General features: G+C 46.4%; 1 protein-coding gene across 2 annotated transcripts; it reads right to left on the minus strand.

Moving 5' to 3' along the window:
* Window positions 1-2,888: 2,888 nt before the first annotated feature.
* Window positions 2,889-56,753, minus strand: LOC129831063 (AT-rich interactive domain-containing protein 1A-like). Of its 2 annotated transcripts, none has more exons than XM_055894080.1 (19): window positions 55,511-56,753; window positions 39,623-39,850; window positions 36,622-37,296; window positions 36,339-36,455; window positions 17,542-17,782; window positions 17,243-17,329; window positions 16,832-17,002; window positions 15,026-15,344; window positions 13,975-14,135; window positions 13,690-13,790; window positions 13,204-13,413; window positions 12,772-12,976; window positions 10,139-10,271; window positions 9,769-9,926; window positions 9,252-9,516; window positions 8,927-9,023; window positions 7,900-8,719; window positions 6,496-6,626; window positions 2,889-6,253 (listed from the first exon to the last, which is right to left on the minus strand). In XM_055894080.1, exons 1-19 carry the CDS (start codon window positions 56,429-56,431, stop codon window positions 4,361-4,363), a joined length of 6,933 nt encoding a protein of 2,310 aa, XP_055750055.1. In that variant the 5' UTR covers window positions 56,432-56,753; the 3' UTR covers window positions 2,889-4,360. The 2 variants fall into 2 exon arrangements, with proteins under 2 accessions (XP_055750055.1, XP_055750054.1); XM_055894079.1 differs by having other exon boundaries at window positions 13,681-13,790.
* Window positions 56,754-72,089: the final 15,336 nt, after the last annotated feature.

The raw sequence follows: 72,089 nt of genomic DNA on the forward strand, positions 1-72,089 counted from the left end.
GAAGACACAGAAGTTCAAGGCCAATCGCGGTACTGCAAGCATTGTTAGCAGAAAACAGGATCCCCCATGATAGTGAATGGAAAAATGCCCCAAAAAATGCTTCATGGTCAGTCTTTGTGAAAATAAATAACACATTTGAAGACAATCATGGTAGCAATAATGTATTCTAATACACCAGATGTGTCCTTGAACCGTTCATTTTAAATCGCACACAGAAGAAGTTATTAGGATAGTTTAGTTGCTAATGGCAGACTGCAATACCCCAGTTTGCATTGAACTTACATTTGTAAAAAAGTTTTTTTATTTTTTTTATTTCACCTTTATTTAACCAGGTAGGCTAGTTGAGAACAAGTTCTCATTTGCAACTGCGACCTGGCCAAGATAAAGCATAGCAGTGTGAACAGACAACAACACAGAGTTACACACGGAGTAAACAATAAACAAGTCAATAACATGGTAGAAAAAAAGAGAATCTATATACAATGTGTGCAAAAGGCATGAGGAGGTAGGCAATAAATCGAATAATTACAATTTAGCAGATTAACACTGGAGTGATAAATCATCAGATGATCGTGTGCAAGTAGAGATACTGGTGTGCAAAAGAGCAGAAAAGTAAATCAATAAAAACAGTATGGGGGTGAGGTAGGTAAATTGGGTGGGCTATATACCGATGGACTATGTACAGCTGCAGCGATCGGTTAGCTGCTCAGATAGCAGATGTTTAAAGTTGTTGAGGTAGATAAAAGTCTCCAACTTCAGAGATTTTTGCAATTCGTTCCAGTCGCAGGCAGCAGAGAACTGGAAGGAAAGGCGGCCAAACGAGGTTTTGGCTTTAGGGATGATCAGTGAGATACACCTGCTGGAGCGCGTGCTACGGGTGGGTGTTGCCATCGTGACCAGTGAACTGAGATAAGGCGGCACTTTACCTAGCATAGACTTGTAGATGACCTTGAGCCAGTGGGTCTGACGAACATGTAGCGAGGGCCAGCCGACTAGGGCATACAGGTCGCAGTGGTGGGTCGTATAAGTTGCTTTAGTAACAAAACGGATGGCACTGTGATAAACTGCATCCAGTTTGCTGAGTAGAGTATTGGAACCTATTTTGTGAGAGGGGGCAGCACTGAGCAAGCCTGCAATGTCACTTCCTGGAGTAGTTCAAACTACAAAAGTTGTCTCCATGAGACGCCATATTAACCGACTTCATTTGGCTTCAATATGCTGTTGAGTATTCACATAGGAATGGTGTCATGTGATCAATGGCTTTTTGTCCATTCATATACAGTTGTTGCTCTTCACCAACTTCATCCTGCATTGTGGGAGGCTCTATTGTCAACCAATCATTAGGGTGTTTAGTTTGACCAACGCAAATGTGACCAAAGACCTGACAAACTGGAACCAACTGTGGAATGCTGTTTGGTTTTCGCCAGGCATAATGGGACCCATGTCATGCAAAAAGTTATTTTGACCAGGGGCACAACTTTGGTTTAGACGTGGGGGGGATATATCTATTTTTTGTTTTTCTTCAGTCAGATAAACACTCCAAACAGCAGTCAAGCATGGTGTGATGGTTTGGGGATGTTTTGCTGCCTCAAGACCTGGACAACTTGCCTTAATAGAAGGAACCATGCATTCTGCTCTGTATCGGAGAATGTCAGGCCATCCGTCTGAGCTGAAGCTGAAGCGCAGCTGAATCATGCAGCAAGACAATGATACAAAACACACAATCAAGTGTACATGAAAATGGTTCAAGTCCAGACCTAATCCCAATTGAGATGTGGCAAGCCTTGAAATTAGCAGTTCATGCTTGAAAACCCACAATGTCGCTAAATTAGAGCAGTTCTGCACTCAAGAGTGGGCCAAAATTCCTCCACAGTGAGACTGATCAACAACTACAGGAAGCATTTGGTTGCAGTCATTGCCGCTAAAAGTGGCACAACCAGTTGAGTGTAAGGGGGGGAATTACTTTTTTTTTTTTTTTTACACAGGGAAATTTGGCATTTCTTAACTTTAATTAAATTAAAATAAGTATTTTTTGTTGTTATTTGTAATCTCAGGTTCACTTTATCTAATATGTTTTGGTTGAAGATCTTAACATTCAGTATCAAGACTAAAATCAGAAAGGGGGCAAATGCTTCTCCCCGGCACAGTATGTATAAATTAATGCGATACTTGAGGCGCTCTCACCAATTAATTGTACAATGTACACACATATATTCAGTTTGTGAGTGTGATATGTGGAGACATGTTCATTTCGACAATATAAAGAACAACTTTTATAAACAATGTCAACACTGCCATGTTGCACAGCCTTGCTATTGGAAAATAACATCAGTGTCCGATTTTCAGCTGTTGCAGATGCACCTCCCCCGACTTCAGTGCTCGACTTTTGTCAAGTCAGTTGCTTTTGATTTACCACTCAAAAACCAGCTCAATATCACCAGCGCTGCTCATGGAAAAGTCAGTTCACTGAGTCTACTTTTAAGCAATGTACTGGCCTCTACGGTACTATAACCTGGCTGAATCCAATTTGAGGTAGCTAACAAAAGTCTTATGAGTTGAAGCTAGATAGCACACTTCCTGTATGTACAGTTCTATGCTCAATCTCATAACACACTATCAGCAACCTCTAGGAGATTATCAACTATACATATGGTAGAGATCAGTAGCATTGTAAAAATATATGCCTCAACTTGACTACAGCAGAGATTCTAACATCCAAAAGACGTGTGGCACACTGTAGCAAAACGCTTTGTAACAAAACGAGAGTTTCTGCCCTGCTTCAACACGTTCGGATCCTAGTGAATACACCTGTGGTGTATGACTGCAGGGCCACCAATAACAGACACATTCAAAAGCCCATAGTAAATAAATCCATCAAACGTCTTACGAAGATTTAATGTACATTTATTCGTAACACGTGGAACATATAGTATAAAGATTTCATAATGAAGAAATTATATTCATTAAGCCAAAAAAAGGAGAAAAAAAATAGGAATTTACATCAAGTCTTTAGCTACATCGTCTGAAATACAAATATGCAGAATCCATATCACTGGAAAAACAAACAAAATTCAAACGGTTTATTTCTTCATCAGGGGTCTTGCTTTGCTTTGATGTAGGAGCTGAAATGGAAGTGTAGCAGACATGGTTTCTGTCATGTTAGACTCAGTGGTACTGGAGACAAACTTGATCAGTGTGGGGGTGGGAGTGGGATGAGGCGTTGCGAGGGAGTTGCAGCAGCGGAGTCCCTGTAGCGAGAGACAGGCGGGTGGGTCAGGGGTGAGGGGTCAAAGGTAATTCCATGGCGAACTTGATGCAGGGAATTTCACTTGAGTGTAACCTTTAATTAATCTAAGATTAAAAATGGTGAAGAGCAACAGAAGGGTTAGAGAGAGAAGTGTAATGTACAACATCATATATACACAGCAGTCGGGACTGCGTCTAAAGTAGAGGAGCAGTCCAAAGAGGTGACTTCTTTTATAAGGGTCAAGTCATACAATCGAGGGACAAAGAAGAGGTCGGGGTGTTGTAAGGTTCACGATACTTTGGGGGGAAAGCCTTTTGTCATCTCTCTCAGTTCAACATTTAACTAAAATCATTTTTAAAAACTACAGTTTGCTGCCAAGCCAGCGTATCTCAGTGTGAAACAGTATTATTACAGTATGTTTACAGTTGTTTTTAAGGTGTACAGTACAGGGGGGGAAAAGTCCTACAATCTACTGCACAGGCCTCCCCGTTGAAGATGTCCGTCTGTCTGTTAACAGCTGATAACCTGGGTCGTGTAGGGCTGAATAGATAGCGTCCAAGTTACAGCAGTATACCAAACCAGAGTCCAGGAGTCTGTTTCACCGTACACTAACCAAAAACAGGTTTTCCCCGTCCATGCCCGCCCTGCTCACCACCAACTCCAAGGGAGGAGAACCTGGGCACATATATCCCCCAAACTCACTGTAAACGAGACAGCAACTTTGGTTACAGTTTTTATGTTTTATTTTTTTGTGTCGATTTTTAAAAATCTTTTCATTAAAAAAGTTGTTTCCCGCCGGGCAGCGCTCTCCCTCCCTCCCAAGCCAGGGTCCCATTTCACTCTGTTTTATCACATATCCACGTTAGTTTCTCAGTTTCTGTGTTCCAGAATGTTTAACTCCACCGCTACTTCAGTAAATCTGTCCTTTAAGTGAGAACCAGGGGAGTAGAAAGGACAGACAGTGGAATCCGAGGTGATTTTGCATAAATTAAAACTAGGACAGTCAGTTTTGCTCTTAGTTCTCCCACTCGACACACACAAAAAATAAGGGGGGGGGTGAAGAACGGGGTGGGGGAACAGAATGAGAAAGCGAAGCTGAAACCCCCACGGCTGTCATGACTGGCCAATCAGAAAGAGTACGTCACAGATCACATGGGACACCAGAGAGTTCATGAGTGGTGAGACAGAGATGTCCAGTAGGCGGGACTCATACAGGGTGAACTCTGAGTGGTTCTCCTCCACCTTAGCCATGGCGTGCAGGGCGCGGGCCGCACGCCGCATCATGTCCACACTGGTGGGCTCAAAGTGAGCCCCCTGTAGGTGCATCATGGAACTCTGGCTCTGCTGGTACTGCGTGGCTGCTAGACTGTCCTCCAGGAAGCCCAGGAGGTTACCTACGCTGGCCTTCTGCACGGCGATGGCCCTGGCCGCCATGCTGTCTCCCTGGGCCAGGTTGGCCAGTAAGACCACAGACATCTCCCTGCAGACAGCCACCTTCCTCTCCCCAACCAGACGCACCAGCGTCCCGTACAGCTTCTCCAGCCTGCTGAATGGCGGTGTGGCCAGGATAAGGTCCACGTTGTTGTCCTGGATGCTCAACTTGCTGAGGGTCTCCAGCACCAGTCTCTGGGGGGATAGGGCCCCGTGGGGCCCCAGCATGGGGAAGGGGTCCAAAGCCTCGGCTGAGGGACAAACAGCCCAGTGGAGCAGGCCATCCAGCAGGGGCAGACAGATGCTCTCTGGGTAGATGGACAGGTCCAGCTGGCCGGAGATGTTAGCCAGAGTGACCAGGCAGTTCTCCCTGAGGACCTCCAGACAGTCCCACCACCATTCGTCCCTCTCACAGCTCACACCCTCGTCCTCCTCCTTCTCGTAGGTGACGGGGGCCTGTTTCCTCTCTGGGTGACGGTGGTGGAGCAGGACCAGACGGCCCAGCAGCAGCAGCAGCCCTGGGTGTTTGGACATCTCCAGGTCGTTGCCGGGGATGAAGGAGAGCGATCGAACAATGTTGGAGACGCAGATGCAGCGGCGGGCCAGGGCATCCTGCCAGTCCGACAGCGTGCTCAGTGGGGTCTCGTCCTTGCTGTGAGGCTCGTCCTCCAGGATGGTGATGTTACGTCGGCTCTGCTGCGCCTGGCGGATGGAGAACAGGAACTTTCCCCCGTTCTCCTTCTGCTCCTCGGCTGCTCCTCGCACCGCCTCCTCCGTCACTGAGCCCGGCCGGGCCGACAGGACGTCGTCAATGGTGGCGGTGACCGGGGCAGGTGTGGTTGGGGCGGAGGTCTTGGTGGTCTTCTCTGCAGGGGAGGTGGTCTGCTCCTTGCCAGGCTTGGTCTTCTCAGGGTGTTCTGACACAGTCACGGAAACCTTCTTCCTGCTCTCGGTGACTGACGGCGGCACCCGTTTCCGCTGCTTGAGGAGGTTGGACCGGCTCTCGAAGTGGGTCTGGATGTGTTCCGTGGTGTCCCCCCCGCCGATACTCCAGTGGATCAGTCCGCTGTCAAAGCTCTGCCGCCGGCCTAGTTTACTGGAACGGCAACCGGGGAAGGGGTCTTTCTTACGCACCATCTTGATGGGCAGCTTGTCGAACTTACTGGCCTGTTTGGGTTTCTCCTGGGGGAGGCTAGAGTCCTGAGGGGCTGGGGAGGAGGAAGAAGACTCTCCTCCTTCCCTTTCCTCCTCTGCTGTCAACTTCTCCGTTGTGGATTTCTCCTCTTTCCCCACCCCCTCCTGTTTCACCTGGACCTGCTGCGACGAGGTGGTGGTGTCTGCGTTGCTTTTCCTCTCCTCCTCCTCCTCCTCCTCGTCCTCTTCTTCTTCCTCCTCCTCCTCCTCCATGTCCTCCTGCTCAGGTAGCTCTTCGTCAGAGCAGTCTTCGTCGGCAGCATGCGGGTCGATGAGCGTCCTCTGGCCAGGGTCTCCCACCTCATACTCCTTCAGGATGCCAAAGATCTCGATGAGGCAGCGTCTGAAATACTCCACTACCAGCTCCAGGAACCCAGGCAGCTGAGAGGAGACAGGATATGAGAGGACAGGCAGTAATCATGCATGAATTCTTTATTCAGAGATGTGACAACCTAGAAAATCTGAATGGAGGATAATGTCATACAATACATAGACATTTGAAAGTTTTATTAGAATGCTTCTTAGAGAAAAACACTATCATCTGGTAAAATTTTTAAAGTATAATATTAATATAATAAAAGTATTATGGGTGTTTCATTCTAAGGCCTGTTGTTGTAACTCACCTGGGAGAGGTTGAAAGTAGAAATGCTGTTGTCATCGTACAGTAGAATATTAATGGTGTCCAAGGCCCAAGTGCTCTCAGCTAGTAAGCCTGACTTCAGTGACATCATCACTCTCCAGGCCTCTGGGGTGCCTGAGAGAACACAGCAGAAAATACATCAGTGACTGATACAGGAGGATGGCACCACTTTACTAGCATTACAGCCCCTTTTTTGTCCATTAAAATAATATAAAATTGATCAGAAATACAGTGTAGACATTGTTAATGTTGTAAATGACTATTGTAGCTGGAAACTGCTGATTTTTAATGGAATATCTACAGGGGCCCATTATCCGCAACTATCACTCCATCAGCAACTATCACTCCTGTGTTCCAATGGCACGTTGTGTTAGCTAATCCAAGTTTATCATATTAAAAAGCTAATTGATCATTAGAAAACCCTTTTACAATGATGTTAGCACAGCTGAAAACTGTTGTTCTGATTAAAGAAGCAATAAAACTGTCCTTCTTTAGACTAGTTGAGTATCTGGAGCATCAGCATTTGTGAGTTTGATTACAGGCTCAAAATGGCCAGAAACAAAGAACTTTCTTCTGAAACTCGTCAGTCTATTCTTGATCTGAGAAATTAAGGCTATTCCATGCGAGAAACTGAAGATCTTATACAACGCTGTCTACTTCTCCCTTCACAGAACAGCATAAACTGTCTCTAACTAGAACATAAAGAGGAGTGGGAGGCCCCAGTGCACAACTGAGCAAGAGGACAAGTACATGAGTGTCTAGTTTGAGCAACAGACGCCTCACAAGTCCTCAACTGGCAGCTTCAATAAATAGTACCTGCAAAACAACAGTCTCAACGTCAACAGTGAAGAGGCGAGTTTGCGCTGTTCTGTGAAGTACACAGCGTTGTACGATATCTTCAGTTTCTTGGCAATTTCTTGCATGGAAGCCTTCATTTCTCAGAACAAGAATAGACTGACGAGTTTCAGAAGAAAGTTCTTTGTTTCTGGCAATTTTGTGTAATCAAACCCACAAATGCTGATGATCCAAATACTCAACTAGTCTAAAGAAGGACAGTTTTATTGCTTGTTTAATCAGAACAACAGTTTTCAGCTGTGCTAACATCATTGGAAAAGGGTTTTCTAATGATCAAATAGCCTTCTTTTTTTTTTATCAGCCGTTTCCAGCTACAGTAGTCAATTACAACATTAACAATGTCTACACTGTATTTCTGATCAATTTGATGTTATTTTAATGGACCAAAAAATTGCTTTTCTTTCAAAAACAAGGACATTTCTAAGTGACCCCAAACTTTTGAATGGTAGTGTATAATGTTTTTGAACAATGTAAGTGACTTTGTGCAAAGGGTCTGCTAACATTTAATCTCCTGAAAATGGCGTTTGCGTACCGATGTCTTTCATGGTGAGTCTTCCTCTGGGTTTGAGGATGGGTTGGGAGGCCTCCACCGACCCTGGGGGGAAGGATATGTCCCGCCTGATGAGAGGGGGCTGCACAGGGGCCTGGCCTATGTGGGACGCAGGCACGGGGGGCCCCGCCTTCTGCATCTTGATGCTTGAGTGCATGTAGGATGACTTGGAGGGTGACGTCCGGCTCTCCATGGGGCGGGGCATGGGGGCAGGACTGGACACCTGGGATATGTGGTTCTGGGAGCTCTGATAGTTGGACTGCAGAGGTCTGGACATAGGGGGACCCGAGCCCCCCGGCCCGTAGGGGGGTTGTCTCTGGCTGGGGTGTCCCGGCCACTGGCCCTCGTGGTTAATCCGCTGGTCTGCCCCTGGCATCATCTCCTCAGACCGGTTCATGCCGTGGTACCCCTGGGGTGGCCCCTGGCGGTTGGGGTAGTTGGGGTAGCCCATCTCGTTGCGTCCCTGCCACATGGGACACTGAGGGCCGTCAGGGGCCGCCTGCATTGGGCTGCCCATCATTTGGGGAGGCATGGGGGACTGGGAGTTTGGGACACCGCTAGAGGGCCCCCGGTCTCGGCCGAAGGGGAAGGGGAACTGGCCCTGGGGTCCAGGTGGTCGGCGGTCGGAGCCGGGGTAACCTGTGTTGTACTGATTGTACATGTCCTGTTGGCCCTGGGGGGCTCCAGAGGGCTGGGGCCCTGGCTGCTGCTGACCGCTGAAGGGGACATTGTACATCCCATCCCCCTCATGACGCTTCGCTGGGGGACCGTAGGCCCCGTCGCCTGGAGAACGCTTATAGTTCTGAAGACAGTAACATTGTTAGCATCTCAATATCAAAGCAATGGTATTGATTGTGAATTCAATACATTTCAAGTTAAATATATATCTCATCCCACATTCATTACACGGAAGTTATACTGATAAATGCAAGTCCATTTTAACTCCACATTTACAAGGCTTCTGAAGCAGATATGGGTATACAAAGAGCAGTGGACAAAATGTTCTTACCGGTTGTTGCTGTGGAAACATTCCTGGCTGCTGATTGGGGTAGGGGCCACCAGGTGGCGCTCCTTGGCCAGGATACTGATTACCATAGGAATCATGCCTGAAACAACATACAACAAGGTAAACAAACTAACACTTTGGCTATTGAAAATGCAGCAGAACTTAACTCAAATAAACTACACAGAAAACAACACAAAATAAGAGAAAGTAAACGTTTGAATAGATAACATAAACTCACACCGAGATCCACACCTTCTTGACAAAATACAGTAATTATTTAACATGTATAAGATCCATTATGTGACTTAGCCCAGTTTGAGGTACTGACCGTTGCACCGGTGGGGGTCGGCTGGGGGAGTACATCCCCGAATCGGCCCCTGAAGGCATCAGGTTGGGCTGGGGAGCACCAGGACCCATACTGCCGTCAGGACCCATCCCTGGTTCCTGTCTCCTGTCATATCCAGGTACATAGGGGTACTGTTGTCTCTGACCCATCTGCATGTTGGGGCCCATGGGCCCTGGGGGGCCTCTGTTGAACTGCCCCTCCATACCACTGTTAGGGCCCAACGCTGGAGTCATGAACTGCTCTCCAGCTGCAGAGACACAAAGAGTTCTGGTTAAACACTAAACAGTGTCTCAATATTGAATGGGACAAGTCTGTCTAGGCCACTTAGCAGGTGGTTAGAACCCACCACAACCCACAAAGCCACAGTCTTAACCAACTGAGCCCCGCATGATCACACAGGATGATAGACAATATACTCCAAGTCTTCGTACAGTATTCTTCTACGATTTCCTGTGACCTCGAAATAAAATGTCTAAAAGCCAGTTAACCCACTGCTCACCTTTCCTCATGCCACCAAAGGGGTCCTTGTTGGGTTCATAGGGCCCCATGCGCCCCATCATCTCCGGACCACCCATCCCAGGCTGGTAGCTGTTAGGGGTCATAGAGTTCCGTCTGGCAAACGCCGGGTCGCCCCCGTCTGCAAACGGGTCCTGCAGCCTATAGGGAAGCGAGAGAGAGTTAATTACCCACACAATAAAAAAAGCTAAATAGTTTTCAATTGTGTTAATGAGTTTCCTTCCCCTTGAATGGAAAAATCTCTTCTGTTTTTGTTACCAACACTTCTTCGGTGGAAGAAGGAAGGGTAGGAGATTGTTGTCAGGTGTGGTAGAGAGTGCTGTTTTGAGACAGTAATAGAGTATCATAGGTACCTGACTCCTGGCATGGGGGGTATCTGGCTGTGAGGGGTGGAGGCTGGGGTGGGGGGCTTCAGGTCCCCCCCCTCCGCCATGGAACTACTGGTGGACTGGGGCGTCTGGGGGCCCTGCAGAGATCCAGACCCAGCTGCAACACACAGTAGAAATAAGCACATTTTAGGCACACGTCACGGGGCTAAATCCCACACAGCCTCAGTGGTAATAGAGGCTCACAGTGAGAGATAGAGAGACCACCTCAGCAGTGTTGAGGCTAAACCTCTCTCAAATCCCATGCTGCACACACAGTGCACAGAGGAGTCAGGCTGGCTTTAGCTGCCGGAATCACCAAGTCACCAGGAAACAATGATCTAAAGTCAGCCTCTGTCAGATTACCACATGGCCCAGTGTGTTTGTGTTGCATGGCATGGCTCTCGTCAGATTACCACATGGCCCAGTGTGTTTGTGTTGCATGGCATGGGGTGGCTCTCATCAGATTACCACATGGCCCAGTGTGTTTGTGTTGCATGGCATGGCTCTCATCAGATTACCACATGGCCCAGTGTGTTTGTGTTGCATGGCATGGCTCTCGTCAGATTACCACATGGCCCAATGTGTTTGTGTTGCATGGCATGGGGGGGTGGCTCTCGTCAGATTACCACATGGCCCAGTGTGTTTGTGTTGCATGGCATGGTGGGGTGGCTCTCGTCAGATTACCACATGGCCCAGTGTGTTTGTGTTGCATGGCATGGTGGGGTGGCTCTCGTCAGATTACCACATGGCCCAGTGTGTTTGTGTTGCATGGCATGGGGGGTTGGCTCTCGTCAGATTACCACATGGTCCAGTGTGTTTGTGTTGCATGGCATGGGGGGGTGGCTCTCGTCAGATTACCACATGGCCCAGTGTGTTTGTGTTGCATGGCATGGGGGGGTGGCTCTCGTCAGATTACCACATGGCCCAGTGTGTTTGTGTTGCATGGCATGGGGGGTTGGCTCTCGTCAGATTACCACATGGCCCAGTGTGTTTGTGTTGCATGGCATGGGGGGGTGGCTCTCGTCAGATTACCACATGGCCCAGTGTGTTTGTGTTGCATGGCATGGGGGGGTGGCTCTCGTCAGATTACCACATGGCCCAGTGTGTTTGTGTTGCATGGCATGGGGTGGCTCTCGTCCTTTGCCCAGCTCACGCCTGTCTGATGAGTCATGTGTTCCATTCATTAACTGACACAAACACACACACAGGAGGTCATTGGCAGGTCACAGTTATTCACATTTTCTCACTTGTCACATACAGCACTGCTCACATCAGTCAGCTGGAGGGAAATCCCTGCCCCTCTCCCTCCCTCCCCTGGGGCAGGGATTTCCCTCCACTACAGCTGGAGAGAAGGAGGAGGGGGGCAGAATCTCAGGGAGGGAAAAAAAGAGCAGTCAAGGGAGGGAGCAAAAAAAAAAAAAAGTGTGTCACTTTACACACACACACACCCCTCTTCCCATTCATCATTTTCTGGCTCAGCACAAAGCTCCAGGGAGGGAGGGAGAGGGTGTCTGAAGCCGTGGGCCAGGAACCAGACACCATGCACTGTAGTAGTATTAGCAGCAGCAGCTAGTAATGGAGGTATCAACAGACAATCCCCCTTCATCCTCGTCCCTTTCTGCCCCCCAACTCCCTGACTCCCCACCCCCCAGCACTGACTCCCTACCCCCAGATACAACTGACTATCCTTGGCTTGGCTAGGCCAGACCAGCAGAGCAGACTGCTGAGGAGCACGTGGCTGGTTCTGGCATCATGTCATCATGGTGTGTCTGCCAGGCAGGCTGGGGGATACCAGAGACCAGCCTCTCCAAAACAAATAGCATTTAGGGTGAGAACATCGACAGAACACAACACCCCCCTGAGGAGAGAAGCAGCGTAGGGCAGATGACTGAGGACAGCTCCTTTAACCTCCAGCATTAGACGATGAGGAACCACAGGACAAACACACACGGTCTGCGCCTCTCGTAGACGACCACAGGACTGCCTCAGCATACCAATATGTTTAGAATAAACTGAATGAGTGTTTGTGTCCTGAGGCGGCAGAAGGACGTTGACATCCAGGACAGGACACATACCAAACAGACCAACACATACCAGGCTAAAGGACACATCGACCCCCCCCCTGTCTTTACACACACTTTGGTAAATGCCAGGAAGTATTCCCCCAGATATGCTCATGAAACTGTCGGAGGACACCACAAACACACCCGTGACTTACTACCTTAGCAACGCTATCACTTACCAGCCAAACAGCGGTGGTTTATAGAAGGCGGCAGCTCATACAGAGATGACAAATGGAGTTGGAAGATTGCCTTTTAACTTTCAAATGAATAGGATACAGTAAAATATGCTAGTTCATGGCCCAGTTATATGGGGCGAGGAGGGAAACGAGAGATCCATGTGATTAATAGCACAGTAACCACACCAACCTCAAGGGACTGGAAAAATGAAACATTCTTTCATTCATTCCAGTTGAATCAATGTGACTATAAGTCAAACTGAACAGAGTCGGTATGGGAGGGAGGGGACGTAAAGGTTTAGTTTGACTGTCTGGCACTGACATGGGCTAGAGGGCTGATGCACACACACAAACAAAGACACACACACACAACACTGACCTGGGCTGGGGGGCTGGATCTTGGGCTGGGTGGTCTTTTTGGCGTCGATGAAGAGATCCGGGGGCGGGTCCTCGCCACGTTCGATCTTGCACTCGAAGGCGTACAGACACTGGATGTACTGCTTCTTCAGGGAGCTGGCGGCGCTGCTGGACGTGCCCACGTTCAGGTTGGTGGACAACTCCCTCCACTTCTTATTCTTGTTCACCTGGTGGGCGGAAGCAACGAGGAGAGCTTACAACACCACAGCTCCCAGACAGTCCAGACTAGGTAACTATGTGTTCATAGAATAACTCTACATTTCTGTAGAAACATTAAGTGACGATAAGACAAGATTATCAGGCAAATGATGACACGTCGGTATACTAAAACACACAGATAAAGACACACTAACACGCTATACACCAAGTACTGCAAAACCGGTATCCCACTGACCTGTGTGAGGCCTCCTATCTCTTTGACCGAGACGTAAAGTCTGAAGAGGTCCAGAGGTTTGCGTCCCACGGCGGGAAGGTTGGTCATGCCCGTGGCCTTCTCCTCAGTGAACGCCAGGTACCGGTCTACCCACGTCCTCCTCTCCGGCTCTGGACCCAGCTCATACAGACGGGTTATCTTCTCATTGGTCGTCGTCGAAGAGTTTGACTTCTGAAAGAGAGAGATGGGAGGAGGAAGAGATGAGGATTTGGCTTGATATTCACCATTGACATCCATCAACTTACTTCCACTCACTAAGCCACAGAAGTAGAATCCTAAGTCAGCCATATTGAGTGTGCTCATGACGTTACCAGTCAAATTGCCATGGTCAGAGGGGCTTTGGCCGTTCTAGGGATTCTATTTCTATGCACAAACACAACCATGCAGCGCTTTCATTCTGACTGTATCATTCAGTACCACAAGTCAGTGACCACAAACCTTCTTTACCTTCTTGGTTTCAGGTTTGGGCGTGCCGTCCACCTTGTTGTTCATCTTCTGGGCTGGGTTCAGTTTGACATCGATGCCAAACTCAGGGCTAGGAACAATGCCTGGCAGATGGAGAACAAATGTTACTTATTAGTTAAGTAACATTTCAATCCAGTTCATTGACAGTTCTATACAATTTCAAATATCACGTCAGAGGATATGCCAAAAGCAAAAATGTTGTCCACTTGAGTTTGGTGATAATAAAAGGTTGAGACGCAACAGATTGGATATGTCCTCCAGACTCACCAGGTGTGTTGTTGGCCATGTTCCCCCCCATGGGCCCTCCTCCATAGGGTCCTCCCTGGTTCAACATGCCCTGCATGCTGTTGATGGCCCCCGGCCCCGGGCCGTACGGAGACCCTGATCCCATCATCCCCTGGGACATGTTGGGGGGGTAGCCTGGAGGCCTGAGGGCAATATAAAACCATTCACAATGGTTACAATACATGACACAGTTATACAACAACATGGCAATATTGAAAACATACACGGAAGAATATCGGCCCTGTCGGATGAAACCTCATAACGAAAACGTATTCAAAATAGCTTCTGACGTTTCTGAATTGTATGTTCGTCAATAGGAAAATATGTCCGTTTATTCCATTTCCTGACAAGATTCTGTTTTGGAGATCAGAGGTTTTAAATCTGACGATAGGAATCATTTTTCACAAACAAAACCAACTAAATGTCTGAATACTGTATCTCATCACTCCCTTTTCTTAGAGGCCAACATCTGCCTAAAATCCCTTGTTATCTCCGTCCCTTTTTTCCCCCTTCCCTCTCTGCTCAACATCCTCAGTGGACACCTGGGTTGTGTTCAGTAGGGTACACTCTTATAAACAAATATATATATATATAAAATAAAAATAGTATTTCTCTCTGTTTCAAAACGTTCTACTCCCTACTGAACAGGGCCCTGTCTTACCTCCTGATATACCCGTCTGGTTCTCCACCTGTCTGTCTGTCTGTCTCTGGAGCTGTTTCTCTGCTCTGAGCCTCAGCTGACTTCCTGACTGAACAACTGTGTGACTCACTGCCTGGATCAATGTTTTCATAAGCCACCTCTCTTTCCTCTCTGTCCCTGTGTTCTGTGTTACCCTGCCTGACTGGTAGACTGAATGGTCTACATCTTAGCAGGTTGGCTCACACCTGACCTCTCACCCGCTGGGAGTGGGAAGAATCAAACAATGGGGTTTTCTTTCCAACAAAGAGATGAACCATGTAACACTGAATGGCACGCGAAGCTGTCTCCTAAAGCATCAATATTGTGTCGTTGAGTGCAGACCAGGCGACCTACCTGTTATGTATAGAGTTGGCTCCGGGGCCACCGTGGTGCATGGCGGAGGCTGCATCCGGAGGGCCCCCGGGGACCTTCCTGTTCATGCCTGGAGGGGGACACATCCCAGAGGTCACCTGTGGGGGCATGCCAGGGCCCATATTGGGGCCCATCCCAGGGCCGTAGGGGCGAGCACCCATCTGACCTGGACCCATCCTGCCGGGGGGCATGCCTGCGTACGGCGCCCCACCAGCCTGGCCTGGCATAGGGTTCATGCCTCCTGGACCTCCAGGGTAGTTGGCGTTGGGCATGCCACTGTAGCCAGGCTGTCTGGGGTAGCCTGGAGGGTGAGGAGAGAGAGATGCATCAGGTTCTAGAGGGCATACGTCATTTGTCCATGTAGTACCTCCCTATTTCACCATTTCCAAACGTCTTATTTTAACTGAATACAACCCAGGTCTTACTCTAACACAGCAAGCATTCTAATCCTAAATAAGAAAAAGGACTTAACAACTGGGCCTACTATTTGAGTTTAAAAAGGAGGTGGTTTGGATTCAAGCAGATATATCGATACCTGTGGTGTATCTTTAGGCCTGTTTTATGCAGCCTGTGGTGAACCTAGACCTAGTCTGCCTCAGAAACTTTCTAGCCTCCGGCATATAGAAACCTGCCTGGGAGTTTCAGTGGTCCACGTCTAAATTTAACTCCACAGATATGGTCGGTCTCTGTTCTGACAGGCTGGCTGATGAAACATGGTGTAGACGCTGGGCGAGAGTCTGATTCGATGACTAATCTATCTCCCTACTTCAAAAACCGTGAAAAAAGCCCTCTGAGGGAGAGAGCTAGAGAAAACACGTTTTACATTTTATTCTACATTTAAAATACAGCTTCAAAGGGTTCTCTGTATCTAAGCTACCTCAGAAACGCTGTGATGGTTGTAGGATGACAATTTAAAAATCTTTTGAAAGATTAGAAAGTTCTGATCTTTTTCAACGGTCCAGAGAGCAATACTAGGCTATAAAAGAGGACAAAAAGGAGAGTACAGTGCTCCTACTATCTCGACAACCAATGGCTTTACAATCAGGACGAGCCGTGTGTATGTTACAGCAATAGCACTTTAAAGCAGGAAAGGGAGCACGTGGCTCCTACTATCGCGCTTCAGTAAGACCTAGAACAGGAGATTCATATGTTCCCTGTTGACACTCATTTCCCCTTTTCTTCTCCCACTCCTTTCACTAAGCTGGGAGAAAAACCATTCAGCAGCTCTTAACGGACATCGTTAAAGGGATACTTCAGGATTTTGGCAATGAAGCCCTTTATCTTCTTCCCCCTGTGTATCCCATTAAATCCAAGGTGCTTCAGCATGTAGCCTTCCATCAGTGGCTTTACTTACATGGAGCGGCAAAAGACTTTGCGTAGCTGCCATCTGTTTGTATGAGGTCTACATAGTTGTGACCGTACCTTCCGAAACATTTATTTAACCAGGTTAGTCTCCTTTTCAAGAGAGACCTGGAATCTTTAGGCCGGTCATCATTTTATTTTTTATTGAACTAGGCAGGTCAGATAAGAACACATTCTTATTTACAACGACGGCCAACCTACAGGGTCAGCCATAGTAGTATGGCGCCCCTGGAGCAGATTAGGGTTAAGTGCCTTGCTCAAGGACACCGACAGGTTTTTCACATAGCTGGCTCGGGGAATTCAAACCAGCGACCTTTCAGTTACTGGCCCAACGCTTTAACGACTAGGCTATCTGCCACCCCATTAAGCGGGACAGAACCAACCTGATGACTTCATTGTGTACGAGCTGTGTGTACGGGGCCTCACCTTGTGGTCCGTACTGTCCGCCCTGAGGGCCGTAGTTCCCCATGGAGTTGTTCTGAGGGTAGGGCCCCATCCCAGGATGCATCTGGCCTCCCGACGACTGGCGGGGGGATAAGGCGGAGCCAGGTTGCTGCGGCGACCCGTACGGAGGCATCTGGGGGTTACGCATGTACACTACAAAAGCGAGAGAGTGAGATGGAGGAGAGGAAAAGTTAGTTACACACTCTCATTCACACACAGCAGCCATAGAAGAGTCGTTTTCGTCTCCTAAAAGCCCATCGAGGGACGGGTGTTGAACGTCAATCTGTCCAAACAAACTATAAATGAGCAAGTTGATTTGTAGATGGTGCAGGCTGCAGTCGCCTGCGCCAGGGTATTTGATCTCAAACACAACCTCTCTCTTATCCTACTCACCCCTGTCCTGGCCCATGGCTGACTGGTTCATGGATGAGTGGATGCTGTCTGAATGGGCGCTGGGTGGCCGGGCAGGCATCTGGATACCTGTGTGATTATCACCAGAGAGATTCAGACTCACTGGGCATCATAACAAACAGATCATGCGTCCATCTTACAACAAAGTGGTGTTTTACACCGGTTTCAGGAAGCTGGACATGTACTATGTGATAGGATATTACTGCTTCTCTCTGGAAACCAACATCAGTGACTCGTATATGCAATCATAAACGTGTGGTAGCTCTATTCTCTCTACCCACCTGGCACGGCAGCAGGTGACAGGGGTCCAGAGCGGGAGGGGGTCACGCTGGCAGGGGAGCCCACGGGGGAGGGGGAGGGCCCGCGGATGCCAGGCAAGTGGGGCGAGGTGTGGGGTGAGAAGGGTGACTGGGCGGGGTTACTCTGTTCCCCCTGGCTACTGGACACCCCCGACGTGCTGACGCCCGGACTCAGAGCTCCCTCCGTACCCGTCGGCAGGTCATCTATAGAACCAGAGAGGTCCTGGAATAAGAGAAGGCGAGAGAGGAGAGTAAGTACCATAGAATGATATAGAACACTAGGAAGTATGAATCGAGAAAGTATTTATTTATTTGGAAGACATGGTTTTGGTTATGCAACAGAACGCGTGATGTTCACTTGGATATTGTGGGTTGTACGGTTCAAACATATTGGGCAGCAAAAGTCAACAGTCATCTCATCTGTCCAAAGTCTATAGAGGGGATCCACATGAACAGATTCCAGGGACGAAGGCCCTAATGCTATGCTGTGGCAATGACATTGTCAGATGAGGTGGGCTGATCATTGTGTTCGAGCAGGAAGTTCAGTTGTTTACACACGCTGTCTGTAGTCACGTGGATCCCATGTGCTCCTCTCTAACAGCTAGCTAGTTCATCTGACAGTCACGGAGGGAGGGAGGGAGGTGGTGGTGGAGAAAAAAGAGAGAAAAAACCTCACTGGAAGGTAGCCAAGTATTCCCACAAAAATCTCACACTCTGTGGCAGGCAGGCAGAGAGGCTGGCTGCGGCCCCGAAGCCGGCGGTTTTCAAGTTGAAACGGAGCCCGGTGCTATTTTTGGGCCGTGACCTGACGGAGGCACCCGAGAGGGGCCGACAGAAGGAGGACGATGATTCAGCAACCCTCGCCTCCCTCGTTCTCGCTCTATGCCTCTCTGCCAGCACAGAACTGTGAGTGCCATGACCCACGCAAGAACATGGCATCGTGAGCGTGTGTGTGTGTGTGTAACCCACAGGAGAGGTGGGGAGTGTCTGTATGCAATTCCACTCTATAATAGTGGCCTTGCCTTGGACTTTACGAGAATGTGTGTGTGTGTATGTATGTGTCCCCTTTTCTGTAAGCAACCCAGGGGGGTGCAAGTGGATAATAAAAGAAAAATGCTCAGATTGGGGGCTAGACCAAAAAGTGAGGAGGCATCCCTGGTTAAAGAGCCATGTCAGGATTTGAACCGTGTTAGTTGACCTCCCCCACTCTGGTCACAGAACACACATCACAAGACCAGTCATCTGACAGCAGGGTTGACGGGAGGCAGGGCGAGAGAGAGAGAGGCAGCTCAGGTAAAGCAGGCATTGTAGCATTCTGCCCAGGGCCCAGCCCTAGTCCTGCCAGCATCCCTGCCCATCTCCCTGCCTGAGGACCCCACTCCGTCTCAGAGAGGAAGAGAAACTACATCCCCATCCCACAAGGCAGACGTTAAAGGTCAGAGGTGAGGGGTTAATCATCTAACGCTGTGTTCTGTAGTCATCTCATTGAGAGGTCACATACAGTGAGCTCCAAAAGTATTGGGACAGTGACCATTTTTGGGGTGGCACTGTAGCACTTTGGATTTGAAATGATACAATGACTATGAGTTTGAAGTGCAGACTGTCAGCTTTAATTTGAGGGTAATTTCATCCATATCAGGTACACCCTTTGGAAATTATAGCACTTTTTGTACATAGCCTGTGACTACAAACTTGTTGGATGCATTTTCTGTTTGTTTTGGTTGTGTTTCAGACTATTTTATGACCAATAGAAATTAAATGGTAAATAATGCATTGTGCGATTTTGGAGTCACTTTTACTGTAAATAAGAAAATAATATGTTCCTAAACACTTCTACATGAATGTGGATGCTACCATGATTATGGATAATCCTGAATGAATCTTGAATAATGATGAGTGAGAAAGTTAGACACAAACATCATGCTAACCTCTCACCAATACAATTGCTCCTGAAACTAAGCAGGGTTGGTCCTGGTCGGTCCCTGGATGGGAGACCAGATGCTGCTGGAAGTGGTGTTGGGGGGCCAGTAGGAGGCACTCTTTCCTCTGGTCAAAGCAAATATCCCAATGCCTCAAGGCAGTGATTGGGGACATTGCCCTGTGTAGGGTGCCGTCTTTCGGATGGGACGTTAAATGGGTGTCCTGAATCTCCCTGTGGTCACTAAAGATCCTATGGCACTTATCGTAAGAGTAGGGGTGTTAACCCTGGTGTCCTGACTAAATTCCCAATCTGGCCCTCATACCTTCATGGTCACCTAATCATCCCCAGTTTACAATTGGCTCATTCATCCACCCCTCTCCCCTGTAACTATTCCCCAGGTCGTTGCTGTAAATGACAATGTGTTCTCAGTCAACTTACCTGGTAATATAAGGGGTATAAAATTATATAAAAAAACAGTAGGAGGTTAGCAGTTTTTTGGTGGGTATGATGTACGGGTCTGTAACTTTCTCACTCATCATTATACACCATTCAGTCAAGGAGTATCCGTAATCATGGTAGCATCCACAGTCATGTAGAAGTGCTCAGAAACATATTCTATTCTTATTTACAATAAAAGTGACTCCAAAATGAGACAATACTTTATTTACCATTCATTTTGAATTGGCACAAAATAATCTGAAACACAACCAAACCAAATTAATTTATAAAGCCCTTCTAACATCAGCTGATATCTCAAAGTGCTTGTACAGAAACCCAGCCTAAAACCCCAAGCAGCAAGCAATGTAGGTGCAGAAGCACGGTGGCTAGGAAAAACTCCCCAGAAAGGCCAGAACCTAGGAAGAAACCTAGAGAGGAACCTTGCTATGAGGGGTGGCCAGTCCTCTTCTGGCTGTGCCGGGTGGAGATTATAACAGAACATGGCCAAGATGTTCAAAGATGACCAGCAGGGTCAAATAATAATAATCACAGCGGATGTCGAGGGTGCAACAGGTCAGCACCTCAGGAGTAAATGTCACCAAAACTAAAACTAAACTAAAACAAACAGCAAATGTATCCAACACATTTGTAGAGTCACAAGCTTGATATAGTCATTGCATGCTATGAATATGGGACAAAATATATTTTTAGTACTGTAATACACAAATTAATTTGTTCCAATTTTTTGGTCCTCTAAAATGGGGGGGTGGCTATGTACAAAAAGCGCTGTAATTTCTAAACAGTTTACCAGATATAGATGAAAATGCCTCAAATTTAAAGCTGACAGTCTGCACGTTAACCACATAGTCATTGTATCATTTCAAATCCAAAGTTCTGGAGTACAGACCCAAAACAAAAACAAAGTGTGTCAGTCCCAATACCTTTGAAGCTCACTCTAAACAGACAGGCATCAGGACTATGGAGAAACTTAGCAAGACCAGGAAACAGCGGTCGCGTTAGAGTTTGGAAATCAGCATTTAAAACCATTTCACCTGGGTTTTATATTGAAAGTCAACAGTGTTTATTTTCTTCAGAGGGATCAGGGATGTGCAACTATAGTTTTCCTTCACAGAAAATACATTAGTGCAACACATTCAGCAAACATTAGCTTCATTTCCATCATGTGACAACAGAAGTGCAACGCTATTTGGCTAGCAGCCACACAAGTCAATGATCTTACAATGAAACAGCAAGGTCTTTCTCACAAAAACAATGCATGGCCTTCATATGTCTAATGTTTAACATAGAAAGAATGCTACATTTCCTAACGTCTTGCATTTTACCAGAGAAAATTAGGCTACACCAAGAAAAGTACCTGGGAAAATGGGAAGGGAGACACTGAATGTGACAAGAGGTATGGTCCTACCAGTGTGGAGCTTAGCGAGAGAACAACTGAATAACCAGTTATTGTGCACCACGCGCACACAACCTCTTTAAAATTCCCCAATAATCTCCCCCAACCAAAACTGTCAGCTGTGATCCCTGGATACAGCCAGCGCTGTGTACACACACACAGAGCCTCTGCCTAGCTATACTTCTCCTACTATGCAGCCAGTCATTGATTTTTTCCCCAACTCGATATTAGCAGCAGCAGCGAGAGCGAGCGAGAGCCAGGCTCTGCTCTGTTCAGTTGTGCTGACTGCACAGATCTGCTGGCTGCCTGGACACAGAGAGAGAGAGAGAGAGAGAGAGAGAGAGAGAGAGAGCTTAACAAGGGGGTGGCAGCACTACCTACTGCTGCCATTCACCAGATGGCTACTCATCAGAGAAAGATAGAGCGACAGAGAGAGGGATGGAGAATGAGGGAGAGTAGAGAGAGGATGGTGCAGTACAGACAGGCTGGAGGAAAAGACTATTGAATAGAAATGACCCAAAAATAGAAAACAGACCCCTATCCGAGCCCTGACAACAATCCACATATGTTACGTACTAAGGCTAAGCTAGCGCAACGTGGGTGAGAGAGAGAGTGGAAGCCAGTGCTGCAGCTCCTCTACAGCACCATCTCTCCCTCTGCTCGGTGGCAGCCATTTTGTGTTTCCAGCTAACATGGGAACTTCCATAGAGCTTGATTCCATCTTTTAAAACAAGAAAACAGCCAGACTAAAATAGAAAAGCACTTGTAAAAAAAAAACTAAAATTCTAGAGACAATTTTTTTTTAAATATATATAAAATAATTAATTCCTAAGGTCCAGTCTTAGAAGACTCATTTGAACCAGTTTTCATAGTCTTATAGTAAGTGTCCATGTGTTTCTAAAGCAGCCACTAGCATAGCCATACAGCTCCTAATGTATTCCATTTGCAGATTACTTCAGTGAATCAATCAGGCTAAACTCCAGAACATTAGTCTACACTACAGTCCAAAATGGCACGTTATTCCTTATTTAGTGCACTACTTTTGACCAGAGCTTTATGGGGCCCAGTTCAAAAGTAGTATATTTTAGACACAGCCCATGAGAAGCAGAAAGTAGGGGAAAGAGAAAGTGGTTCGTGTGAGTGTGCTGTGACATCACCAGTCAGTCAGTAACCTAGCTGCTATCTGGAGGCTAGGCTGTGACCGGGTCAGGGCCAGCAGTGAAACATGATCTGGGGACTAGTGGGCTGGTGGTCCTGGAAGAGTTCAGCTCACAGTCACCCACTCTCAATGACGCCCCCCTCTCTCCATTTCCCTCTGGCTTGCTTGCTCACACTAGCTCATCCACTCGCTGCCTACTAGGTTCTGTTCTCAGACCTCAGTACACACAGAAACACACAGACAAACAGGCTTTGGGGATAATACACACACAGAGACAGTAGATGGGGCATAGGAACACGAACGCCTGCACATATGCTCTGTCATCCTCTCCAGAGAGGTGAGGGGAGGGGATGGGATGGGATGGGCGAGGGGGGTGGGGGGGAAGCTTGCTGCATCTCTGGAGCTGCCATGGTAACCGTACTCCACGTGTGTTGACACATTAACACATTAGTGCAGACACCGCCCCTCCCCCCTGGCCTCCCTGTGAGCCTGTAGGGGTCACGCTGCAGTCAGCTACTACAAAGAAGTGGCGTCATTGTTACAGGAAGCTCAAATAAACCAAAGCCATCCTCTTCCTCCCAGCTTTGCATTATGGTTCCATCAGTTATAGTGCTGCTCTACTAACTGAACACTAAACCGTACTTTACCTACGGTTACTATGGGTAATGCCTGCTTACTATGGTACTGTGCGTCTCTGATCTTCTCAGAAGAGGTGGAATTATTTTTCCAAAGACCACATTTCACTATCAAAACAACATCTCACCTGATTTCACTTCCAGTGTTTTCTCCTCACTGCTTCAGTGCATATCCACTACCTGGACTCAGATGCATGGTAGTCAAATGACGACTGCACTGTAGCCATTTTATTTATTTTATTTTATATGACAACAAATACCTATTTTCATATTTGCCTTTGATTCAGTAGTTGTTGGGGACCATTTTGCGTTCTGTGAGTATGTGGCTCCACCATAGACCCTCGTAACATCTGAACATACAGACACCAGCGTTAGGCTGGTGTTGAACAGGAGAAGTGGAGGAGGGGAGATGACACTCCATGGTCTGAGTAGAGGGTTAGGAATGTCCCCTGCGTGCAGGTCCAGGGTAGGTTAGGGTGCTCTGGGTTACCCAGTGTGGGTGTAGAGATGGAGAACCACATCCCCAGCTCCCCAGCTCTGGGCTGGCTAGGCAGAGCTCCACCATAAGGGGGCACTCCCATCCCACAGTGGAGAAAGAGAGGGAGAGAGAGGAGTAGAAGAGAGAGGAGAAGAGGCAGGCCCCAGCCTCATACAGCACAGCAGCCATTACTGTTTCAGAAACACAAGGCTGCAGCATGAGAAACTCACTACCACCAATGGTACCTTATACAACATAAAGCCAACCATACACACAGCGCTATAGAATCGACTACAACGCATTACTGCGGTCTTAGACCGAAACTATTGTAGAATATCCTAATATTCAAGCAATGTAAGAGCGTGGGGGATAATTGATTACATCTAAATACATTTAAATGAAAATCATTCCACCCGCTAGTCTCTGCCCTGACGGCAGGTAGGGCAGCAGAGCCAAATACAACGCAGTACACCCCAAACCTACGTGCTGTTCTCTCCCCTACCACACGCCACTCTGAACCCTCCTAATCTAAAAGGTATGTTCCCTCTACAGACCTAGTCCTTCCCCAGTCCCATCTCGCTTGAGACCAACATAAGCCTGCTACTTAAAACAGAAAGCCATATGGGGATTGTAATTAATGGAAAAGGTAGAGGAGGCAACGTGGGAAGGGGACATCGTATAAAAAGGTAACAGACTGCTATCCAGTTTTTTAACGGCATAATAAACTAAATCAATATTGCTCAGGTGTTCTTTTCAGAATTCTATATGATTATGCTTACGAGCACAGATGGGTCAAATGTTTAGTCATGAAAAAAATAGTCTACCTGACTAGATGGGTTTGTAAACATTCAACACCTGAACATTGAGGTTCTCTACTGGTAGTAACACACACTGCAGCAGCCTGTGTGTAATACAGAGCAGAGAGGGGAGGGGGGGGGTCTGACTGCTGTGAATAATGGGGCTAGGGTGTTTGTGTGTGTGGGGAGGGGGGGGGGGCTTTTGTACATATCACAATGGTAGAGGAGAATCCCAAAGCTCTGCACAGATGCCCCAGTGAGGCAGGCAGCTGCCCTGGCCTGGGTGAGGGGTGTTGGGATAGGAGGGGCTGGGAGGGAGGGACCAGGGTCTGCCTAGCCTGCCTGATACCAGGGGCTGATCTGGGGCTGGGAGGGAGGAACCACAGCCTGTCTGATACCAGGGGCTGATCTGCGTGCTGGGAGGGAGGAACCACAGCCTGTCTGATACCAGTGGCTGATCTGAGGGCTGGGAGGGAGGAACCACAGCCTGTCTGATACCAGGGGCTGATCTGGGGGCTGGGAGAGAGGAACAACAGCCTGTCTGATACCAGGGGCTGATCTGGGGGCTGGGAGAGAGGAACCACAGCCTGTCTGATACCAGGGGCTGATCTGGGGGCTGGGAGAGAGGAACAACAGCCTGTCTGATACCAGGGGCTGATCTGGGGGCTGGGAGAGAGGAACCACAGCCTGTCTGATACCAGGGGCTGATCTGGGGGCTGGGAGAGAGGAACAACAGCCTGTCTGATACCAGGGGCTGATCTGCATGCTGGGAGGGAGGAACCACAGCCTGTCTGATACCAGGGGCTGATCTGGGGGCTGGGAGAGAGGAACAACAGCCTGTCTGATACCAGGGGCTGATCTGCATGCTGGGAGGGAGGAACCACAGCCTGTCTGATACCAGGGGCTGATCTGGGGGCTGGGAGAGAGGAACCACAGCCTGTCTGATACCAGGGGCTGATCTGGGGGCTGGGAGGGAGGAACCACAGCCTATCTGATACCAGGGGCTGATCTGCGTGCTGGGAGGGAGGAACCACAGCCTGTCTGATACCAGTGGCTGATCTGAGGGCTGGGAGGGAGGAACCACAGCCTGTCTGATACCAGGGGCTGATCTGCGGGCTGGGAGGGAGGAACCACAGCCTGTCTGATACCAGGGGCTGATCTGCGTGCTGGGAGGGAGGAACCACAGCCTGTCTGATACCAGGGGCTGAGCATCTTGACTGGCTGCATCACTGCTTGGTATGGCAATTGCACCGCCCTTGACAGCAAAGCACTAGAGGGTGGTGCGGACAGCCCAGTACATCACTGGGGCAGGGCTCCCTGCCATCCAGGAACTCTATATCAGGCGGTGTCAGAGGAAGGCCCGAAAACTTACCAAAGACTCCAGCCACCTAAGCCACAGACTGTTCACTCTGCTGCCGTACGGTAAACGGTACCGGAGCATCAGCTTCTAACCCGAACCCATAAAATTGCTAAATAGTCAATTAATGGTACCCAAATTATTTGCACTGACGCTACATAAACTCACTAGACTATACAGTGCATCCAGAAATGATTCACACCCCTTCACTTTTACATATTTTGTTACATTACAGCCTTATTCTAAAATTGATTAAATCATTTTTCCCCCCCCATCAACAATCTCCACACAATACCAAAGCAAAAACAGGTTAAGAAATGTTAGCACATTTATTTTAAAAAAAAAACTGAAATATTACATTTAGATACGTATTCAGACCTCTTACTCAGCACTTTGTTGAAGCACCTTTGGCAGCGATTACAGCCTAGTCTTCGGTATGACGCTACAAGATTGGCACACCTGTATTTGGTGGAGTTTCTCCCATTCTTCTCAACAGATCCTCTCAAGCTTGGTCAGGTTGGATGGGGAGCGTCGCTGCACAGCTTTTTTCAGGTCTCTCCAAAGATGTCTGGGCTCTGGCTAGCCCACTCAAGGACATGTAACGATGCCTTCGCCCCAGTCTGAGGTCCTGAGCGCTCTGGAACAGGTTTTCATCAAGGATCTCTGTACTTTGCACCGTTCATCTTTCCCTCAATCCTGACTAGTATCCCAGTCCCTGCCACTGAAAGACATCCCCACAGCATGATGCTGCCATCAACATGCTTCACCGTAGGAATGGTGCAAGGTTTCCTCCATGCATGACGCTTGGTAACCAGGCCAAAGAGTTCAATCTTGGTTTCATCAGAACAGAGAATCTTGTTTCTCATAGTCAGAGTCTTAAGGTTTCTTTTGGCAAACTCCAAGCGGTCTGTCATGTGCCTTTTACTGTGGAGTGGCTTCCGTCTGGCCGCTCTAACCATAAAGGCCTGATTGGTGGAGTGCTGCAGAGATGGGAGAACCTTCCAGAAGGACAACCATCTCCACAGAGGAACTCAGGAGCTCTGTCAGAGTGACCATCGAGTTCTTGGTCACCTCCAATCATTTGACTTTACCACAGGTAAACATCAAGTTGTAGAAACATCAAGGATGATCAATGGAAAAAGGATGCACCTGAGCTCAATTTCAAGTCTCATAGCAAAGGGTCTGAATACTTAATTCCGTAGTTGTTTTTTTTTTTTTTTTTTGCAGGCCAGCATCCCGGAGTTGCCTCTTCACTGTTGAAGTTGAGACTGGTGTTTTGCGGTTACTATTTAATGAAACTGCCAGTTGAGGACTTGGGAGGCGTCCGTTTCTCAAATTAGACACTAATGTACTTGTCCTCTTGCTCAGTTGTGCACCGGGGCCTCACACTCATTCTGTTCTAGTTAGAGACAGTTTGCGCTGTTCTGTGAAGGGAGTAGTGCACAGCGTTGTACGAGATCTTCAGTTTCTTGGCAAATGCTCGCATGGAATAGCCTTAATTTCTCAGAACAAGAATACACTGGCGAGTTTCTGAAGAATGTTCTTTGTTTCTGGTCATTTTGAGCCTGTAATCAAACCCACAAATGCTGATGCTCCAGATACTCAACTAGTCTAAAGGACAGTTTTATTTATTAATACATTTCAACTGCGCTAACATAATTGCAAAAGGGTTTCCTAATGATCAATTAGCCTTTTAAAATTCTAAACTTGGATTAGCTAACAACCTGCCATTGGAACACAGGAGTGATGGTTGCTGATAATGGGCCTCTGTATGCCTATGTTGATATTCTATTTTTAAAAATCTGCCGTTTCAAGCTACAATAGTCATTTACAACATTAGCAATGTCTACACTGTATTTCTGATCAAATTGATGTTATTTTAAAATGGACCATTTTTTAAACGATCTTTCAAAAACAAGGACATTTCTAAGTGACGCCAAATGTTTGAACGGTAGTGTGTTATACATACACACACACACACATTTATATACACATATACACACACACTACCAGTCAAAAGTTTGGATACACCTACTCACTCAATGGTTACCCTTTATTTTTACTATTTTCTACATTGTAGTGAAGACATCAACTATGAAATAACACCGTAACCAAAAAAAAGTGTTAAACAAATCAAAATATATTTTATATTTGAGATTCTTCATAGTAGCCACCCTTTGACTTGATGACAGCTTTGCACACTCTTGGCATTATTTCAACCAGCTTCATGAGGCAGTCACCTGGAATGCATTTCAACTAACAGGTGTGCCTTAAGTTAATAAGTGGAATTTCTTTCCTGCTTAATGCGTTTGAGCTATTAAGTTGCGTTGTGACAAGGTAGGGGTGGTATACAGAAGATAACCTTATTTGGTAAAAGTCCAAGTCCATATTATGGCAAGAACAGCTCAAATAAGCAAAGAGAAACGACAGTCCATCATTACTTTAAGACATGAAGGACAGTCAATTCGGAAAATTAAGAACTTTGAAAGTTTCTTCAAGTGCAGTCGCAAAAACCATCAAGCAGTATGATGAAACTGGATTTCATGGAAGGCCAAAGGAATGGAAGACCCAGATATACCTCTGCTGCAGAGAATAAGTTAATTCAAGTTAACTGCACCACAGATTGGAGCCCAAAAAAATGCTTCAGAGTGTTCAAGTAACAGACATGTCTCACCATCACCTGTTCAGAGACTGTGTGAACCAGGCCTTCATGGTCGAATTACTGCAAAGAAACCACTACTAAAGGACACCAATAAGAAGAGACTTGCTTGGGCCAAGAAACATGAGCAACGGACATTAGACCGGTGGAAATCTGTCCTTTTGGTCTGATGAGTCCAAATTTGAGATTTTTGGTTCCAGCGCCGTGTCTTTGTGAGACGCAGAGTAGGTGAACGGATGATCTCTGCATGTGTGGTTTCCACCGTGAAACAGAGGTGGTGTGATGGTGCTTTGCTGGTGGCACCGTCTGGTTTCTATTTAGAATTCAAGGCACACTTAACCAGCATGGGTATCACAGCATTCTGCAGCGATATGCTATCCCATCTGGTTTGCGCTTACTGTGACTATCATTTGTTTTTCAACAGGACAATGACCCAACACAACTCTAGCTACACAACTCTAGCCTGTATAAGGGCTATTTGACCAAGAAGGAGAGTGATGAGTGCTGCGTCAGATGACATGGCCTCCACAATCCCCCAACCTCAACCCAATTGAGATGGTTTGGGATGAGTTGGAACATCAGCCAACAAGTGGTCAGCATATGTGGGAACTCCTTCAAGACTGTTGGAAAAGCATTCCTCATGAAGCTGGTTGAGAGAATGCAAAGACTGTGCAAAGCAGTCAAGTCAAAGGGTGGCTACTTTGAAGAATCTAAAATATATTTGGATTTGTTTAACTGGTACACATACATACCTACCTACACAATCCCACACACATTCACTACATACGCAAATACACACACACTTTTAGACTCATCATATGCTGCTGCTACTCTGTTCTTTATTTTACTCTTATTATCTATCCTGATGCCTACTCACTTTACCCTGCTTCCATGTACACATCTACCTCCTACCTCTAAACACTAATCTGTTATTCCCTGTATATAGCTTCATTCTTGTGTATTTTATTTTATTCCATGTGTTACCATTTAATTTTTTTCAACTGCATCGTTGGGAAGGGCTCGTAAGCAAGCATTTCACGGTAAAGTCTACACCAGTTGTATTCGGTGCATGTGACAAATAAAATGTGATTTTATTTGATTCAGACTGCTTGCTTCTCTGCCTTGTTCTCCAGAGCAACGCCCCTCCCACCGACGACAGACACCCAGCAACAACCCAAAGTAGACTAGATGGCGCTGCCAAAGCCCTTCACTAACTGACCCAACCACCGTTTCTCAGAGCAGAACAACAAAAGGTGGTTTAATCTAAAAGAGCATTACTTCAAATGTAATGAGCTGTTTTGGTGCATCTTAAATCCCCCTGTCCAAGCAACCACCACAGAGAAAGAGAGAGCAGAGAGGATAGACAGTGCTGCAGTCAGCCACTGCCTTTGTGCTGAAAAACTAGCTCAGCCTAGCAGAAATGGAGGGGGGAGGGGCGTGCTTGTGTGAGAGAGTGTGCGCGTATGTGTGCACAAGAGCAAAAAGCAGGCTAGGTTAGCCAGCTCCAAAACAATTCACTGAGGCAAATTCAAACAATACATTATCAGCAGATTGAATTTTCTCAAGTACATTAATTAAAAATCATGTACGTACGGGAGAGAGAATGAGATGGAGCAGAGGGGGGGGGGTTGAGAGAAAAAGAGTAGAGAAACCGAGAGGCAGTCAACCCAGGAATCTGAATAAGACACGTGGGCACAGGAAGCTCTGGCCCCAGAATAGCAACAGGAAATACGCCCAGGACACTGAATACTGCAACGACAGGCAGAGCAGAGAGAGAGGTTCGCAAAATAAGGCTGAGCCGAAGCTGATTTACACACACAGAGACAGAGGGTGATTCCTTACAAAACCAGGACAAAAAAAAGACCATGATTTCTCACAACATTTAATCTATAGAATAGTCCTTTGGAGGAAGGATTGTTGACATTTGTATCTAAAAGCATAATTTTGAAGAAATCAACGTTAGCATATTTATGACATTTTGGCCTTCCCAGGCCTCCTTTAAGACTCCATGTTTTATGGAGTAGGTGCTACACAGCAAACATTCGTGTCATATGAAGCTTTATATGGAATCCTGAGTGGCGCAGCGGCCTAAGGCACTCCATCTCAGTGCTAGAGGTGTCACTACAGACCCTGGTTCGATCCCGGGCTGTATCACAACCGGCCGTGATCGGGAGTCCCATAGGGCGGCGCACAATTGGCCCAGCATCGTCCGGGTTAGGGGAGGGTTTGGCCGTCATTGTAAAATAATAATTTGTTCTTATGTGACCTACCTAGTTAAATAAAAGGTTACATTTACGTCTTGCTTTGTAATAAAAGTAGTATTTTGATTTCAATTTAAAAAATCTTATATTAATTTATTGAAAATATGGACATTCTGAATGGGGAAATGTTTCAACATCTTGTTGAACATAATATAATCTACAGGCTAATTGAAGTTCCATAGTAGGCTCTCTGCTACCTTTAGAGTTATGATCGGATTTGTCTGCATTACCAACAGAGTGAATGTGAAAATCGATTTTTTTCACATTCTGCTGGTGATTTGCAGGATTTGCAATGATGTAAAAGGAGGGTTGTGATTGGTTACATTGCCTACTATTCAAATTTCTAAAATTGGCCAAACCAACAAAAGGCAAGAGAAAGGTTGGGGCTGAGTAGGGTGAGAGAGAAAAAGTGGTCCGGCCTAGCTAGGCAGAATGCGCCAGAGCTGTGTCGCACAAACAAGCTGTACTGCTGCAGAGGAGTAGAGAGAACTTGGAACATACACTGTAGGTCATGGGGGCTGTTTGGGAGATGCGGGTGGTCCGCTAGCAGTGATGCAAGCCACAAGTTCCTGTGTGAAGGAATCTAAGGGTGGGGCCCAATTGGGCTTTCCTCTTGCACACAAACACGCTGGACAACACAGACCCTGAATCGTATAAGTTCTGAATCAACTACTTCAGATGGAACACTTGTTAATGAGAAAAGGAGAAAAGCGGAAGGGAGGGATGAAAAGAGAGGGCGGAAAAACAACAGAGAGCGAGTGTGTGACCAACATGTGACCTTCCCCTCTCTCGCTCCTCCTCTCTCTAGTCCAGAGCTCTTTCAGTCAGTCAGTGCCCACACACCGAGTCCTTAGGATCCTTAGCAGCGGGGGCAAAAGACCAAGACCAGTGGGAGTGTCAGTGGGATTAGCCCCACGTTGGGAGAGGGGTACAAAAGAAACTCTCAGAGGGCAAGTAGGAGATTAAAAAAAGAGAGAGGGGGGGAAGACTTTCCCATTCCCACAGAGGGCTGACATGGAGAGGAAGTGTCACTTCCAGGGAAAGTGAAAGAACTGCCTGACATTGACAACACTGAGACCGCTACCCTCCCCCTCTACACACCCCTATGACAGACAGACACACACACAGTGACAGACAGACAGTGAGACAGACACACACACAGTGACAGACAGACAGTGACAGACAGACAGTGACAGACAGACACACAGTGACAGACAGACACACAGTGACAGACAGACACACAGTGACAGACAGACACACAGTGACAGACAGACACACAGTGACAGACAGACACACAGTGACAGACAGACACACAGTGACAGACAGACACACAGTGACAGACACACACACAGTGACACACAGAACCACAGTGACACACAGAACCACACGGTGACAGACACACAGTGACAGACAGACACACACACAGTGACAGACACACAGTGACAGACAGACACAGTGACAGACACACAGTGACAGACAGACACAGTGACAGACACACAGTGACAGACACACACAGTGACACACACACAGTGACAGACACACAGTGACACACACACAGTGACAGACAGACACAGTGACAGACAGACACAGTGACACACACACAGTGACAGACAGACACAGTGACACACACACAGTGACAGACAGACACAGTGACACACACACAGTGACAGACAGACACAGTGACACACACACAGTGACAGACAGACACAGTGACACACACACAGTGACAGACAGACACAGTGACAGACACACACAGTGACAGACACAGTGACAGACACACACAGTGACAGACACACACAGTGACAGACACACACAGTGACAGACACACACAGTGACAGACACACACAGTGACAGACACACACAGTGACAGACACACACAGTGACAGACACACACAGTGACAGACAGACAGACACACACAGTGACAGACAGACAGACACACACAGTGACAGACAGACAGACACACACAGTGACAGACAGACAGACACACACAGTGACAGACAGACAGACACACACAGTGACAGACAGACAGACACACACAGTGACAGACAGACAGACACACACAGTGACAGACAGACAGACACACACAGTGACAGACAGACAGACACACACAGTGACAGACAGACAGACACACACAGTGACAGACAGACAGACACACACAGTGACAGACAGACAGACACACACAGTGACAGACAGACAGACACACACAGTGACAGACAGACAGACACACACAGTGACAGACAGACAGACACACACAGTGACAGACAGACAGACACACACAGTGACAGACAGACAGACACACACAGTGACAGACAGACAGACACACACAGTGACAGACAGACAGACACACACAGTGACAGACAGACAGACACACACAGTGACAGACAGACACACACAGTGACAGACAGACACACACAGTGACAGACAGACACACACAGTGACAGACAGACACACACAGTGACAGACAGACACACACAGTGACATACAGACACACACACAGTGGTGTGTGTGTAGGTCTGGGGTTTTGTGTCATAACTATGGGCCTTGTAAATTATATTACAATATCCATATAACCCAGAGGACTTCAACCTATGCTCCTACAGTAGTGACCCCCTGACCCCTGTATGTCTCTGCATGGAGCCAAACCGAGGCCAAGCCGAGGCCTAGACGACCCGGGGTCAGAGCCACCTAAGCAGGGTTAAATCCTCTCTCTCACGGCCTGGAGAGAGTCCAGGCCTCCCCATACGACCTCACATCGTGGTCATCTTGGGTTTAGGTCAGGACTTTGACTAGGCCATTACAAAACTAAAATGTTGTTGCTTTTATGACATTTGGATGTAGACTTGCTTGTGTTTTGGATCATTGTCTTGATGCATGACGGGACCCATGTAGTCCAAAAAGCACCTGGGAGCACATGGATGATCGTCAAGACTCCTGGAAGTCAAAAGTGTAACTTATTGGAAAACATGGTTCCCGTTATGTCTGGTGAAAAGCAAAACTGCATTCCACAGAAATGAACTCATACCAACAGTCAGGCAAGGTGTTGGTTGCGTGATGGTTTTGGGATGCTTTGCTGCCTGTGGGCCTGGACGACTTGCCATCACTGAAAGAACCATGAATTCTGCTCTGCATCAGAGAATGTCAGTCCATCCGTATGAGCTGAAGTGAAGACAATGATACAAAACACACAAATAAGTCTACATAAGAATGGCTGAAATGCAAACAAAAGTTTTGGAATGGCTTAGTCAAAATCCAGACCTGTTGCGGCAGGACCTGCAACGAGCATTTCATGCTCGAAAACCCACAAATGTCGCTGAGTTAAAGCAGTTCTGCATGGAAAGAGTGGGCCAAAATTCCTCCACCGCGATGTGAGAGACTGATCAACAACTACAGGAAGCATTTGGTTGGAGTCACTGACAACTAAAGGTGTCCCAACTAGTTATTGGGTGTAAGGGGGCAATTACTTTTCACACTGGGGCATTGGGTGGTGGTGCAAAACTTTGTTTATTAAATAAATAAAATAAGGATCAACATTGTGTTATTTGTTCACAAATGTTCCCTTCATCTAATATTAGGTTTTGGTTGAAGTTCTGATAACACGGTGTAATAAAAACACGATTATAAGAAGAGTGCGGTATGTGGAATAACAGTATGTTGAACACAGAGCGAGAGTGAGAGAGTGAGAGAGTGAGAGAGTGAGAGAGTGAGAGAGTGAGTGAGTGAGTGAGTGAGTGAGTGAGTGAGTGAGTGAGTGAGTGAGTGAGTGAGTGAGTGAGTGAGTGAGAGTGAGAGTGTGAGTGAGAGTGAGAGAGTGAGTGAGGGAGAGAGTGAGGGAGAGAGTGTTTGCAGTTCCGTTAGCAACCTGGCTGAAAACAAACGAGGAACCAGCTCAACTTGTCCATCTGGTTTCAACCTCGCTGCCTGGCTGTTTTTCTATTTTCTCATGCTGGTTGTTGTTGTGCTACCAGGGCTTGACTACCGTCTGTCAGTTAGTCTTGTGGATTCCCACAGGAATATGCAGCAGACAGAAACACTGGTTGTCAGCACCTGGATCAAACAGACCAGTCTGCATGTACAACAGCTGAGGAGGTGTGGCCTTGCTAAAGTTAAATAAATTCACCAGAAATGTTATGGTGAAACCAAATGGAAATTTCCACATTGTGTGAACAATTAAGTTTTTCAAACGTTTCATTTTAAAAAGGCAGTAGACCTAAACTATCCTAAAGCTACCTACCTGACATTGCATAATTATAAACCACCAATGTGCTCTGTTCTGGTTGGGCTATCATTTGGCATTGGCTAAGGCAACACTGGCTTTATGATATGGCTGAGGCGATCAGTGTTTTATCTCCACTGTTCTGGCTGAGGTGTTAGCCAGCCAGCCGTGTGTGTGTGTGTGTGGCTGGCTGAAAGGCAGCATGGCTAAAGTTGGCGGGACTAATCTGCACACTCTGTCATGTGCACTCCACGGGGAAGGTAGGGGGAGGAGGGGGCGGCAGGCAATGTGGAATCTGCTTGTCCAGACCTCTGCCAGATGAATGGCTCTCGTAGCCAATCACACACAGCCGATGGGGGGAATCCCCAGGAAACACAACCTCCTTGGCCAATGGCTGAGTCCCGAGATAAATAAATAGGATAAATAAGAGAGGGAAACACATCCTTAGCGCTAGCGCGTGTTGCTCAATCACTCCCCCTCCCTCCCTCCCTCCCTCCCTCACTTTCATTATATCTCATTAACAATCTCATTTTTCACTTTCTATCCCTGCCGCCTTGAATGAGGTCATATGTGTTCTCTGTCTCAACCTATAAACAACCACAGATACTGACTTCAACTGGAGTGTTATACTCTTTCACACAGAGAGAGAAGTAGTGAAAGTTCAAAACCCTTTCCTTTCATAATCCGGTATCTTGAATTAGCATTTGCTAATTAATTAGGGGTGAAATAAAAAGGTAAATTTCAAAGTGAAAAATATCAAATATAAATCACCTTTTATTTACCGCATGAACATGTTTTCACCTGCTTCTCGAGACAGGTTAATCATGAACATGTTTTCACCTGCTTCTCGAGACAGGTTAATCATGAACATGTTTTCACCTGCTTCTCGAGACAGGTTAATCATGAACATGTTTTCACCTGCTTCTCGAGACAGGTTAATCATGAACATGTTTTCACCTGCTTCTCGAGACAGGTTAATCATGAACATGTTTTCACCTGCTTCTCGAGACAGGTTAATTGTGCTTCAGTAAATGTGGCCTTTTACGCAACTCGACTCCTCTGTTCGTCCCACAGCTCCACCAACCTGCCCTTTCTCCTTACCTCTCCTCTCAGAAACCTGATTCACAGCTACTCCCTGCAGTGTGAAGGGAACGCTCACGTCAGAATAACTGTCAACCCAGGAGAGAGTCTATAAAGACCGTGACGTGTGTGTGTTTGTGTTCCAGCTTATTACCATGTGAACAGTCAAGGTCAACTCAGCCAGCAGCCAGTCCAAAAGAGGGGGCTGGCCCGGAGGAGGTGGATATGCTAAAATAAGGTGCCGGGAAAGAGGTCTGCTGAGTTGACAGTCAGGGAGGTAGTGTTTGTTGTAGTGGTAGAATGATAGAATGTGTGCATGTACGTGTGTGTTGAGTGACAGACTGTTAATGTGTTGGGAGGGCTCACCGGTAAGCTAGAAGGCCGTCCCTGCATGCTGTCCTCTGCTCCACTCTTTGTGGAAGTCATGGGCTGGTTGGAGGGGGGAGCACTGGACTGGGAGCTGAACGAGTCCTGGGAGAGCTCCTGAAGAGAGAGGGAGGAAAAAGGGTGAGGAAAAAAAGATGACTGTCTGTAGACTGAGGAACCTACACTTCCTTTTTCCATATCAAAAGGACATCTTCCTGCCGACTTACGTTAGCTCCCCAAGCTAATGCCTAGGTCTTAGTTTAACGGGTGGGTGGAGTTTTACCTGCGGCGGAGGTGGAAACCGCTGGAAGGGCGACTGCTGCAGGGGTGGGGTCTGGGAGTAGGGTGAGGGCTGGCCCTGCTGAGACTGACCCTGCTGCTGGGGGGGTCCACTGTGACCTGGAGAAGGGTGGTGGCCCTGGGGGCCTGGGGAGGGCTGATGGCCTGTGGGTGGCTGCTGCCCACCATGGCTAGGGGGTGGCTGGTGGCCTGGAGAGGGTTGGTGGCCTGGGGGTTGTTGATGGCCCGGGGGTGGCTGGGCCTGTGGAGGGGCCGCCCTTTCTTGCTGCTGGGGGGGTCCTTGCTGCTGCGAGGGGAGCTGCTGCTGTGGAGGCTGCTGCCCTTGCCCTTGGGGTCCTTGCTGCTGAGGGTAGCTGGGCTGGGGGCCCTGACCCTGAGGCACGGCCTGGCCCTGCTGGGGACCCGGCTGCTGCGGTCCCTGGTTGTAGGGCGGCTGGATCTGAGGTGGACCCACCTGCGGAGGCCCTTGGCCCTGGGGATAGGGGCCGGGGGCCCCAGGCTGGCTGTGTTGGGCTGAGGGCTGACCCTGTGAGGGGTGGACCTGCTGGGGGTAGGGGGACTGCTGCTGACCAGCGTGTGGTGGGGGGCCATGCTGGCCGTAGTAGCCCTGGCTCTGCTGACCGTAGCCCCCTGGACCCTGCTGCCCATAGCCGGCCATCTAGAGAGGACAAACAGCAATGTTACAATCTATATCAGGGGTCTCAAACTCATGGTCCACGGACCCATTTAATGCAGCCCACTGCAAAAAATGTGTCCAAAAAAAAGGTGTGGGGGGGTGGTTGAGTCCCCTGGGCTACATAAAGACGCGGTTATTTTAGTCCTATTGAGACCAAGATATCTTTTATAAGGAAGCCCTGTATACACATACAGTTGAAGTAGGAAGTTTACATACACCTTAGCCAAATACATTTAAACTCAGGATTTTCACAATTCCTGACATTAAATCCTAGTAAAAAAGTCCCTGTCTTAGGTCAGTTAGGATCAACACTTTATTTTAAGAATGTGAAATGTCAGAATAATAGTAGAGAGAATTATTTATTTCAGCTTTTATTTCTTTCATCACATTCCCAGTGGGTCAGAAGTTTACATACACTCAATTAGTATTTGGTAGCATTGCCTTTAAATTGTTTAACTTAGGTCAAATGTTTCAGGTAGCCTTCCACAAGTTTCCCACAATAAGTTGGGTGAATTTTGGCCCATTCCTCCTGACAGAGCTGGTGTAACTGAGTCAGGTTTGTAGGCCTCCTTGCTCGCACACGCTTTTTCAGTTCAACCCACACATTTTCTATAGGATTGAGGTCAGGATTTGTGAAGTATGCTTGTGGTCATTGTCCATTTTGGAAGACCCATTTGCGACCAAGCTTTAACTTCCTGACTGATGTCTTGAGATGTTGCTTCAATATATCCACACAATTTTCCTCCCTCATGATGCCATCTATTTTGTGAGTGCACCAGTCCCTCCTGCAGCAAAGCACCCTCACAACATGCTGCCACCCCTGTGCCTCACGGTTGGGATGGTGTTCTTCGGCTTGCAAGCCTCCCCCTTTTTCCTCCAAACATAATTGTCATTGTTTCATCAGACCAGTTTGGACATAAAAATAGAACTGAGGACTTTTCTTCAAAAAGTACAATCTTTATCCCCATGTGCAGTTGCAAACCGTAGTCTGGCTTTTTTAAATAGCGGTTTTGGAGCAGTGGCTTCTTCCTTGCTGTCGATATAGGACTCGTTTTACTGTGGATATAGATACTTTTGTACCGGTTTCCTCCAGCATCTTCACAAGGTCCTTTGCTGTTGTTCTGGGATTGATTTGCACTTTTCGCCCCAAAGTACATTCATCTCTAGGAGACAGAACGCGTCTCCTTCCTGAGCGGTATGATGGCTGCGTGGTCCCATGATGTTTATACTTGCGTACTATTGTTTGTACAGATGAACGTGGTACCTTCCGGCGTTTGGAAATTGCTCCTAAGGATGAACCAGACTTGTGGAGGTCTACAATGTTTTTCTGAGGTCTTCGCTGATTTCTTTTCATTTTCCCATGATGTCAAGTAAAGACGCACAGAGTTTGAAGGTAGGCCTTGAAATACATCCACAGGTACACCTCCAATTGACTCAAATGATGTCAACTAGCCTATCAGAAGCTTCTAAAGCCATGACATCATTTTCTGGAATTTTCCAAGCTGTTTAAAAGGCACAGTCAACATAGTGGAATTTTGATACAGTGAATTAAGTGAAATAATCTGTCTGTAAACAATTGTTGGTAAAATTAATTGTGTCATGCACAAAGTAGATGTCCTAACCGACTTGCCAAAACTATAGTTTGTTAACAAGAAATTTGTGGAGTGGTTGAAAAACAGAGTTTTAATGACTCCAACCTAAGTGTATGTAAACTTCCGACTTCAACGGTAATTAACAAAATACAATAAATTGATTTAAGAAAAACAATCAAATTCGGCAGTTAACATAAAACATGTATTTTTATACATTAGGCTATATTAAATAAGATTAAATAAAAACTCTTTAATAGCTGCCCTTTAAAATGGCACTTGGTGGTCTTGCAAGGCTTTCCTGTACGTAAAAACACTTACAACACAGCACATTGGTGTTGTATTGTTCTCTGGTAACTCGAAAGAGCAGCTGACCTTGCCCAGCAAGTACAATGAGGGAAAAAATGAAAACAAAAGCCGTGTGGTGTCTAGCAGGGCACTTACCCTCTCAATGATTCAAAGAAAACATGAGGAGTTGCAGAAAAGACCTGCATTCAAACCCACCTGAAGTGGCGGTTGTGTGAGAGGTAACAATGAGACAGGACTTGTCTTCTCTACAGGGTGCTTAGAACACCCAACAGGCCTGCGTGTGACTGTCTATCAAACTAACAGACCCATTTAAGCGGTGACTGCATGGAAGTGTGATGACTGAGAGGGTATGATGATCGAGAAAGAGAGCGAGCGAAAGAGAGCAGGATCAACAGAAAAACGTTACCAACCTGTTGTCCGTATTGCATGCCACCCATGCCGCCGGGGGTGCGTCCCTGCATGCCCATTGGGTATCTCTGAGCCCCTGGGGGTCCGTAGCCCTGGCCTGGGTAGGAGGCACCCTGTTGAGCCCCTGGAGGAGGAGGGCCCTGCCCCTGTCCTTGCTGCTGAGAGTAGGGGTGGACTCCACCGTATCCCTGGCCTCGCATCTTCCCTGCCTGGTCCATAGGGCTGGGAGGCTGGAGAGAGAGAGAGAGAGAGAGGGCTAGTAAAAAAACAAACTTAAGAGATTCATACGTTTATTTCCCTCTTTAACAAACATTACAATAACTGTACTCCTGAATAAAATCATTTGAACCAACTGAACTCATTCAAATGTGACATTGTGATAAATTGTAGACAAGCTAAGTACATTTTTTTTATTTTTATAAAAAACAAACTGCATGAGATCTTACTCCAGATTCCCATAACTAAGCCATGCCACCGGTGGGAAAAGTGAAACCTATGAGGGTATAGCTAAAGAATGCTAACAAAACAGGATTAGTTTCCCACAAAAAAAAACTTGGCCATGAATGAATGAGCCCAGTCTATCCTCCCTCCATCCCTCCGCCAGGAGCATTTGACTGCCCAGGAGATCAGAATGCCAGCGGGAGGATAAAGTTACGTTCTGACGTTGGGGAGTGTTAAAGTTCCTAGGAAAATAATCTGGAGGAAATGGAAGTGTCCGTCTGTTTGTGGTGGCTGGAGGCCTGCCCACCTCTCAGCTGGAGGACTGGAGGGGAGAGAGACATCATGGGAGAGGAGCCTGACCTTGGCTGTACCTGGGGTGGAGTGGGGGGTGGAGTGGCGGGGGGAGCCACATGGCTGGGGCAGCGTCTCACACACACATAAACACACATAGTCGCCTCAGTAATGCGTTGAACACACCGACAGCGTCATAGTGCAAAATAGTATGCAGCATCATCTGGATGTGTGCAACGAAAGTTCAACATTCACCTTCTGCTACTATTTCTGTCAAGCCGTCTACGCATACAGTTTGACGCCTACCTTCTATAAATCTAACGAATGCACCACACCACGAACGTACTGCAACTGCAACGCAATGCTGCAAAGCAAACGCAATGCTGCAAGGCAAACGCAGTGATTCATTGGAAATGAATGTAATTCTGGTGTACCAAAATGCAACGGCGCTGTCGGTGTGTTCCAAGTGTCAGTTTGACTGGACTGGTGGAATACCACCAGCAGTGTTTCCCCTACTACTGAGAGCTGAGGGTGGCTAGTTGGTATGACTCCACTCTTATCTGCATTGTTGGAAAAGGACCCATATGAAAGCATTGCACTCTTAGTCCACACCTGTTGTCTACGAAGCTTGTGACAAATAACTTGATTTGACTTCAATACCTGTTGTTTTCTTATACATCTGAGCCAGTCTGTCTCTTTTCATGTAAAATGCCACTGATGGTGACCGCCAGCATACAATCAGAGAGAGGATACTAGTACAGAGAGAGGATGCTTTGAAGTACCAGGCAGCAGCACCTTGAGCCTCTTGGACCCCAAGACAGGTGGGCAACACAGACACAAGGCCTTCTCACTGCTTCCCACGGTTATTCATCCGTCATGTTTTCCCCTGCCAAACCAAACCTCAGTCCCTGGTTATAGGAAGACAACTATAATGTATTTATAGCCCAGACCAGAGAGGAGGAAGAGGGCAGTGTGCCTGAAACGTAACAGGTCCCAGCTGTATGACTTTTGAACCTGGGCCAGAGACTGGCTCCTCTCCTCTCTTCTTGTCCTGCTTTAATAATGCCGTTTTGGCACCGTATGAATGACACTGGCGGTATGTGGGAGAGGCTAGGGAACTGGTCCCATGGGGGGTTGGGTCAGCATAAGGAGATAACACATTCATCCACTCCACATTTTACCTCCAGCCAGCCCAGCCACCCACAGGGCAGGCCTCTCTCTCCAGGGCTACCCCAGGTTCACAGACAGAGAGTATGTGTGTTACTATACTCCCTAGGGTCATTACAGGACCCCACCACAGGGAGCGATTCTCCTGTGACCGCACTTTTAACCCAGTCTTTCTCGGAGTCTGACTGGATGTGCAGAGGCAGCCAGCCACACGACCCTCTAGCAGTCCTCTGGCTAGAAAAGGTAAATACTGTCTGCAACCACTTTCAAGTTTGACGTATTAAAATGGTTTCATTCATTCAAATGAGGTAAAAACTAAATCACAGTCATTAGTTAACCATCCTCACAGGAGTGTCATCCAACCCCAGTCAGGTGACTGACCATCATCTATACCATTCTTTCATTGATCGGTTTACTTGCAAGCATTTCCTTATATTGTTGAAGTTGTTCAAATGTCTGACACACACACACACACACACACACACACACACACACACACACTGCCCAGTCTCTGAGTCCGAGGCCCTCGGGGATCCCCTTGAGGCGTGTGCGAGAGAGAGATACTTGTCTTTTCATTCTCCTGGATGGAGGTCAAGGATTGCTATGTTATGTTATGTTATTGTTATTGTTATTCTGCTCCTTAACTCACCTATGGAGTACTGTACACCTGGGCAACAGTCTAGTGACTGAATGAAACGCGTTGCTTTGAATAGAATTACAGACACACGAAGGTTGGTATTTCAACGCGTCATAAATCAATTGATGTACTCTACCTATTTCGTCATGATTCATTTTACAATAGCCGTTAATAAATCCTACAATTTTCATTTTTGTCTCAAACTATTAATTTGCACACAAAAAAAATGAATCGTGCTACTGAAGGTAGGCCTAGCGTTAGCTACCGCTAGTTGGCGCTACCTGCACCAAAACAGTGTTATTTTTCATCCTATAGCTTGTTCTTCATCTTTCTTATAAATAGTGAGCCAACATGTTTTCAGCATTCCCTGACTGATCAAACCTTGTTTAATCATGCTCCCTTATCTCTCTACAGCAGACATATGGTGAGCAATATGTTTGGAACATCAAATCGCAATACATGTTGTCGGCACCTAAGTATGGTAATATGGTATTGTGAGGTCAGATGAGTTTGCAGAGGCATGTTTGTTGCTGTTGTGTAGCCTTCATTCTGAGTTCATGTGCAAGTGTGTTCACTTCTAAACTGACTGGTGAGAACGACAGTAAAAAGATAGCGGCTGGAGACGTTCAAAGGTTTATGACAGTCAGAGACTCTCCCTCTCTCTACCCCAAAAGGTCCTCTCTCTCTCCCTCTCTCTACCCCAAAAGGTCCTCTCTCTCTCCCTCTCTCTACCCCAAGAGGTCCTCTCTCTCTCTCCCTCTCTCTACCCCAGAAGGTCCTCTCTCTACCCCAGAAGGTCCTCTCTCTACCCCAGAAGGTCCTCTCTCTACCCCAGAAGGTCCTCTCTCTCCCTCTCCCTCTCTCTACCCCAGAAGGTCCTCTCTCTACCCCAGAAGGTCCTCTCTCTACCCCAGAAGGTCCTCTCTCTCTCTCTCTCTCTCGCTCTACACCACACCGTTCTCTCCCTCTCTCTCCCCCACACGGTCCCTCTGAATTTCAATTTCAATTCAAGGCCTTTATTGGCATGGGAAACATATGTTAATATTGCCAAAGCAAGAAGTAGACAAAAATGAACAGTAAACATTACACTCACAGAAGTTCCAAAAGAATAAAGACATTTCAAATTTCATATGGCTATATACAGTGTTGTAACGATGTGCAAATAGTTAAAATACAAAAGGGAAAATAAATAAACATAAATATGGGTTGTATTTACAAAGATGTTTGTTCTTCACTGGTTGCTCTTTTCTTGTGGCAACAGGACACAAAAATTGCTGCTGTGATGGCACACTGTGGTATTTCCCCCAGTAGATAGAGTTTTATCAAAATTGGGTTTGTTTTCAAATTCTTTGTGCGTCTGTGTTATCTGAGTGAAATATGTGTCTCTTATATGGTCATACATTTGGCAGGAGGTTAGGAAGTGCAGCTCAGTTTCCACCTCATTTTGTGGGCAGTGTGAACATAGCCTGTCTTCTCTTGAGAGCCAGGTCTGCCTACAGCTGCCTTTCTCAATAGCAAGGCTATGCTCACTGAATCTGTACATAGTAGAGAGCTTTCCTTAAGTTTGGGTCAGTCACAGTGATCAGGTATTCTCTGTTTAGGGCCAGATAGCATTCGAGTTTGCTCAGTTTTTCTGTTAATTACTTTACACATTGGAAATAATTACCTTTTTGTTTTCTTATGATTTGGTTGGCCCCCCCCACACTCAGTCCCTCCCTCCCGTTACCCCCACATGGTCCCTCCCGCTACCCACACTCTTCCCCACCCCCCCCACACGGTCCGTCCCGCTACCCACACGGTCCCTCCCGCTACCCGCTACTCACACTCTTCCTGAAGCTCCTCACACGGTCCCCCGGCGCTCCCCGCCACACTGTCCCCCTCTCCACCACACTGTCCCCCTCTCCACCACACCGTCCCCCTCTCCACCACACCGTCCCCCTCTCCACCACACTGTCCCCCTCTCCACCACACTGTCCCCCTCTGTCCCTCCCTCGCTACTCCACACTCACCCTCCCTTGCTCTCTGCCCAGTCATCTAATCAATTGCTTTAAGGAAACTCCTCCCTCCTTCATCCTTTCTTTCCCCTTTCCCCCTAAAAATAAATAAATGCAATTAGCACATGGCTAATCTGCATAGAGGAAAGCCAGAACACTCTTGGCCTTTGAGGTGCTGTGTGTGTGTGTGTGTGTGTGTGTGTGTGTGTGTGTGTGTGTGTGTGTGTGTGTGTGTGTGTGTGTGTCTCGGTGGACTCAAACAGATGGGCTAGGGGCAGACGATAAACAAGTCCTGCTAATTTAATCCGCCACATGGCCTAGGATCTACACAGACTTTTGTTCTGTTGTAAAGCCCTGCACACACTGACACACTCACTCAGGGGCCCCCTTAGACGGCCGTCACTGTCACTTACACCCCATGACTTCATGGTTGGCTTTGAGTATATCAAACATGGACGTTAGGGTACTTAGAACGGCTACTTCGAGCCTAAGAAATAACTTGCAAACCTACTGAATAGGCCTAATCCAATGAGTGTGCACACGTGCTAAGGAAAAAGAATACTCTTTGCTTTCACAAAAGTGTATGAAGAGAGGAGCAAGAACAACATTAAGACCACGTTTTATACCAGTATGTCCCTGGTTCCCCTGACTATCACAGGCCTAAAGCAAGAGTTGGTGAAACACTTTACAAACTAACGCAACCGCTAAGAAAAGCAATGTCTATTAACAGTCGATTACCCGTTGATTTCTAAAATAAAATATTATGTCTGGTGGGCCAAATAGTCATTTGTCTGAGCGTGTCTGCAACCATCCATATCAGTTAAAGAGCTAAACGTAAACAAAAGGAAAGTTAAACCCATGCCATGTTCTCAATAAGCCTCTTTCCTTCCCACCATATCGGCTGGTCTGCCACACTGACAACAGCAGTGGTTAGAACTCCAAGCTGACCGCTACATGACTCTGGAATAAAACAAGAAACACCTCTCCTGCTTACTCTCCTACGGTCTGAGCACACACAGACAGAGAGTCTGAGGCACCACACTACTAATACAGCAGTACACACACACAGATATTCCTCCAGCTGTTCGCAAGAACTCTAAAGATATACAGAACAAAACTACAAGTGGTCACACACCCCGCAGATTAAAAACGCTTCATTTCAACCCTGTTGGAAGCTAACGGGATGAAACAAGGTTACCAGGCCTTAACTTCTCTAGGGTAGGTGGCAGCATTCGGAATTTTGAATGAAAAGCATGCCCAAATTAAACTGCCAGCTACTCATCCCCAGAAGATAAGATATGCATTTTATTAGTAGATTTGGATAGAAAACACTCTGAAGTTTCTAAAACTGTTTGAATCATGCCTGTGAGTATAACAGAACTTATTTAGCAGGTGAAACCGCGAGGACAAACCATTCAGATTTTTTCTTTTTAGGTCACTCTCTTTTCAATGGATTTTCATTGGGAATCCAGATTTCTAAGGGACCTTCTTGCAGTTCCTACCGCTTCCACTGGATGTCAACAGTCTTTAGAAATTGGTTGAGGTTATTCCTTTGTGTAATGCAGAAGTACGGCCATCTTGAACGAGAGTCACTTTAAGTGTCCTGTTTGTTAAAGGCGCGTGACCAGAAAGTTAGCTACAGTTTGTTTTAATCCTGTATTGAACACAGATCATCCAGTCTTCAATTTGATCGATTATTTACGTTAAAAAAATACCTAAAGTTGTATTACAAAAGTAGTTTGAAATGTTTTGGCAAAGTTTACAGGTAACCTTTGAGATATTTTGTAGTTACGTTTCACAAGTTGGACATTTTGGATATATATCGACGAAATTAATCGAACAAAAGGACAATTTGTGATGTTTATGGGACATATTGGAGTGCCAACAACAGAAGCTCGTCAAAGGCATGAATTAAATTTTTATTTCTGCGTCTTGTGTCGCGCCTGCAGGGTTGAAATATGCTTCTCTCTCTTTGTTTACTATGGTGTTATCCTCAGATAATAGCATCGTTTGCTTTCGCAGAAAAGCCTATTTGAATACTGACATGTTGGCTGGATTCACAACCAGTGTAGCTTTAATTTGGTATCTTTCATGTGTGATTTAATGAAAGTTTGATTTTTATAATAATTTATTTGAATTTGGCGTTCTGCATTTTCTCTGGCTTTTGGCCAAGTGAGACAGTAGCGTCCCGCCTAAACTCAGATTTTTGGATATAAATATGAACTTTACCAAACAAAACATACATGTATTGTGTAACATGAAGTCCTATGAGTGTCATCTGATGAAGATCATCAAAGGTTAGTGATACATTTTATCTCTATTTCTGCTTTTTGTTACTCCTCTCTTTGGCTGGAAAAATGGCTGTCTTTTTCTGTGACTTGGCTCTGACCTAACATAATCGTTTGGTGTGCTTTTGTCGTAAAACCTTTTTGAAATCGGACACTGTGGCTGGATTTACAACAAGTGTATCTTTAAAATTATGTAAAATACTTGTATGTTTGAGGAATGTAAATGATGGGATTTCTGTTGTTTTGAATTTGGCGCCCTGCAGTTTCACTGGCTGTTGACGAGGTGAGACGCAGCGTCCCACATACCCTAGAGAAGTTAAGTTCTGAGCCTAAAACCTACATAAAAGATGGGAGGCTCTTATGATCACCATTCTCTTCCCTGTGAGCTGATCTCGTCCAGAGGGGCCCAGTCATTTTCTTCATTCGGGCCGGTTGCTTTCACTTGGCTCCGGCCCAGAGAACCACAGGACAAATCACCTGAATGTTGAACTCTGCTATTAGACTAGATAGGCTACCCTTCTTCAAATGTATTATTAACCAAATATTGCCTGCAAAGTACTTTCTGGCTTAGGTTGAGAGAAGAACAAAGCGGTCGCCTTCACACACTAAACACAATATTACAGATCAAATTGTCTGACTTTCTTCTATCTATTCAGCGACAACAAATCATTCTCCCATTTGACAGAGGAAATGGGGCGGCAGGTAGCCTAGTGGTTAGAGCGTTGGACTAGTAACCGAAAGGTTGCAAGATCGAATCACCAAGCTGACTAGGTAAAAATCTGTCGTTCTGCCCCTGAACCGTCATTGAAAATAAGAATTTGTTCTTAACTGACTTGCCTAGTTAAATAAAAGGTTAAATAAATCGAATTAAAAAAACAAAAGTCAAGTATTTGTTCTGACTTGTTCCTTCTTCTTTAGGCAGCATGGTATTAGGTCAATGATAGAAGATATTGAACAAGACCCTCCACTGAAGAACATTAACCTGTTACTGTCATACCCATCTTCTAGCCAGATCACCATTCCTGACCTGAAGAGAGGCTGGGGGTGCTGGTGGTTGGACTGAGGAAGAAATGAAACAGGCTCACGTCATAGAGTACAACCCAAGATTAGAATGATTCTGCTTTTTGATTGGCCTACCAACGTCCCACCTCTGCTCAAATTTCATTGGCCACGCCATTGTCACCAACCCAGAAGTGAAGACATATAAACAGCTAATAAGGAATTATTTTGGCTCAGGTTTAGGGGTAATGTCATGGTTAGGGTTAGTGGTTAAAATCAATGTGGCACATTTGGCAAACCTTTATTTTAACCCGTAGAGTGTGCCTGTTTTATGCATCAGCCAAAGAGGTAAGACAATCCCATGACGTCCCAGCCATATGGCCACAGGTCAGATGACGTCCTCAGTGTTTATACCAGCCTGACTATCAGCCACGATGACCACAGTGGCCTGGCATGGATGACACCTTACGATAATAAGTGTGTCACTCAGTCACTATACGAACATTTACATGCCAGAAATAACCATCAGAACAAAGCCAGCGGGGCCAAGCCAGGCAGGCAAAGAGGAACAGAAGGTGCTTAAGGAACTGACTGGGTCACAAGCCTAACCCACTAACACTCTTAGTCACACAACACCTGACTGACAGTGATGCCATTCCCCCTAGTCTCAACTGACTCATGTAGCGGTAGTTGGTCGCCGGTATAGGTAAGCACGCCTCAGAGGGGGAGTAGAACCGTTGGACTGGTGAATTTGCACATCCAGTACTTCAATGGAACGAAGCACCAACAGTTAGCGATACACACACTTCGCTAAGCCATAGTTAGGCTTGAGGCATGCAAATTCTGGGGTCGTGGAGAGGTTGATGCATGGCAGGAGATAAACTCTGCAGCCTGCCACACCTACACTTGGACTACATGCTGGTGGAGGCTGAGACCCAAGGATAAACGGTACTAACATGTTTCAGAAGAAGAAAAATGGTAGTTGCCTTGCCCTACCAGTAGCTGTACCGTTTAACTTTAACATGGTCAATGATGTTATTCCCCAAGATGCATTGCAAGAAAACCCTCCAACGTCTGCTTTCCCACCCCTCATGAAGCCAATGGCATTTTAGCACAGAGAGCTAGCCTGAGTCCTGAGCAGAGCTGTGAATGAAAAGATGTGAAGTACAGTAACAATCTACCTGCACCCCCCAGAATCAACAACTGAGACGCCATTCCCCCCTCAGTAGCCACACATTTAAAGGTTAACCTGTTTCTCCATAAAACACACAATACATTATGCAAATAAAGTCTGCAGCGCTGCGCTAGCTAGGAGAGAAGCATATTACTATTCTAATTTAGTGCATTTTAAATAAATAAACATTTTGGACAATTTGATGCTTTAATTAGCTGTACATTCCAACCTGGACCAGAGTAACAGCCCAAGTTTGACATTTTTTCCAAACATGGGGAGACAAGAGGAATTTGACTACATTTTCAATGGGTTTGCCCTTTTTTGTGTGTGTGTGTAGTCTTAAATAAATGCTCGCATTTATGTTTTAAGCTGCACACCTTGTATGCTTCGCCTAGTGGTAGACCACTAGCATAGTCCCAATCCCTTACCACTGCTCTAAGGGCAGTGGCTGGTACAAGTACAAGAAGGAGAGTGAATGATTTGAGGATGGGAAAAACAGGTAAAAAGTGAACTGATGAAGGCAGGAAACAACGGTGGACACAACGTGTGGAATGAGAGAATAATGTAGGGTCACAGTAAAAAAATGAAGACGAGAGACTATCCTTCGTTTGCGCCACCTCCTAGACTGTTGTTTCAGGGATGGAGAAAGACTTCAGTACTGTGTTACTGAAGAGAAGAGACGGATGGCTGGTGGCACGTGGAGCAGGTCACAGAGAGGATCCTCCTGAGGCTTCTGCCACACAGGAACACACAGACACACACTGCCAAGGACACACACACACAGCTGTCACAGGCAGCCAAAGATCATTCACAAAAACACCCTCCCCCCCAAGGGTATCACTGACACTCTTTCTCCCTCACACACACACACCAGCCCGTCACACAGGGCGTGCACACACAAACACAAACAGAGTGTTGTGAGGCAGCGTGCTGTCCTGACCGTGTGGCTAATCACTACTCAGAACTGCAGACAGAGAGGGAGAGAAATTAGCGGAGAGAATCTTTGAGTGCACAGCCAGAATACAGTAGAACACACCTCCTGTCCAATCCACTGGCTACACAGCACACCACAGTCCCCACCACCTCACCGGCTACAGCAGTGTTTCTCAACTCTGGTCCTCTCCAGTACATCTTGGTTGCAGAGATTGACAACATTCACCTTAAAAATCAGTAATCATGCTCCTATCAAAATTTACCGATAAGATTCCACAAACTGGAGAATTCATCACCCGTCTGTATGGGAAGGCAAGTTCATAGTGCAGGGAAACAGACCAAAGCCAGTCAAACGGAGACTTCACTTGGACTTTGGTCCACTATCACATCAAGGCACTCAGTCAAACTTCTATACCACACAGACACAACCTTTCTCTAGCTGAATGTGCTGTGTGGATCACTAGCATATGTCCACGTTGGTAGATACTATTATTTCAAGGTTTTTATTGTCAAAGTAAATGGACTCTAACCAGATTTGATTTCAGCCTGACGAGCGGTTCTCTCCCAGAAAAGGACTGGGTCTGTTTGTCAGCAGACATCAGAGTCAACCGTTACGCTAGGTTTTACAACCAAAAGGACCAATTAGCCCACTGATATTAGGTTAGACATCTCTCACAGCTTCATCTTTGCCTCAACCGATCTTAATCGTGCAATTGGTTTCTCCATCAATCAATAAATTCATTAATTTAAAGCAACATGTCACAAAGTGCTTTGCAGTAATTGGGACTAGACCCCAAAAGAGCGAGCACAGCGGAAAGGAAAAACTATTTTGCCATCTACTCCCAAGTCCCACAGTCTCAGCACAAACCCCTCTAACAACCTGGCCATAGAGCAGGGAAATACAGTGGTGAACTCTGTCCACAGATCTATAGAAATACATGAACTCCAAATACAGAAACAACTGAAAGGCATTAAAAGTCAGTAACATAGTGATATTGTAGCCTAGGCAGGCACAGCAAATGAATGAAAAGGCATCTAGGAAGCTGAGGAGAGGCAAAGGCATTTCTATTCTGGTGTAACAACCGTTGGAGCATGAGTTTATGTGAGCAGCACAATTCACGAATAACATCTGTCAATCACAGATCGGATTTTAACAACATAACTTGATTTAACACAAGTCTCTCAGAGGAGATTGCCACTTGAAACTGCATAATTCTAATTTCTTCGAATCTCCAGCATCTCCACATGCAGAACCGTGGCTGAATGAATCACAAATTGCAGTCCTGGGTATTAAATTGTCCTCTACACAGCCTGCATACAGGAGAATTAACAGGAGTCTGCAAACACCTGAGAGAAAGAACAAACTTTAATGAAGGCAAACTTAAATCCGTTTTACCTCATTTCTACCAGCATGTCAAGTGCAACCAGAGGAAAAATTAATAATAATAAATAAATAAACTCTACACCACCTTTACTCCACACACACAGACGCGTACAAAGCTCTCCCTCGCCCTCCATTTGACAAATCTGACCATAATTATATCCCCCTAATTCCTGCTTACAAGCAAAAACTAAAGCGGGAAGTACCTGTGACTCGCTCAATACGGCAGGGGTCAGATGACGCGGATGCTACGCTACAGGACTGTTTTGCTAGCACAGACTGGACTATGTTCAAGGATTCATGCAATGGCATTGAGTATACCACCGCAGTGACCGGCTTCATCAATAAGTGCATCGACAACGTCCTCCCCACAGTGCCCGTACGTACATTTCCAAACCAGAAGCCATGGATTACAGGCAACATAAGCACCGAGCTAAAGGCTAGAGCTGTCGCTTTCATGGAGCGGGACACTAATCTGGATGCTTATAAGAAATCCCGCTACGCCCTTAGACGAACCATCAAACAGGCAAAGCGTCAATACAGGACTAAGATTTAATCGTACTATACCGGCTCGGAGCTCGTCGGATGTGGCAGGCCTTGAAAAATATTACGGATTACAAAGGGAAACCCAGCAGCGATCTTCCCAGTGACGTGAACCTACCAGACGAGCTAAATGCCTTTTATGCTTGCTTCGAGGCAAGCAACACTGAAGCATGCATGAGAGCACCAGCTATCCCAGATGACTGTTTGATCACGCTCTCCATAGCCAATGTGATCAAGACCTTTAAACAGGTCAACATTCATAAAGCCACGGGGCCAGACGGATTCCCAGGGTGCGTACTCAAAGCATGCGCGGACCAACTGGCAGGTGTCTTCACTGACATTTTCAACCTCTACCTGACCTAGTCTGTAATACCTACATGTTTCAAGCAGACCAACCGTCCCTGTGCCCAAGAAAGCAATAGTAACCTGCCTAAATGATTACCGCCCGTAGCACTCACGTCAGTAGCCTGAAGTGCTTTGAAAGGCTGGTCATAGCTCACATCAACGCCATCCTGCCGGAAACCCTAGACCCACTCCAATTCGCATACCGCCCCAACAGATCCAAAGATGACGCAATCTCAATCGCATTCCACACTACCCTTTCCCACCTGGACAAAAGGAACACCTATATGAGAATGCTGTTCATTGACTACAGCTCAGCATTCAACACCATAGTGCCCACAAAGCTCATCACTAAGCTAAGGGCCCTGGGACTAAACACCTCCCTCTATAACTGGATCCTGGGCATCAGACGGGCCGCCCCCCGGTGGTAAGGGTAGGCAAAAACATCTGCAGCGCTAATCCTCAACACTGGGGGCCCTCTGGGGTGCATGCTTAGTCCCCTCATGTACTCCCTGTTCACCCACGACTGCGTGGCCAAGCACAACTCCAACACCATCATTAGGTTTTCTGACGACACAACAGTGGTGGGCCTGATCACCAACAACGAGACAGCCTATAGGGAGGAGGTCAGAGACCAGGCAGTGTTGTGCCAGGACAACAACCACTTCTTCAATGTGAGCAAGACAAAAAAGGAGCTTATCGTTGACTATAGGAAAAGGAGGGCCGAACAGACCTCCATTAACATTGACGGGGCTGAAGTGGAGCAGGTCGAGAGTTAAGTTCCTTGGTGTCCACCTCATCAACAAACTATCATGGTCCAAACACACCAAGACAGTTGTGAAGAGGGCACTACAACACCTTTTCCCCTCACGAGACTGAAAAGATTTGGCATGGGTCCCCAGATCCTCAAAATGTTCTACAGCTGCACCATGGAGAGCATCCTGACCGGTTGCATCACCGTCTGGTATGGCAACTGCTCGGCATCTGACCGTCTAGAGGATAAAATGCCATTTCATTATTGACTGAATTGACACTAGCTGATATGACATTGCCACAATGAGGAGCATTGAAGCTGTATTGTATTGACACTTATGCTACAATAAATGTTACACGCTGCATGATTGGAAGCTAGATGCATGATCTAGCTACCAAGTCTAGGACCAAAAGGCCCCTTAACAGATTCTACCCCCAAGCCATAAGACTGCTGAACAATTAAATAGTCTGGGTGGCCATTTGATTACATTGACACCCCCCTCCGTTTTTAACACTGCTACTACTCGCTGTTTATTATCTATGCATAGTCACTTTACAAATGACCTCAACTAACCTATACCCACGCACATTGACTCGGTACCAGTACCCCCTGTATATAGCCTTGTTATTGTTATGTAATGTTCTTGTGTTACGTGATTTGATTTTTTTATGTTTCAGTTTATTTAGTAAATACTTTCTTAACTCTATTTCTTTAACTGCTTCGTTGGTTAATTAAATTTGCTTCGATAGTGTCTTTAAGACAGGTATTCCACGAGGCATGCGAGTCTCTGGGGGGGGAAATAATAAAACTGAATAATTCAATTGGTGTTACAGTAATCGGAAAGGGTAATGAACCACCGAGCTAACCAATAACTTGTTTAAAATGTTGATTTAATGTTTTGTAATGTTGAATATTATATGACCATTTAGGGCTTACAACTGCAAATGACAATTGCCAAGAAACGGAAATCAACAAATTCCATCTAAACTTCAATGGATAGAAATTACAAATAGGCCTAGCTACTCAATATTCAGGAGGTCAGCGCTATAGCTAGCCTACACGTGGTTGATGATATTCTAAAACCGGAATACACCATTTGTCTGTTGACATGGTTACACACTGTGCAGCATCACATGTGAAAGTAATCATAGCAACCCAGTGAACAGAGCAGTGACACTTGGCTGACACCTTGGCTGCTTGTAAACACTACAATTACTGCAGCCATCAGATTCTCCTCACAGAACACAAGTCAGATTCTGAAACACACTGTAGAACCACAGAGCACCTGTCAGATTCAAAGAATACAACACATTCTGAAACACACTGTAGAATCACAGAGCACCTGTCAGATTCTCTCAAAGAATACAACACATTCTGAAACACACTGTAGAACCACAGAGCACCAGTCAGATTCTCTCAAAGAATACAACACATTCTGAAACACACTGTAGAACCACAGAACACCAGTCAGATTCTCAAACAGAACCACATAACTCCTGTCTCTCCTCTACAAGATGATCCTAGATCAGCTAGTAACACTATTCTAGCATGGGGGAAACAGCCACACCTACTCCCTCTGCTGTTCCAAAGTCAGCACTTGAGTTCTGCCACATCTCCAATCTGCCTGTGGAGCTGTACATGCATGTATAAGTATGAACACAGTATTTTTGCATGAAGGCTACGGCTGAGATTTTACCTAAATGTACACTAAACAAATTTAGCTGTACTGTATTATTTGAGTGGCAGGCAATAGTCATCATGCAAATTACTGCAGAGGAACTTACACAACATAATGTGTTCAATGAAACCATCCATAAAGTATATTTTGCACATTGTTATTTTATTTAGCATGCTTGGACACACGCATTACAGCTGAAATGTAGGCCGCTGCATGCTGACCACAATACAAATACATATTTTGCTTGCATATCAAGTAGGCTAAATGTCATGCACAGACGGTTAAACAGGCTAAAGCGCGTGAATAATATGCGTAATGTCATCTTGACACTGCCAGAGTATATGAGCTGATGTGGGTGATTTCTACAGCGTTACATTGGACGCAATTACAAATGGCCAGGAGCAGGAGATGGGGAGCCAATCAGATCTCAGCTAGCATGTCAACCTAAGACCAACTGTCTCCTGGCTTTGACAGAAGGATTTTACCTCCATAATTCAAATCCCAAAGCAAAGCAATCTGTTCGTTCTCAAATCACTGGCCGTGTTTACTACCGGTACAGAGACAACTCCGGAATACAGGGGCAAAATATAACGTCTCTCTATCGTTAACTACAATGTAACAATCGGAACAATCATCAGAACATACAATATAACCAGCTGGCGGGGAAAATGTTGCAACTGAAGGATAGTTATTTGCTACATTTACAAACGTCGACCACAGTCAGGTGTACTTTTAGATATACAATCCGTTCTGCTTGCTTCTAACAAACTATTCCAATATAATCTTACGTCATGTGTCATTTACATCTCGCCGTTTAAAATTGGTGTGAAAGCTTGCAACAAACTTCAGGGCTACATGGAGTGGATATAGCATACAAATACATTTTGCAGTGATTCGTTAGCGACATAGCTAACGTTAGCTGGATAAATAACTGTCATTCGGCTTTATACAATACACGCTTTACTAAGAAAGAAAAATACATTTAGCCTTCCAATTTCTCCTCTCAAACTTGTCCACTTTGCCCCTGACCAGGCAAAAGCTTCACATCTTTACCAGCTCAGTGAGTTTGGTATTTTAGCACAGACATGGCTTGTTTCTGTTTAAATACTCTTATAGGAGGTGGTGTAAGGAGAAAACAGAGGCAGCCATTTTAGAGAGCTACCTAGCTAAGCTACATAGGCAATGGCTGTTCCATTGCAACCCTTCACTACTACACAGAGCTGTCTGCAACTTGCTCAAAGTGCACCAGTACTGAGAGAAAAGTTTACCTGGTTTCTGTTCAGAGGTCCCGTGTTCCCAGGTCCCGTGTTCCCTGGGCTCATTGGAGGCGGATGGTGGGTCCTTTGTTGCCAACCCGGATGGCCCCCACCATACTGACTGCTGGCCATATCTGCTGCTCCCTTGCTAGCCCCTTCCTGGTTACTATAGTCTCCTTGTGGGTAATTCTGGTAGGTCCTCGTTGAGCTGGGAGACGTTAGGAGCTGATTTAAAGTCGGGGTAGACGTGGGTTGTAGGTTTCCTATGTTATACCTCTGATTATTGTACGAGGCAGCCATAGCTGTAGTTCCGCCTGCTGGCTGTTGCTTGCCTGGCTGCCCCCCAGCCGCCGGGGGCTGGTTATTACGCGGGGAATTCATGGCGTATCCTTGGCCCTGATAAGAAGTCCGGTTCGGGAAGGGGCTGTAGTTGTTAAAATGGTTGGGGTAGCCGTGCTCGTGTGAGTTGGGCGGGTATGGGTCCATCATGTTACCTGGCTGCACTGCCGGCCCCGCTGCAGCTGCCATGCCAGGGCTTTGTTGTCCGCCATGTTGATGAAAAGGGCCCCGGCTGTAGTGCTGGTTGTAACCGTAAGGAGGTGGAGGGAATGAGCCCTGATGGTGATGGCCCATCCCGGGGTGGTTATTCCCCTCCGGTCCCCCAGTATCATTCTGGTTGTTATTATTATTCACCCTGGACGAATTCCCGTTCCCGTTCTTCATGTCAGGCTCCCCTCCTCCCCCTACATTTCCAGCATCGGCCCCGTCCTGCAGATCCTTCTGTCCCGGAGATCCGTTGTCAGATCCCGGTTCTTTATTTACATGTTGTTTCTCTCCCGGTACCGACTCCTCCAGTGGGTCCCGATCCGGCTTTTTAAGTTCGGATGGCGGGCTAGTGTTGAGAGTGGCGACGCTAGCGACCTGCGCGGCCATGATATCCCTCTCTGCCTCTCACAGCGAGTCACTCACAATCGAGCTCTCTGAATAGCATTAAACATAAATACAATTGTTTATAACAATGTACCCGTGTCCCGGATCATTCCCCCTTCCTCCGGACCGAATCCGGCATCCACTCCCGTCTCCGATTCGACTGGAAAGTTACTGGAAGAATAGATCCAGGGAATTAAATTAACCAACAGAGAATGTGGGAAGGCTTCTCTTACAGAACGAGAGTGTGAGCAAGAAACCTACCAAACCAGCACGAGGCTCGGCGAGACACAGCCATTTTACTGAAGCGTTCAGATGAACGCAAAACACGGAGCGGATTCAACCAGTAGGTAGGAGGCGACTAGGCTACAACAAGCAGGGATAAAGGATGTATTTGGTTTATTTTGAAGGGGTTATAGAGCTAGTCCTAGAGAGACTATAGTAGAACATGATAAATAATGTGACTTATAAATGGAACATAATTCATAACATTCAGCATTTCGGCTATTTTGTGGACAACCACATAATCTGTAAATCATAAATTATTTCCATTACAGGCTATATAGATTTGTCTAAAAGCTTCAATCTGCATAGTTATAATGCATTTAGTTTTCATTTTATACAGAGTAGACACATATGAATATGTTACTGGGAGACTATATAATTCTACACACAATATAAGTCTATGTTTATAATTGCATCGTATCAACAATATATTCACACAGTTACAGAGTATTAAGATTGGGATTGACTCCTGCCATGTGCTGAGAGAGAACGACAGAACTAGCATAAGCAGAGGGCTTGATATGTGGAGAGGAAAGCAATAAATTACAGTGTGTGTGTGTGAGAGAGAGCGAGAGAGAGTGTGTAATGTTTACTGTACATTTTTTATTGTTTATTTCACTTTTGTTTATTATCTATTTCACTTGCTTTCGCAATGTAAACATATGTTTCCCATGCCAATAAAGCCTTTTGAATGGAATTGAGAGACAGAGAGAGAGCGAGAGAAAGAAGGATAGAAAAGGAAGAAGGATGGGGGATGGACTGAGCCAGTCACAGAGCAGGAAGTGAAGAGAAAAAAAGAGAAAAGCAGAGTGAGAGAGAGAAAACAAAATTGAAATAGAAATTGAGAGAAAACAAACAGTGTAAGCCACTGACAAATACTACATATAATGCTATATCTAAAGCGAAATTAACCGTTGAAAATGTGTGTGTGGTTTCGTAGAATAGCCTATAGGATAAAAGAGGAGATTTTGAGAAAGAATAAAGTAAATAATCAAATGACAACAGCCACGCTCTCCTCTTCCCCACTCTGCTGCTCTCTCTCTCTCTCTCTCTCCCTCCCCACCCCCTCTCCTCATTCTCTCCGCCTGCCTGCCTGCCTCGTGTTCTCTCCTAGCAGCAGCAGCCTCTCTCTGCTTGCAAAAGCAGCAGAACTTTGCTATCAGCGCGTGGGGGATGGGCAGCACAGCACACAGCTCAGCACAGCCCTTTTCTCCTCTACAATGCAGGGCTTTCTGGCGACGAGGTACAGCGGCCAGGCTCATACTACTGACTAGCATGGGAAAGGGGGATCCCCTTAGTTTAAGTTTGTTTCGTTTTTTTTCTCTGAAATGTGCATTAAGGGAGAAAGGACAGACAGGCTGTAAAAGGAGGGAGGGAGGTGTGGGGGTGGGGGCCAGAAGCCTAACTGACTATATTGGCTAGGGAGGGAGGAGTGTTGCTGTGTGCTGCTAGAATATAGAGAGAGGCAGACAGAGGAGAGGGGGGGTTGGGATCGTTCTTTCTTTTCTTCTCAGCATAAACTTGGTGTTTATCATAAGGGGGCCCTGTCTATTTTTTACCCCTCCTGTCCTATTTTCCACCCTCCTCCCATTCACTGATATTATAGTTTGTTACACCTGGTTTTAAATATATTTTGTCTGCACACTTCTTTTTAGAATTAGTCCTAATGGAGAGAATCATCTCTGTAGTTGTAAGGACTCATCATTGTCCTCAAACTGAGGACTTCTTCTTAGTGTGTCATAGAGCTCACCGTACTCGTTCCTCTGGTTGCACACACACACACACACACACACCTTATAATATATCCTGCTACAGTATTATTAGCTCATGTTAAACAAAATTAAACATAAATATACTTCTAAATGACAAATCATTGATAATGCAAAACATTCATATAGTGATTTGTGGAATCCATGTAAGACAAAGGCACTTTAGACATTATTAGTCTTCATAAAGTATTCTTCAGGCATTATTAGTCTTCAAAAAGTATTCTTCAGGCATTATTAGTCTTCATAAAGTATTCTTCAGACATTATTAGTCTTCATAAAGTATTATTTGGACCATTTGAATGTAGAAAGATTCACTCCAAATACCCACTCAACTGTCATGGCCCTGAGGCAAACACTCTGCTTTGGATGGAACTTCTACAAATATCCTCTAGGCTTTATAATCTCAGGTCATCAACCACCTGAAATAACACTGGTTGAATCAGTTGTTAAAATGACATGATGAAATGTTATGAAGGTGTTATGAAGACTACTTAGATTGGACTCCTTACACAGTCACATCTGTCCTAGGATGGGGATTTAGGAGTATTTACTCTGTACCCAACCGTGTAGCTGACCATGATGCATCACCCCAAGCCTGGTGGCCTGAGTTCCTCCACCATCACCACGGATACAGACCTGGACACATGCCAGGGGAATACAGCCAGGAACTACTTTTTCTTTTGATATCAAGTATTGATTGGAGGCCTCTATGAAAAAAACAACAACAAACAAACAATGCATCAAGGGAAAGCATTATTTCAAAATGTTGAGTAAATGGTAGGGCGATGGGAGAATCATAATGCTATGATAACAAAGATGTATAATGTGAAGACATTGGCTGGAATGAATGATAAGAGATTATTCAAATGTATTTATGTAATTGTCAGCAGGAGGGCCTCCACTCAGTATTTCCTCAGCATCACAGGCCTTCACTAGGAGAGTATACAAAAGAAGAAGCACATTGCTGGAGAATGCTCTGTTCTGGCGTCCACTATCCACAGTTACAATCCCTGACCGTGATCCAAAACTTAACAATGCATCCTTCCAACCACGTACACTAGACTGAACTGTAAATAATATGTACTCAATATTCATCATCATGAATTGAAATCCAAATTCTTAGGTCTTTTTTATGAGCTTAAAACCCACACCAGTCTGAGTGCAACATCGTTGGCCAATAACATTCTGCAGTTCCTTCCAAAGAGTAAGTGATTTAACAAAGTTCACCCAGAGGCCTTGTTGAGGCATTCATAGTTAATTATTTTTCAGTCTGTGTCATAAAGCTATAGAGACGTTTTCGTATGGTACATTTATTTTTCTCTTTTTTGACCTAGGCGTGCGATGGTAAAAGTGTCAGTCTTGAGGAAATTAATTGATGACAGATCATTGAGAAGTTTTTTTAATCCCCAGAGATCTAGTCTGGGAATGGAGCCATTTGATCGCCAAGACAACCCAATTATGTGGAGTGGAATTTCTTAACAAGACTGGAGTTGAGTTTGGAGTGACTGGGAGACACACAAACACACACACACACTTGCATTCATTACTGAAAAAGCAGCCCCACATGTTCAGCCCGCCAAATATACATACTCCCACAAGCACAAAGAGAGAGAGAGAGAGAGAAAAACTTACATTCCCTCAACAACATGCTGTCATAGACGCACATGCTCACAGTAAATGTCAGGGACACTCCCACACAAGGCCTGCCACACAGGCTAGCTCACACGTGCACAAACACACACGTAGACATAAAATAAGACGCACACAAAGTGCAGTTGGGCTGTGTCCAGTTGGTTGCCAGGCAGCAATAGAACACATAGTCTGGAGTGTGCATAGGAAGGAGGGAAGTACCACTTTGAGAACTGTCCAATGGCTGTCCGGCTTACTCCCTGTAGGATAATGTACATAAGAGCTCAGACCTGCATACGTGTATACACAATTCAAATACGTAATCTGTTTAAAAAAAGGAATACAATGCATCATGATGATATTAGAAACAGGTTATTATCAATGATATCATCTCTTGGTTAGTATTCTCAATCTCAGCACCAAATAACTCACACCAGAAAGAGTTTGATTTGATACAACGGAATCAAACCATGTGTGTTTTTACCCTCCAACACACCAGCAGCTTTTATCACCAGATACTAAGCAAACATCAAATCCCTATCATAGAAAACAGTGTGAGGTTGCTAGTATTCTGTATTCAGTCAGAGATGGGATCCTCTCGGCTCCTAATGTGAAAATAGGCTAGGACACACACACACACCTCCGCACATCCTGACAGGCTTTCACAACAAAGCTAATAGGACATATTCAGTTTAACCCAGTGTACTTTTATCTGAGAAGGACTTTTTCTCTGAAGTTATCATTTGCTTTCTGATGTATTTTCATTCTTGAAAATCCCTGAATATTCTGTATGAAAACTGCAGTCACACACAGGTTGAAACACAGACAAGCATGCATGCACACACACATCTCTAAACATTCAATTTCTCTCACTGTGTGTGTGAGAGAGAGAGGTCTGGGGCCCGATCACCAACCAAGAATTCACAAAATGGGACAACACCAAATTGAGACTGTGCATGCAGAATTCTGCTAAAATATCCTAAGTGTACAACGTAAAACACAAAATAATGCATGCAGAGCAGAATGAGGCCTATCTAATTATCCAAATCAAGAAAAGATCAGTTAAATTCTGCAACCACCTAAAATAAAACGATTCCCAAACCTTCCAAAACAAAGCCATCACCTACAGAGAGATGAACCTGCAGAAGAGCCAAATCCCCTTATTGCGACACAATCCCCTTAGTGACTGGTCTGCTGGTGTCATCATGGGTTGGAGCCCGTTCTGCCACTCTCAGTGCCTGAAATCAGAGCAGCCTGCTCCGGGACGTCTTCCTGGGGGCTCGGAAGTTGCCGCCATTGCAGGTACTCCGTCATTCCCGCGGAGTACCAGGACCTCCGGGAGGTGTTCAGTAAGGCCCGGGCCACTTTGCTTCCACCGGGCACTGACCCTATGACTGCGGATTGACCTTTTCCCAGGCATCACTCTGCCCCGGGGACGACTGTACTCTCTGTCGGGTCCGGAGACCTACATTGAGGACTCCCTAGCTGCAGGGTTCATCCGTCCTTCTGCCTCCCCCGCCGGCGCAGGGTTCTTCCTTGTGGAGAAGAAGGACAAAATCCTGCTCCCATGCATCGACTACCAGGGTCTCAACGACATCACGCTGAAGAACCGCTACCACTCATCTCCTCGGCCTTCGAGCCACTTCAGGGGGCCACCGTGTTCTCCAAGCTGGACCTACAGAATGCCTACTACCTGGTGCGGATTCAGGAAGGGGACGAGTGGAAGACTGCCTTCAACACGGCCAGCGGTCACTACGAGTATCTGGTCATGTCATTTGGCCTTACCAACGCCCCTGCTGTGTTCCAGGCTCTGGTTAATGATGTTCTCGGCAACATGTTGAACTGGTTCGTCTTCATCTACCTCGACGACATCTTTGTCTTCTCCCGCTCCGCCCAAGAACACGTGCTACACGTCCGACAGGCTCTCCAACGCCTCCTGGAGAACCAGCTTTTTGTGAAAGTGGAGAAGTGTGAATTCCATCTCTCCACCATCCCCTTCCTGGGTTACATCATCGCTGCAGGTAGTGTACAGATAGATCCCGGGATGGTGAGAGTGGTGGTGGATTGGCCCCAGCCTACGTCCAGAGTGCAGGTGCAACGTTTCCTGGGATTCAACTTTTATCGGCGCTTTCTCCAAGGTTACAGCACCCTGGCTTCCCCCCTGTCTGCACTCACCTCTCCCAAGGTTCCGTTCACGTGGTCCCCAGCTGCTGACTGGGCGTTCCAGGATCTCAAACACCGTTTCACCACAGCTTTCATCTTGGTTCATCCTGACACGTCCCGCCAGTTCGTGGTGGAGGCCGATGCTTCGGATGTCGGATTGGGGGTTGTCCTGTCCCAGCGTTCTGCCCTGGACCTCAACGTACATCCCTGTGCCTTCTTCTCCCATCGCCTCAATGCCACCGAGAGGAACTACAATGTGGGGAATCGTGAGCTTCTCGCGGTGAAGGTGGCATTGGAGGAGTGGAGGCACTGGCTGGAGGGGGCGGAACATCCGTTCATTGTGTGGACCAACCACAAGAACCTGGAATATCTCCGCACCGCCAAGCGTCTCAATTCCAGGCAAGCTAGATGGGCACTGCTTTTCACCTGCTTCAACTTCTCCCTGTCATACTGACCGGGATCCAAGAATGTCAAGGTGGATGCGCTGTTGTGCCGCTATAGCCCCATGGCTATAACACCGGAACCGAGAACATCCTTCCCACCTCGTGCCTGGCGACGGCACTCAGCTAGGGGATTGGGAAGCAGGTTCATGAGGCTCAGCGTTCCCAGCTGAACCCCAGGGAGGGCCCAGATAATCGGATGTTTGTTCCTGACATGGTGCGCTCCTCGGTCCTGGAGTGGGCACACTCCTCCAGGCTTGCCTGCCACCCGGGCTCCTGTCAGACCCTGGCCTTTGTGCGACAATGCTTTTGGTGGCCTACCATGATTCCTGACGTCTCCGTGTTCGTCTCCGCATGCATGGTCTGTGCGCAGAACAAGACTCCTTGGCAAGCTCCGGTTGGTCTCCTTCAACCTCGGCCTGTCCCTCACCGTCCCTGGTCTCACATAGCCCTGGACTTTGTCACGGGTCTCCCCCGTCTGATGGCAACACTGCCACCCTGACAGTAGTGGATCGGTTTTCCAAAGCCGCCTACTTCATTCCTCTCCCCAAGCTACCTTCTGCAAAAAAGAGAAGGCCCAGCTCATGGTGCAGCACGTCTTCCGGATCCATGTACTCCCAGTAAACATGGTCTCCGACCGGGGTTCTTAGTTCTCTTTCCGGTTCTGGAAGGCGATCTGCACACTCATTGGGTCGTCGGCCAGCCTGTTCTCTAGGTTCCACCCCCAGTCCAACGACCAGTCTGAGCGAGCCAACCAAGACTTGGAAACGACACGCTGCCTGGTCTCCGCCAACCCCACCACCTGGAGCCAGCAACTAGTGTGGGTCGAATATGCCCGCAACACCCTTCCTTGCTCTGACACGGGTCTTTCGCCCTTTGAGTGTTCCCTGGGCTATCAACCCCCATACGAAGGCATACCTTCGGCCCAGACATTTGTCCTCCTCTGTTGTCGTACCTGGAGGAGAGCCCGGTCAGCCCTTCTCAAGACCACCTCCAGGTATCGACAACAAGCGGACCGCCACCGAACCCCAGCTCCCCGGCAGAAGGTATTGCTGTCCACCCGGGATCTGCCCCTCCGGTTGGAGTCCCGCAAACTCTCCCCCCGGTTTATCGGCACTTTCCCCATCTTCAAGGTCATTAGCCCCTCTGTTGTTCGTCTTCTGTTGCCCCGTACCCGCCGTATAAATCCCACTTTTCATGTGTCTAAAATCAAACCAATGTCTCACAGCCCTTTGTCTCCTATTTTCTGTAACTTGTCACACCGCCCTGGATTATTGACCTCTGCCTGCCCTGACTCTGAAACTGCCTGCCGTTCTGTATCTTTTGACTCTGATCTGGATTACTGACCTCTGCCTGCCCTTGACCTGTTGTTTTGCCTGCCCCCTGTTCTAGTAATACACTTTTGATACTTTGACACTGTCTGCATTTGGGTCTTGCCTAAAACGTGATACACATATTTCCTTCAGATCACACAGACCCACAAAGAATTCGAAAACAAATCCAATTTTGATAAACTCCCATATCTATTGGGTGAAATTTCACAGTGTGCAATCACAGCAGCAAGATTTGTGACCTGTTGCCACAAGAAAGGGAAACCAGTGAAGAACAAACACCATTGTAAATACAACCTATATTTATTTGTACTTTAACTATTTGCACATCATTACAACACTGTATGTATACATAATACGACATTTGAAATGTATTTTTCTTTTGGAACTTTTGTGAGTGTTATGTTTACTGTTCATTTGTTATTGTTTATTTCACTTGCTTTGTAAACATATGTTACCCATGCCAATAAAGCACCTTAAATTGAAATTGAGAGAGAGAGAGAGAAGGAAGGGTACCCCCAGTCTAAACAAAGCACAGAGCAGGGTTAAGAGCACTCACAAAACATGGTGTCCAACTCACAAGGACAGAGAAGTGCTCCAGACAGTCTTTCAACGGGGATTAAAAGAGAGAGAGCAGAAAGAATCATCTCTGTAGTTGTAGGGACTCATCATTGTCCTCACACTGAGCACTGCTCCTTAGTGGGTCATAGAGCGCACCGTACTCGTTCCTCTGGCTGCCCACACACACACACACACACACACACACACAAACACACCGTGCAGGTTGTTCCGCTGGTGACAGAACACTCAGTCGGTCCCTGACAATCACACTGAGCACGCTGTCATGAGAAGGGGACTCCGCAGTGCCAAAATAAAGATGAGAGAAGGACTGATGGGCAGCACAGAGGAGTGGCAGGTAAAGAAAGAAAACACAGCAACATAAAATGGACCATTTTGTTTGGCTTATGTAAAACAGACATGGCAGTCATTAGACAGCTTGGTTTCTTTGTGATACACAGAGAGGATAACTGATTGAGGAGCCAGGACAGTAATCAATGGTAGGGGACAAAGGAGTTGGAGTTTGTTGTGTCGAAGAAAGACCTGTCCATTGAGGGGACGGCCGGCCAGTTGGACTGGTCAGTATGAGTGATGTGATGCCAAGCTGGACATATTGACACAGTGCAGATTGAATAATTGAGCTGCCAGTTTTAGAACAGCCCTTGAAGCTGTACAAATCAATCTGAACCATGACAGACTGAGAAGATGAATCGGACCGCTCGTTGCCCACCAGAGAAAATACAAAGAATCTATTTAGTTTAGGCTTTGATAGTGGTTGAAATTCATCTTAAGATTTGAGTACTTTAGTGTACAAATCATCATCCGAACAGCTCCGTCCTGCTGTACAGTCATACATTTCTACTGCATTGCATTACTATTATTTTTCCCTGAACTGCCTGAGTGACAGCTACTGTGTGACAGTGAGGAGAAACTCAATGAAAATGAGTAGTAACAGTAGTATTGCAGACACTGCCAATAGGATCATTCCCTCTTCATCTCTATGTTATAGCCTATTGTTTACAGAGTCTCTAACGGAGTCTCTCACGGAGTCTCCCACGGAGTCTCTAATGGAGTCTCTCACAGAGTCTCTAACGGAGTCTCCAACGAAGTCTCCAACGGAGTCTCTCACGGAGTCTCTCACGGAGTCTCTAACGGAGTATCCCACGGAGTCTCTAACGGAGTCTCTCACGGAGTCTCTAACGGAGTCTACCACGGAGTCTCTCACAGAGTCTCTAACGGAGTCTCTCACGGAGTCTCTCACAGTCTCCCACTGAGTCTCTCACGGAGTCTCTCGCAGAGTCTCTAACGTGCTTTACGGTGTTTGTGTTGTTTGGAGTGTGAGCCGGAGCACCACAACAACTCAGAGGCCACAGATGAAGGGAAATTCTAAATGCTGTGAATATATTAGCAGCAGTAGCTACAGTTTGATCAGAGATATGTGCAGGGATACATGTTGAAACAGAGACAGAGACGGATGAGAGAGAGAGAGAAAGCGCGAGAGGAGGGCGAGATGTATAAGGAAATACATGCATGCATACATACTGATACAGAGACCGAGGAGGAGAGATTGGGAATAAACTGAGGCGGTGACATTGTCAACATACAGAATGCATGCAATGCTTTCAATGCTGTTAGAATGCTGGAGAGCGAGTAACAAACCAACCAGGTGTGGAGGTGTCAGACCAGAGGCAGGGTGGTCAGGCCTGTAACAACATCAACCACAAGATCCTCTCTGGATCTAATCAGGTCCTCCAATGGCTCTGTTCCTCATTTTCCTTTGAGACACACACCCTTCCACTCCCTCCTCTGTGGGCCTGGGGACCATAGCCGTGGCCCCTCCACCATGGGAGAGGTGCAGCTGTGACAGTGTGAGAGGACATGCCGCCGCGTGGGGTCGACGGCACACTTCAGGAATGACCCCTCGCACCCATGCTGGGGGTTCCATGTTCCCGTACCACCACACACACAAACACACACACCGTCCGACACCACCCACCAGTCAACTGCGAAAACAAAACTTAGTCCTGGCTTTGTGACGTCCCTGTGGGGGGGACAGCAGATAAAGGAGCACAGAGGCTTTGGAAGGACAACTATTATCTAGACCTGATGATTGGCCCCGAGACCTGGACAATGTGAAGGCTGTGTGTGTCTATGTGTGTGTGTGTGTGTCTCTGTGTGTGTGTGTGTGTCTCCGTGTGTGTTTGTGTCTGTGTGTCTCTGTGTCTGTGTGTGTGTGTAAAGAGGGGTGTAGGATTTGAGATATTTGCATTGAAATGCTGAAAAAAGAGAAAGAGAGACATTGAGTTGAGAGGGCTCCTTTGTAGGCCTATAGCTGACTGATAGGAGGCGTATCCAGTCAATTAGCTATCTGAAAACCTAGAAATTAGAGAGTAGACACTACACCGCAAAAGCTGCCATCTCTCTCTATCCATTGAGTGAATCCAATGAGGATAACCAACAAAAAATGGTGTTTGATTACTATAATGTATGACAAAGCAAACTCAGTTTACATATGACATTGTGTCTGTTGCTAACTATTGCCAGATGAGGTGGCAGAACAGTATTCATGGATTCCTTTAAAAATGACCATAACATTTGAAATGCAAACTCGCTTGTAGAATTTGGAACATGTAGGATTTGGAACATGTTCACGTTTAGAGGAGAGGGTATTTGAACTGGAACCTTGAGAGAGACACTGCTGCCACGGCAGGGCAGAGCTGAACATAGCTGTTGCCAAATAGGGCATTTATAAAAGGTTGGCACAGACCCCTACAGCATGGAGGCTGGCAAAGGCACGATGCCCACATACTCAGAGTGCTAACCAAGGGTTTTGCTTGGCATGTGTCACTGTAGTGTTCTGCTGCCTAGCCGTGTCTCCAACAGGAGAATAATCTCTGAGAATCAGAGAGATTAATCCTCGGTCTGAGGCTGGAAGTATTCATGAAAGAAAGTGATTGATGAGACTGTTGTTACTCTATTCTTGCTTTGAGTCCGCGGCCGTGCACAGAACTGGAGGGGTGAGCAAAGGACCCACAAATGAATTAATAATATCATTTTAATTACAGTAAGAGTGCAACACTGTAAGAGTGAAATGTGTGACAGTGCCTTGTCCATGAACCTGTGTCTCCACTGGAAGATTTGGCTGAGTGCTTCTAAAAGAGAGATTTTGATATCTGGTGTCTATGATAGCAGCAGGCGCCTCATTACACAACCCTCAACCGGGCTGTTACAATAAAGTGACTTATAAGAACCCAGACAGTCAGGAACAATAGCTATGTTTAATTTCACACACCAAGGAGAGAGACATTAGTCTGCCTTCCTTCGTGTGTTTATTTCAGCAAATCAGTAAGGAGGAGGAGGATGGGAGAAATACAGCTGTTATCATAGCCTGTTATAACTATATTCCTTTTTAGAGAATGCAATTTCGAAAGAAAATGAAAAGAAGGGAGGTGGATAATAGATGAAAAGAAGAGGCTCCACCCCCAGTAGACCTCTATCTGTCAGTCACGAGGACTAATGCAAAAACAACATATTAAGGGTGTCTAGAGGGGGGGATCAAAAACAATGGTGTATTCACAATCACAGTATCATACTACTATTAGTTGTGTAACATTTTATGTCTATTGTTGTGTGAGAGGGAACTGTATGAACACAGAGCAACAGAAACATTGAGCAGGAGGCAAAGGGGAGGCTTGGTTTGGTTTGCCTGTATAAGGCACTTCTTCCACTGCAAGAGAAGAGCGAGAGCGAGAGAGAGAGAGGGAGAGAGAGAGAGAGAGAGAGAGAAAGAGAGAGAGGAGGCCCAGCAGACTAGAAAAAAATGCACAAGGCCAGTTATGCAGAAACCCAGATTTAATGTAAGGCTTGGCTCCCTGTTATAACCGGGAGAGAGAGGGAAAAGCTGGCCTGGATCGGGCCGAGGTAGGAGAGGGAGGCAGAGACAGAAGGGAGCAGGGAGAAAGAGAACGGCGCCTGCCACAGAGTCACTCTGTCAACCACAAACCCAGACTACTAGTAGAGCTTTCAAAAAGGATTCTGTCCAATCAGAGGAATTGCTGGCCCTGCACCCATGGTGATCCTCCTCTGTGGTAGGGAAGGGACTACCTGTCTGAGAGGAGTTGTTTGCCAATTGAAACTTAACTACTATCTCTTAGCTCTAAAGCTGGGTAAACAATGGCATAATGCATTAAATTAACAAAACCGGCACCAGGGAAATCAGGCCTCAACGCTATAAATTGCCCCCAGAAACACACACTGACCCTGATTTTCATGGTTTCAAGCTCAATAACCCTGCTATTTCAACACGTTTACTTGAATCACATGCATGTCCTTGTCATAGCAATAATACGATGCAGACATGCAACAATAATAGCTGGATCAAACTAGGTACTGATTGAACTGTACTTCTGGTGGTGCATTTAAATCTGTTCAAATCTGTTGTGGCTAGCAGACCTACTAATAATACAACTACTATATATTTTACAAGAGCTGGAGCTTTGATACTTGTCTCAGGTGAAAATGTGTATGTATATAACGCATGCTGAAGAAATTAATATCAACTTAGTAGTAGTAGCCTAGCCGTGCCATCATACCCCCAGATTGTATTCCCATTTGGACATTTATGTCATTTGAAACCTTAATATTCAAGGCTATGAGAAAATATAATTCATGGGCACCCCGTGTAATCTCTACTGGTGGTCTTTACTCTGGCAATACATTTAACATCAACCACATAATCAAGACAAGAAATAGTGTTTAGCCACACAAAGCACAGTATGAAAGGAAAGGGGGAACGACTCCAGCCTCTAGCTGGGTCTGTGTGCTTTAAGCTGTAAGCGCTGCGTCCGTCCCCAAATGTGTGACTCTGGATGCGTCTCAAATGGCACGCTATACCCTATATGTAGTGCACTACTTTTGACCAGGACCCATAGGGCCAAAGGTAGTGCACTGTATAGGGAATAGGGTGGCATTTGGTACGCACTCTCTGTTTGGCTTGTTTTCTCTGCTGGAGATCAGGTAGGGAACTCTCAGCGGCAGCTCCTCGCCCGCAGCTTAATCTCAGCCACAATCACCCTCAGTGACAGGGGGACAAAGCCATCCGGCAGACCGACAAGGCCCTGCTATTATGTAACCATCGACAGCTGGGCGCTACAGGGAGGGGTAAACCCCAGCCCCATCCCCAGCCCCATCCCTGTCGCCACGGCAGCACGCTCTCTGTGTCAACCAGACAGACGTGACAATCAAACAGGGGACTGACTGAGGGGAGAAGGCCTGTGTCCCGAAACTAGCCCTGCACCCTAACCCCTAGCCCCTAAGGTTTATGGGTAAATGCAATACGGGGAATGGGTTAGGGTTTTTTCTAGACAATAGCATGGGGTTTCCGACGGGAGGGGCCGTCCAGTCGCAGAGTGATGTAAATACAGTCTAAATAAACATAACAGCACGGCCCAGTGCAGAATGCTGAGCTGACCTTTCCTCCAGATCATCCAATGAATGTCATCGAGAGATCAGGAAAACATTCAGAGATACAGTTTATCTACATTAGAATTCCAAGGCTGTTCTTCCCACTCTCCAAATGTGGCCATTACTGAAGTTTACACCGGCACTGACTGAAATTTAACCACTATGTTTATTTTGCATTAAATCCTCCTCCTGCTCGCCTTTTTCACAATGATTTTCTGAGGTAAAAAGACTAAGATCAGCTTTCTGGATGAGAAAGAGAGATAGTGAGAGAAAGAGAGCGAGAGAGAGAGCGAGAGAGACCCTGTCTGTGATGATAGAGCATCATTTTCTTTGAAGTCCTCCCCAAAAATATTTTGGTTGCATGTCAACTAAATGTCCCTCCCTGCTGTCAGCCTCTTTCAGAGACTTGGGCAAAGGCAATTTTGTTTAGAGACTCCCAACACTCCAACAGGAGGGGATTTTTCCCTATTGTGTTCCCTAATATGTCATCTCTTTGAAATGGTGTCACATTGACATCGAACACAGTGGCACCCCAATGCTTGATTAAACTCCTGGCTGAGGCCGCCTCATTCCTTGAAATCGGTCTGTCTTTTCTTTTCTCACATGTGCTGCAGCCTGGCTGCCTGTATCTCTGTCCAACAGCCCCTCTGATGCTCGGAGCACAGAATCAGACAGAGGAGAACAGAGGAGCCAGAGGAGCAGGGGATAACCAATAGACCAATAGGGAAGTGTGTTGGTTTTGTCACCCATTCCAAATACTTGAGTGTTGTTTGAAGGAAGAATCCCAGCCAGTGGACTCATTCCAGGGCCAGAGGGCAGACAGTGGAGAAAGTTGCCTTGGATAGACTTAGGGTCAGGCTGGTTCAGATGGATCATAGAGAGTATATAGTCTTGTTGTTCTGATAGATCATTGGCTATATAGAGAGTCTATGGTCAGGGAGTTCTGGCCATCAAGCATGTATAGCCTATATTAGAAGACTGAGATCTGGCTGAGATCACCCAAATTAACTCATCCATTTTTATTTATTTTTTTCCTTTCTGGTGTAATACATAAGTCCCCTCTTGAAAAATATATGGTATTCTATTCTATTCCAGTATTCATGTTGCCTACCATATGACTGGAATGTTTGATAAGAATGCATATGGACAAAATAATACAGTTGACTTTACTATAGCAAAATATAAAGATTGATACTTAAACATGTATCTTTACCTCACGACTGTGTGTTGCAGGCAGGCTTTCCCGGGCGTTGTTCCATGAGGTAAAATATCAGCTCTAGTCTGGAGTACAGAACACCAGCCCTGCCCTCAATGAACACAAATATGGGATTTATTAACAGTTCAAGTGTGGGAATAGAAAAATATATATTTAAATTCTCACATTGAGACACTATTTAAACCGAAGACATGTGACGCTGGAGTTTTGTTTGCATACTTTTTTAAAGGGTTTTTGAGTTAGATTAAAATCAAACTCCACTCCGGGTTTTCGAAGCGATTCTAGCTTCAATTTACTGTGTGCGCTTTCAGCGGCGAAGCACGCACTGCCAACCTTAAGGATTCCTCCGCGGCTCACTTGTGCGTGTGTGTGTGTGTGTGTGTGTGTGTGTGTGTGTGTGTGTGTGTGTGTGTGTGTGTGTGTGTGTGTGTGTGTGTGACTGTGTTTTTTGCCGGAAAACTACAAAATGCCCGGCCATTTCACCTTGGAAAATGGTGCTGGAATATAGGATTTCACTCACTATTTTACAGGGGTGTGTGTATCGTGGTTAAAATCTACTAAATTACGATTTTAGTTAACTTATGGACTATTTCGCCTGACTGTCCTGCCTTTCTAACACATACAATGCATTCCTGTGTTGCTCCGCCGGTGATGGGGCCTGCCTGCCTGCTGCTGTTCCTGTAACTCCCGCCTTAGAAGAGAAGAGAAGTGGAGAGAGAGGGTGAAAGGGAGAAAAAAATAGAAAATAGGGTAACGAAAAGTGGAAAGGCTCTGGTAGAAAATATAGTTTAAAATGCAATTTTGGGAAAG

Source organism: Salvelinus fontinalis, chromosome 32 (assembly GCF_029448725.1).
Source record: "Salvelinus fontinalis isolate EN_2023a chromosome 32, ASM2944872v1, whole genome shotgun sequence".
Lineage (NCBI taxonomy): Eukaryota > Metazoa > Chordata > Actinopteri > Salmoniformes > Salmonidae > Salvelinus > Salvelinus fontinalis.

Coding starts and splice junctions, on each gene's coding strand:
- LOC129831063 (XM_055894079.1), bottom strand. CDS start 56,431: ATGGCCGCGCAGGTCGCTAGCGTCGCCACTCTCAACACTAGCCCGCCA. Junction 14,136..15,025: donor GCCAACTCTATACATAACAG/GTAGGTCGCCTG, acceptor TATTGCCCTCAG/GCCTCCAGGCTACCCCCCCA. Junction 12,977..13,203: donor AGATAGGAGGCCTCACACAG/GTCAGTGGGATA, acceptor TCCGCCCACCAG/GTGAACAAGAATAAGAAGTG.